Genomic DNA, 71,973 nt, shown 5'->3' with positions numbered 1-71,973 from the left:
CACTCACCATTGATAAAAGATTGTTGAATGGGTCACTGAAGTCTTTGGGTTTTTTCCATGGTCAAAAAAGCCCGCAAAGCAATTTGAAGCGTGCTGAACATACAGCAACATATTCATTTTTGAGGCATAGGCTATCCATAAATTTAGAAATAATTTTTAATTGGCCACTTCCATCTCTTTCAAAAATGTAATAAACTTTGTCCTGTGTGTATATTTAAACATATTGTGTGTGTGCTGTTAGATGCCGACACTCTTCCTGGCATCACTCGAGTTCCCCGACCATATCCAATCGCCGTCGCATTCCAATTAGGGTGCGCAGGGGCGCATTTAAGGTGATTCTGGACCTGTCCGACAAGTTGGCGACCCCCACCTCGTGCGCCGCACATCTATTGTCCCCCTGCTTGACTCTTCCCGAAAGTGCCACGGGAGCCTGGCACGGTTCCAGGTTATCTTGGTCCCGAGCAAAGCTGTTTTGCAGCTCTGAAAGGTCGTTCCAAGAACAACCCGTCTCCTCCAGCTGAGCGATTGCAGACCAGGAGGCAACGCCGGTGGCAATTCACCCGTCCGACAGTGGAGCCTTTGGAGCCACCCCATCCGCCGTTTGTGAAGGCACTTGCACGGGCGCCTACCATTGGAGGAAAAGGGCGACACCTGAGCGGGCTCGACGATTGGTCGAAAATGACGTGACCCCGAGACACCGAAGGAGTTCAAAGGGAGAGACAGGGAGCAGAGAGAGGCTTTTCCTTCATCCTTTCAATTTTTCGTTCTTCTTGCCACGGGCCGCAGCGTCCGATTTGCTGCCGGCCGTCAGTGACTGTATGACTGTTAATTACGTTATTGTTTCTGTAAATAATGTAAATAAACCTTGAGTTTTATCTCAAAATCCTCCTCAACGTCGGCCAACTCCCGCACTCAACGGCAAGATCCAATAGTGCATGCTGTTTACAGTGGAAATGTAAAACAATGTCTAAGTGAAGAAATACGGATGAGGCAGCCGCCGCTAGTGCTTCTAATGCATGGCTTACCCTATTTTCAGGATTTACAGAAATAAAGCGAAACAATAATTAAAAGCTGTGCACGTCCGCGCACACAATGATGCAGAAAACTATTAGGTCCAGCAAAATTACAAGGGAAAAGGTCGATGAAAGTCAAAAGAAACCTCAAATGATGGGAGTGACGAAGCTCTGGTAATGGCACTTTAGGTGTGTGTGTGTAGGGGGGGGGGGGGGGGGGGGGTGTAGGGAGCTTCGGCATCGCCCGGGGGGTGGGAGGAGCTCAGCCCCGTCTCCCGGAAAACTCCGGAACCCTCCCGTAGTCGGCGCCTATGTATCCGACTATAGCGACATCCTTACCTACACCCTGAAGAGCTTAGCATGAAACAAAATAAGTGGAAGTTTCATTAATCTGATTCTTTCCAGATTATTTAGCGGATTTTTTTTTTCTACATCTAACCTTAATTGAACAAAAATACTATCAGGTCTTTTACTAAATTTCCTTCAGTGAGAAGAAATTTCGGTGCCCGGAGTTACCCGAAAGGACATCGTGCGCGCCGTTAGCAACAGCAGAATGTAGAAACTGACTGCTGCAGGGACCGCAGGTACGCCTCAGAAAAATAATTGCCTCAAATCGCCGTACGTACAAAACTTACAAGATATCATAGGTCACTATAAACATAAAATTGCTTACCGCCAAACACTGGGAAATGAAGAAGAAATTAAGCCCTCGCATGCTACCTAAAGACATCAAGGCTTTCAGATTCGAGACCATTGCTAGGAATGAACGAAGGAAGGGAAACCAAGGGGCTTGATTTTTGTTAATCATGACGATATAAAGCCAACACACAATGAAGTCAAGGAAAACATCGGGTAAATTAAGTGTGGTTGAAATTTATATGCAGAAAGTAATAAAGATAAAGAAAACGGAAGTGTACGAAATGTTATTAGGTAGCGTACGAGTGTTTCTTTAGCGACATGCCTGCTCTCCTAAGTTCGCGTATTACGTGACGCCATCGGGTAAGAAGAAGAGGAAGAAGAAGAAGCCGAGTAGGACAGTCATGTGATCATCGGCTCCCGCTTTCTAAAATGTTTTCGGCCGTATTTTTGAGGTTTTCCTAGTAGATTTTGTTACGAACAGGCGCCTAAAGACGAGAGGACAACGCTGATACCAAGTTTTGGTCGGTGGATAGACTTTTGACCTTTTTTACCAGTGTTTTTCGCCAGAACCACGCCGCCGAGACGCCTGGCGCGGCACCCGAGCATCGTAGCCACCTACTGTTAAAATGACTGCTTTTGGCTTTTCTAACCAAACATGGAAGTTTCGGTGGATTCGAGGACTTGCCCCGGAACTATTTTTGGAAGATTTGGCCTGGCAGACGGCCGTTGCCAGGCATTCGTCGAACAGAGCGGCCAACGCCAGAGGTGTCGAATTCAAGATGGAAGGAGACGTCTGCCGCGGACGGCAGAACGGAGACAGGATTAGGAGAATGGTGATCAAGGCAGAACGCATGCCCCCGCTCTCCAAAGAAAACGCCAAAATCACAATTAGGCCGAAAGGAGGATTAGACGTGTCCAAAGCCGGAGCAACGGCCGTAGGCAGAGCGATCATGGAGGCAGCAGGAGTCGGTGAAGCCAAGGCCGGATCAGACGTCATCTGCCCGAACGCGCAGCAAAACATAATCGTGGTCAGCGCGCCAGACAGGGAGAATGCGACAATGTACACCAGAATCAAGTCGATCGTGGTGATGGGGAAGGAGCATGAGGTAAGCGCCTACGAAGCGGCGCCGCACTGTACTAACAAGGGAGTGATTGGAGGCATCACCCTGAACGACGGCCAAGACGAACTGGAGAGGAACATTGTCAACACAAGAAATCCACTGGCTCTGGCGGCCGAAAGGTTCAAGAACACGGGCACGGTTATCGTGGCATTCGACGGCTTGAAAGTTCCGAACTTTGTGCGCTACGGACCACTGTTGGTGAGATGCTTTTTGTACCGCAAGCAATTGGACAACAGCAACGCGTGTAGCAAATTGGGCCATCGAGCCGACGTGTGCCCGACCCCGGGCGAAGCCATCTGCAGGGGCTGTAACGCACCGAACGCGGACGAGCAACACCAATGTACTCCTAAATGCAAGCTGTGCGAAGGTGCGCACATGACAGCCGACAGGGGTACCAGATCCCACACGTGGTGAGGAGAAGACGATGGGAAAACGCGGCAGAAGCTTCCATAAACCGAGCCTCGACCCCCCCCCCCCCTACCCACATGGCAACGGCAACAGCCGTGCAACCCTGCAACAGCCGCAGCCGCTGTCGCCGCAGGAGCGCAGAGGGCACCCCCAGTCCAGAGGGGCTTTAAGAGGGCGCTCCCGTTCCAGAGCTTGGGCCAGGCAGCAGCCGTCGCCGCAGGAGCGCAGAGGGCACCCTCAGTCCAGAGGTGCTTTAAGAGGGCGTTCCCGTCCAGAGCTGGAGCTAGGCAGCAGCAGCTGTCGCCGCAGGAGCGCAGAGGGCACCCTCAGTACAAACGGGCCTTAAGAGGGCGCTCCGGTTCCAGAGCTGGGGCCAGGCAGCAGCCGCAGCAGCTGTCGCCGCAGGAGCGCTCAGGGCACCCCCAGTCCAGAGGGGCTTTAAGAGGGCGCTCGCGTTCCAGAGCTGGAGCCAAGCAGCAGGCGCAGGAGCGTAGAGGGCACCCCCGGTCCAGAGGGGCTTTAGGAGGGCGCTCCCATTCCAGAGCTGGGGCCAGGCAGCAGCTGTCCCCGTAGGAGCGCAGAGGGCATCAACAGTCCAGAGGGTCTTTAAGAGGGCGCTCCCGTTCCACAGCTGGGGCCAGGTAGCAGCCGCAGCAGCTGTCGCCGCAGGAGCGCAGAGGGCAACCCCAGTCCAGAGGGTCTTTAAGAGGGCGCTCCCGTTCCAGAGCTGGGGCCAGGCAGCAGCCACAGGAGCGCAGAGGGTACCCTCTGTCCAGAGGGGCTTTAAGAGGGCGCTCCCATTCCAGAGCTGGGGCCAGGCAGCAGTTGCAGCAGCTGTCGCCGCAGAAGCGCAGAGGGCATCCCCCAGTCCAGAGGGGCTTTAACAGAGCGCTCCCGTTCCACAGCTGGGGCCAGGCAGCAGCCGCAGGAGCGCAGATGGCACCCCCAGTTCACAGGGGCTTTAAGAGGGCGCTCCCATTCCAGAGCTGGGGCCAGGCAGCAGTTGCAGCAGCTGTCGCCGCAGGAGCGCAGAGGGCATCCCCCAGTCCAGAGGGGCTTTAACAGAGCGCTCCCGTTCCACAGCTGGGGCCAGGCAGCAGCCGCAGCAGCTGTCGCCGCAGGAGCGCAGAGGTCGCCCCCAGTCCAGCGGGGCTTTAAGAGGGCGCGCCCGTTCCAGAGCTGGGGCCAGGCAGCAGCCGCAGGAGCGCAGATGGCACCCCCAGTCCACAGGGGCTTTAAGAGGGCGCTCCCATTCCAGAGCTGGGGCCAGGCAGCAGTTGCAGCAGCTGTCGCCGCAGGAGCGCAGAGGGCACCCCCAGTCCAGAGGATCTTTAAGAGGGCGTTCCCGTTCCAGAGCTAGGGCCAGGCAGCAGCCACAGGAGCCCAGAGGGTACCCTCTGTCCTAAGGGGCTTTAAGAGGGCGCTCCCATTCCAGAGCTGGGCCCAGGCAGCAGTTGCAGCAGCTGTCGCCGTAGGAGCGCAGATGGCACCAACAGTCGAGAGGGTCTTTAAGAGGGCGCTCCCGTTCCACAGCTGGGGCCAGGTAGCAGCCGCAGCAGCTGTCGCCGCAGGAGCGCAGAGGTCACCCCCAGTCCAGCGGGGCTTTAAGAGAGCGCGCCCGTTCCAGAGCTGGGGCCAGGCAGCAGCCGCAGGAGCGGAGAGAGCACCCCCTGTCCAGAGGGGCTTTAAGAGGGCGCTCCCGTTACAGAGCTGGGGCCAGGCAGCAGCCGCAGCAGCTGTCGCCGCAGGAGCGCAGAGGGCACCCCCAGTCCAGAGCCGCTTTAAGAGGGCGCTCCCGTTCCAGAGCTGGGGCCAGGCAGCAGCCGCAGCAGCTGTCGCCGCAGGAGCGCAGACGTCACCCCTAGTCCAGAAGGGCTTTAAGAGGGCGTGCCCGTTCCAGAGCTGGGGCCAGGCAGCAGCCGCAGGAGGGCAGAGGGCACCCCCAGTCCAGAGGGGCTTTAAGAGGGCGCTCCCGTTCCAGAGCTGGGGCCAGGCAGCAGCCGCAGCAGCTGTCGCTGCAGGAGCGTTCAGTGCACCCCCAGTCCAGAGGGGCTTTAAGAGAGTGCTCCCATTCCAGAGCTGGGGCCAGGCAGCAGCCGCAGCAGCTGTCTCCGCAGGAGCGCTGAGGGCACCCCCAGTCAAGAGGGGCTTTAAGAGGGCTTTCTGTTCCGGAGCTGGGGCCAGGCAGCAGCCGCAGGAGCGCAGAGGGCATCCTCGGTCCAGAGTGGCTTTAAGAGTGCGTTCCCGTTCCAGAGCTGGGGCCAGGACACGAGTCGGTTATTTGAGAGATCGCCCGACGTTTGTACGCAGGCGCGCGTACGAGCGGATGCGAGAGAGAAAATCTGGGTGCTTTTGCTCCCTGAATATCTGTCTTTGTCTTGGCGCTACGTTACACAGCTTCGTGAAAGCGTCTCTGCATTAAATCTTTCTATGAAGAAATGAAAAAGACACATGAACTTGCAGCAGCTGAAAACAAGTCCCTGCAGAAATCTAATGATCAGTTAACTGCTAGGTTAGCTGACAAGGAACAGTTTTCACGAATTAACAATATCGAGATAAAGGGTGTGCCATGTACGAAAGGCGAAGACTGCAAAGCCATTCTTCAGAAAATAGGCGAGGCTTTCAGCTGTCCCGTAAATGAGGGTGACGTTGACGCAGTGCACCGAGTACCTGCAAAGAAGGACACGAACATAATCGCTAGATTTTGTTCCCGGAACAAAAAGGACGAATTTTTGCGTAAGGCCCGCAAAGCCTGTCTAACAACCCGGACACTTTACTTTCCTCAGTTCCAAGAGGCTAATCTATACGTGAATGACCATTTGACGCCTGACAACAAGCGATTGTTTGCCCAAGCGCTAGCCCCGAAGAGGGCAAAAGAAAGGGAAATTTCTCTGGATTGACAATGGACGCATTAAAGCGATAAAAACTGAGGGCAGCCGGGTCCACGTCATTGCTAACATGCAGTACCTGTCAGTGATTATGGAATAGTAACTGACACTCAACTGAACGACGCTTATTGAAAAGAAAATGGCAAACGACACTTATGTGATACTTTATAAATTAGGCACACTGTTTTCTACATGTAAGCCTAGAATGTCTTTCATTCATTTTAATGCTCAATCCGCACGTAATAAAGATGACCAAATAACTGCGCTATTTACAACTCTTGGTTCTGAACCGCATGTTCTTAAATGGTTACTGAAACTTGGTATCGGAATGAGACTGATGTTCTAAAGTCTCCTGACTATGTAACCTATTTTTTTAATCGTCCAAGAAGAATGGGAGGTGGAGTGATGTTGATGGCTAAGAACTCGATAAAATGTTGTTTAGTTCAGCCATTTTCCGGCATCACTAATGATTGTGAAGTTCTGACTGTACAAAGTGACCGTTCTGTTTTTGGTGTTTTATACCACCCTCCTAGCGGTAACAGGTTGACGTTTATAGTACCCCTAGATACATATTTAAGTTGGGTAAATGCCAATGGTTATAAGCTAGTCCTTGCCGGTGATTTGAATATGGATCTTGCTAAATCGTCGCCTCAGCGATTTGAATTTATGTTATCAACCTCCCTATCCGCATTGAGAAAGACGTCGCGACATTAATTGATGTGTTCATTACTAACATAGAAGCTACGAAATTTTGTCTGGCGTGCTCAGCGCACCCATTAGTGACCATCTTCCCATATTACGTTCATCAACGAAACGGTGTCTCGTGCACAATCCCAACTAAAGGATCCAGTGGTTATTCAAGATATAAATTAACACACATTGGCTGCATTTCGCAATGAGATATTGTTAATCGATTGGTCAGACGTATTTCTCCAGTAGAAATCAGAGGTCGCGTATGATTGTTTCCATGATAAATTCAAAACGGCTTACAAGCAGTGCTTTCCGTACAAACAACTCAAGCATGCGCGCAGAGCCAAGAAACCTTGGTTGACTAAGACTTGCCTCCAGGAAATAAAACGTAAAAATAAATTATTTGACATTTCCTAAAAGATAAAAGCGAGGACATGGTAAAACGTTTTAATGCCCATAAGAATAAAGTTAAGTCACTTACGTTATGAAAAGAGGAAGTACCTAAACAACCTGTTCAAAACTGACGTAATTAATCAATCAGAATTAGCTTGGAGTAGACAAAATAAGTTCCTTGGTCGTAGCGGCGATAAATTCAGGCCTACTGAGCTTGTGTTAGAACGGTGACGCTATCTGCAAGGCATATTTTGCAAATGTGTTTAACGACTATTTAGTATCTTTAGCAAAGAAAGCGCACAATCCGGCATGTGCTACATACTTAACTGATAGGACCTCTGAAAGCGCGTTTTTGGTGCTCACAACGGCCAGTGAAGTTATTAATGCTTTCTCGTCTGTAAAAAACAGCGCCTGCTGTAATGCAGATGAGTTACAGATTAGACCCATTAAACATGTGTTAAATATTATTGTTGATGTACTGGAATATATCTTTAACCTTATTTTTTCTGCTAGAATCTTCCCACAGAAACTGCAAGTTGCGATAAAGATAAAGATAAAGATACGCTTAACAATTACAGGCCTGTATCTATATTACCCGTAACATCAAAAGGTTTAGAAAAACTGGTTCATAAACGCATGGCTTCTTTCCTTGATAAGCACCATACCATTACTTCATCGCAATTCTGGTTCATGAAAGGTCGCTCAACTGAGCATGCTCTCTTAGAGCAGAATGAATTTATACTGGATGCTTTTGAACAGGAACTACATACGGTAGGCATCTTCGCAGATTACTCGAAGGCTTCTGACACCATAAATCATGTGACATTGTTACAGAAATGCTATCATTACGGGTTTCGATGTGTTTTTCCACAAATGATTGAATCTTACTTAATGTATCGTCAGCAGATGGTTGTCATCAGTAATCACACCTCCAATTTACAAGCACCTTCAGCGGGAGTGCATCAGGGTAGCATTCTGGGACCTCTGTTATTTTGTATATACATCAATGACATTGTAAGTATTTACACTTCCGTAAAGTATATAATGTATTCTGACGATAAAACGATACTTCTGACTGCACGAGATCGTAAAAGCCTCATGAGCGACGCCAATCAGGTGCTGTTGAAGTTGTCGTCCTAAACACATGTAAACTGGTTAAAAATGAACACTTCCAAAATGAAAGCTGTTTTTTTAGGGCTAGAAATCGAAAAATCGTCCCCTACGTACCGTTAAAGCTTAAGAATTCATAAATACAGATGGTACCACATTTCAAATGTCTAGGTGTAACTTTCAAACGACACATGTCATGGACTGAGCATGTTGAAACACTGCCTTCCCCTACATCCAGGATTTCGGGCATTCTGTACAGGGTGCGTTTTTCATTGCCAAAAGCAGTCAAATTTCTCATCTATAAATCTTTGTTTTTATCTCATATAAGCTACTGTTATCTTGTTTGGGGCACGACGACTCCGACAAATATCCGTAACTTACAGATAATAAAAAAAAGGCTATTTGTGCTATTGCAAATGTTCCTTATGGCAGTCGCACTGCTCCGCTTTTCAATGAAATGAATCTAATTACTCTACGAGACTATTATCGCACAATTCTTATGAAGCGGTACCACATAGGCCTTAGAAATTATACATTTATAAGCACCATTTCAAAACTAAAGCACAGGACACTTACTTATAATACTCGTCTCGTTCAAACGTGGGAGATTCCGCGCACGCGCACTAATTATGGGAAAGAAATGCTGATTTCTTTTGCCGTTGTACTTGAATCAACTAACGACCTGAAAATATCGATTACGGCCCTTCATCCATGATAGAGTGTATAAGCGCGACTGAACGAGGGCGTAGAAACAGATACACAGAGACAGCGCTTCACTCTCAACTGTAGATTTTATTTTCGCACGCATCGATAAATATATACCGTACGAGCGGAAACAAACGTGACAGCAAAAAAAAAAAAAAAAACATACAGGGGTGCATGTCGATGAACCGTACACGTGTGCAAGGCATGGTGAAAACATATATTGCAATGGTTACATATATAAACCGAGGAATCGTATCTCCTTTTCAGATAGCGACAATGATGGCTTGCTCACGTACGTTTCCTCTAATTTAGCAAGTTCGTAGGCTTCCTCCACAATCTCCCTTGTCATCCTGCTATGAGCCCTATAGAGAATGTAAATACGAAGGCCCTTCATCGTTTTTTTTTAACGTTGTTGAACTCACACTTGATGCACTACTTTGTTCATGCCACTTTACCGCTTTTCTTATGCTATTATTGAACTAATGCTTGTTGTACCTTTTTGTTTCTTTGATACCGGGTGATTCTGTCCATCTCATTTGTATTTTTTTATGCTCTACTCTTACTGCTGATGTTGCATTCATTGGAATATAGTGTATTCATCGACTGCCTTTAACATCAACACCATGCATTGTAATTAGGCTTCTTTTGCATCTGTACTCACAATATGTCTGAAATAATTGTTTGGTTTAATATGCGCAATTTCATAATTAATTTTTTTGCCTTAATATCATCCTTACGTTACTGTATTTGCCTGTCCCTGCCTTTGTACTGGGTCGTGGTCCGAGTGAAGCTCGTGTAGTGCTTTTTGACCACGGCCCTCATCATCCTGGATGTTGTAATAAAGTTTGATTTGATTTCATTTGATTTGATTTGATTTGACTAGGAGAAGTTTCTGTGATCGTGTTGTATGCGTTTGTCCCCTTGGCATGCCGGCATTGCGGAGTGGGGTCGAGTTTGCTTACGCTCCGACGCTGGCTGCGTGCGCGGTGAGGCAGTGGGCACGGACGCCCCATTTGGTGATCGCTGTGTCTGAAGGTACGTCGGACAGACTTTCTCGCGCCTGCGGCGCTGGTGCTGAGCCAGTCATGCGGGATTAAACATTTCTTGCCCCTTACGGCGCTCTACCTTCAAAAAACGTCGCTGATTTTTCCGGGGGAGCAGTAGGAGCCGTAGTAAAGGCCCGGCCTGCTCTCTTGGTGTAGTATCTTCGCTATTGGCAGGCTTTTCGTATGCTGCTGTGCGCGACTTTTCAGGAGCCTTTTTAAGTGGTCCCCTTTGAGTGAAATAAAGGCACAGCGCCTTAGCAAATGGCCACGTTAGGCTATGTTATGTTAGCGTAAAAGGTGTTAGGGTGGCGCGGCGTATTCTCACAGCGGTTACGCCGTGAGGATTATTGTCTTTTCGTGTGGGCCACGTTTGGTTAGGTTAACGTTAGGTTAGGTTAGCGTAAGAGGCGTTAGGGTAGCGCGACGTATTCTCATAGCGGTTGCAGGGGCGTCGAGCGTCACCGGCGGCCTTTTAGCCACTTGCCTTCAACCGCGGTTGCTAAGGCACTCTGACTTATAGATTTTCAATATATGCGGCCCGGCCTCTACTACGGTCCCTAATGCACCGACGGCAACATCTGTGATGTTACTTCCAAGGTGCGTCGCTGTAAGGTGTGAGAAAGCTATGACACACACGATTGACTTAGCACGAGCGCCGCGGGTGCGTCTGTCCGACACAGCGGTCGCCAAATGGGGCGTCAGCGCCAGCTGCTTCACTTATTTCACCCCGCCGGCAGCCAGCGTCCGAGTGTTAACAAGCTCGACCCCACTCCGCAATGCCAGCATGCCTAGGGACAAACGCATACAACTAATACAACACGCGTTAAAAAACCTCCTCCCTAGTGCTTAGGCAGAGTCATATATTCGAGTAGCAAAAGCGCCCAGATTTTCTCTCTCGCGCCCGCTCTTACTCGCGCCCGCGCAAAAACGTCGGGCGATCCCTCAAATAACCGTCTCGTATTATTTTTGGAAGAACCCTTCCGAAAATTGGCTTGAACTTGACTTGTCTGGTATTCTTTTTTTTTATTCGGTGCTACCCAAGTGGGTATAACCACTTTGGGTGGCAATAAATCGCCATCCCCCTTCGACTGATACTCAAGAAAGTTTCTGGAACTCTTGGCAACCAGCATTTTTTGTGTGTTTTCATGAGGCTTTTGCACGTGCTTGTGAAGCTCTTTGGGAGTTGATATATGTGCGAGTGGTTTGCGAAAATAAGCTGTTGCTGGTAGTTAGCGCCATGTGTGTGTATCTACGTTTTCTCGTGTCTCGCGCTATTGAAATGGGTTCCGATGTCACGAACAAGCCCACCATTGACACACTGGTAAGCTCGAGCAATCATGTACGCCACCTGCGCACATTTTAATACTATGCAACGCGTATCTTACCAACGATTCGTCTGAAAGACGTGTAATTTGGCTTGCGGATGTGCAGCTGCGTGTTTTGCCACCACCTGTACTATAGTTCTAGTCCTAGCGGGTGGTGATATTGATGTGAAGAGTTATCGTAAAAAATATTTGGCTTGCATCGCAGCTGAACGTAATGGTCAGATGTTGCGCTCAAGCGCTGTTTCTTCGCCCTGAAAAACTTTGCCTCCATCCTTCTCATTGTCTGAGAATTCAGTCCAGAAGCCCCTGCTCGATGTTCCGGTTGGGCCTGAGAACCGGCAAGTGGACAAGTGTCAGCGTCACTCCGACTGCGATGCCCGCTATGTGGCCCAGGAGCCATGCGCGCGCCGTGTACATGTAGAGGTGGGCCACCTCGGTCACCAGGCCGAACCAGTGCGGCACGGCCATCTGGAATGAGGCGAAGTCGTAGTCGGCTTCGGGCCGCTCTTTGTAGAGCAACATCTTCAGCGTGAGTAGGGAGCCCGTGAAGCCGCTGAAGCAGGTGTCGCGCAGAGAAGGCGGAAGGAGCGGCCTGAGCAGCTCAACTGGGTGCCGCGACAGGATCCACGCGAGCAGACAGTGGGTCGCGTTTACGCACACCACCACGAACAGCACGAGCAGGAGGAAATTGTAGTGGCCATAACGGAGCTCCATCTGACGACCGAGGCTGAGAAGCGAGAGCACCACGTAGACAAGATGGTACGAGCTGAAGGTGTAGAGTGAAGGCAACAAGAGCTGCTTCCAACGCCGTTGCTCGAAGACCGCCCGGAAGCTGACGCAAGGGTCCAGGTCCGGCCAGAAGAAATGCGTGGTGAGAAGCAGGCCCGTGATTACGTACGTGGTCGGCAGGAGCGGCGCCTTGAAAAACAACGCTGCCTCATCGCCTTGTTTAAGGCTGCGTGATACCAAGAAAGTAACCCGAGGAAAACTTAAATTAGGGTAAAATATCTTTCTTTCTTTTTTTGCCAGTCGTTATTCCCAGTGTGCTAAAGCGTTTGATAAAGATGACAATTCTGCTCTATTAGCTAAATTATACGTGCTAAACATGATCTTGCCATAATTGACTGAATCCAGGCTTTTCTTATTTTACGTGTTCAAGTTGTCGTTGCTAAGGATGCCACACATCCAAGGCATCCAACGGTTTTGGCGTACCGCAGGGATTTTGGCATACCGCAGGTCAGGCCGATAACTTGGAATCTGTTACAATAAAGTTTACTTGCTGGGATAAATCATTCTTGCTATTTGCAGTTTATCGATCACCTGACTCGCCCCCAGAATTCTTTCGTGATCTTTTTGAACACATGGTTTCATTCACAAGCGATAAAACACTACTTATAGGCGACTTTAACCTACCAGATATTGATTGGGAGAACGGGTTTCTCTGCACCGGGTTTAATTCACACCTAAGTTACTTGCATGACAGCATTCTGTCTCACAATCTACAAGAGGTTGAGAGACAGCCAACGCGCACCTATGGTACGTCAGCAACCATACTTGACCTCGTTTTTGTAAGTCGTTCATTAGAAAACTATTTTGTTTCGGTTGAGCCTGGAATTGCTGATCATAGTCTGGTATATTTTTCCTGTTCTTTGGAAGTGCTTAACACTAAAAAATGTAAAACAACCACTGTTAAAGACTTTTCTCGTGCCAGAGACGAAAGCGTCTTGGATTATCTTGAACAATGCCTTGATAACTTTCACAGTAACAATGCTACTGTGCTTTGGGATAAATTTAAAGAAAATATCACTCACTGCCTTAGCAACATTATTCCTAATAAAACTAAAAAAATCTTCCAGGACTACTCCCTGGATAACGAGAAAGATCTTGCACCTTAAAAGAAAAGTTAAGCGCTTAAGACGACGATTCACGAAATCCAAAATAAACTCAACCAAGAAGTACGGCAAGCTAAGCGCTGGTATTTTCACCATACATTGCCAAATTTTATTCAAACAGCACCCCAAAAATTTTGGGGTTTTCTAAGCACAAAAACCAAGTCAATTGACCAAATTGTTCACGAGGGCCATGTAGCTGTCGAAAAAAAAACGTATCGCGGAGCACTTCAATAATTATTTTCAGAGTGTTTTTTTTTCAAATTTCGATGGTGTTATAAACCTTAACCGCATGACATGTAACTCGACCTCTGATCTTGTTTCGCAACCGGGTGTAGTGTCGATGCTGCTGAACCTGAAAGCTAAATCATCTCCAGGACCAGACAACATACCGAACGCTTTTCTGCGCAGATATGCTGAAGCGTTAGCCCCTTTTCTTGTTGTTATCTTCCGTTCCTCGTTATCTTCGGCTAATCTTCCTACAGACTGGCTAACTGCACGTGTCGTTCCCATACTGAAAAAAGGGTGACAAAACCTCAGTAACTAGTTATCGTCAGATATCATTAACTTCATCATGTTGCAAGTTAATGGAACATATTATAGCTAATGAAATAACCAAATTCCTAAGTGACAACAACGTACTGTCCCCTCATCAGCATGGTTTCCGGAAGGGTTTCTCTACAGTGACACAATTAACCACAATTATTCACAACTTTGCAAGTGCTCTCGACAAGTCAAGCCAAATTGACGTAATATTTTTAGACTTTAAGACTTTAGACTTTAAACTTATAGAAAAACTACAGTCGATAGACCTTCCAGCCTATATTATTAACTGGGTGGCGGCTTATCTGTCTAATGGCAAGCAGTTTGTTTCAATTGATAATTACTCTTCTAACGAACTTTTAGTAACCTCTGGAGTACCTCAAGGTAGCGTGCTAGGACCTTTACTATTTCTAATATACATAAACGACATCACTAAGGAAATTTCTCATCCTGTTCAAGTTAGAGTATTTGCTGACAATTGTGTGTTGTTTAACGAGGTTACTTGCCACGAAGATCAATTAATGCTTAACTCTGACTTTCAAAACATTCTTTCCTGGTGCAGTGAGTGGGGCATGGAATTGAACAGAGAAAATACTGTTTACATGTCCATAACAAAAAAAAAAATGTCGTTTGTCTATAACCTCTACTCTGAACCGCCGACCAAAGTCAGCCAGTATAAATATCTTGGAATCACAATAACCAGTCACCTCAGCTGGAATAGCCACATTTTTAACGTATGTAACTCGTCTGTCAGGAAGCTTTGTCTCCTCAGGCACAAACTAAAGCACGCTCCCTCTGGTACTTAGATTACTGGCTTACACTTCACTCATCCGACCGAAACTAGAATTTGCATGCATTGTGCGGGATCCCTATAAAAAAAATTAACATTATCGCTTTAGAGATGGTCCAACGTAAAGCTGCCAGGTTTATTTTTTCTAAATATAGACTGAGTGGCTCTCCTACTAGCCTAATGAATCAATATAATATTCAAACGCTACAACTACGCAAAAAAATACAACGACTGAAGTTTCTTTTCTTGCTTAAAAACAACTGTTTGTCCCTCGACCCACAGGCTTATGTTAAACCACTTACAGCGCGCCGAACACGGCATCGTCACGCTGATTCTTTAACACCTTATAACACCCGAACTAACCTCTTTAAGTTTTCCTTCTTCCCGCGCACTGTAACAGATTGGAACAGCCTGCCATTATCACCAGTGGCGTAGCCAGAAATTTCATTCGAGGGGAGCTTACGTTGCAGCTAGGCATCCTCCTTAAGAGGAAGCTTTAGCTCGGGTGCTCCTATCTAAATACATGTAGAAGGGGAATTCGTTTTTCTCGGCAACCACTGCACCAAATTTGACGAAGTTTGTTGCATGTAAAAGAAAAACTTGTGGAGGGGGGAATTCTTGTGACTGCTGGTTTCGAATTTTTCATTTAGGTCGTCAATTTTTTATTAAAAATTGGCCAAAAGCACAAATTTTCAGAAAACGAAACTATGAAGTTTAAATCTCTGTGCCTCAACAATGAAAAATGATATCGCAATTCTGTGAATTTCATCTAATAGCACATCTACAGCGGACAAAATTGATATGTTACACATAATCTAAAAAATTTACTATTATGGAAACACGGCTTTTGCAGAACCTTTGTACACAACGTAACCAATCCACGGAAGATACAAATTGACATACCAAATTTGTCCGCTTTGACTGTTATAATAGATGCCGTTGACATAACCGCGATAGCTGTTCTTGATGCAGAGGTGTTAGTTTGTAAACGTCGTGCTCCTATTTCTTTCGAACTTTCAAATTGTTCGAAATATTTTAAACAAAATTCAGGCCCTAAATCGAAATTTCGCTTCCAACAGACACTACAATTTAACTTTCTCTCTCAAATGCAACAAGTTTCATTAAAAGCAATCCAGAGGTTATCTCAGAAAAGCGTTTCTGCGTTTTACATGTATTTGAATAGGCCGCGTCGGAGTGGGGCCCGAGCTAAAGATTCCTCTTAAACAATTTGTCGAGGGATCAAATACAAGAATAATATAATTGCATTGCCATTGCCAAAGATGCTTGCTGGGGAAACACTTACGTAACCCATTTAAACTCATTGCAAATTCTACAGAATCAGGCTATTAGGATAATTACATTTAGCCCATATAACAACAACGCCTCATATCTTTTACGAACTAATCACATTCTTACAGTCACACAACTCGTTAAATATAATCTAGGTACCTTTTTGTTCCGTCGAATCAATTACACACGATGCGATAGCTTGTTACCACAACCTTCTCTATTAAATACTAATATTACCAGGTTTGCAATAAATAGGAACTTCATTCTACCTAAAATACATACTAATTATGGCAAACAGAGCGTCCATTTTTCATCTATCGCATTCTGGAACACACTACCATTACACATAAAAACACTTGAAAATCACGAATTCAAGAAACAACTAAAGGATTACCTTCTGTCGAATACTGATGCCTAGTCCATGCTCACAACCATTCTTTCAGGGTGCCTTCATTTCATTTTCATTGCCATACCGTTAGGTTTCTGTTTCTGCCTCACATATACATTCGAGTTAACAAATTCTACTGTGTTCGTCACGTCATCTACGCAGTTACTTTATCAGTTGTCAACGAGATTGTGTTACAGCGCTTTTTTTTCATGACATTTATGCATATGTAATTCTTCAATCATGGTATTCATACTAAAACCTGTAATTTTTCTATGTTAACAATTTGTTGAAAACTGCTGTACTTTTGTTTTATTACGTTTACTTTGTAAATGAGGTCCCATTGCAGTCTTTGACTCCGGCACCTCCTCCTGAATATTAACAACTTGTAATCATTCTAATGGTCTCAATAAAAACCGATTCTGGTTCTGATTCTGAAACGAATTCTTGAACGCTACGCACCGTAAAAACAAGTAAAATATATCATTCATCTTAAAAGGATATACTCGTATGTGCCAAAAATTGTCTCCAAAATAACTGATATCAATGCTTCCATGTTTTTGTATATTTAATAAGTAAAGAAAATATCATACAAACTTTAGAACTATATCAGTTGGAAAGTAGCAAAGCAGTGCATGCCGCTGATGTTAAAAATGTAAAGGCCATGAAATGAACAAGTTGAGGACAAATATGTTAATGAAACTTTGTCATTCAAGAACCGTGTTTACATTCATGTACGTATGCAACGACCAATGGAAAATATCAATGATGCTGGCATTTGTTGCAATGTATTACGCAAGAGCAGCTGTCACCGGTGGTGTATCGTGAGTAATTGCACCGAAATTATGGTCGCAACAGAGAGCAGGTAAAAAAGCAGGAGTTCTGCAGAATATACGAGGGCGAGTCAAATGAAAGTGAGTCAATGCGAATATGTGACAAACGGGGTACTCTATTTAAAAGTAGTCTCCATGAGCATTTAGACATTTGTCCCATTGACTAAGGAGTTGCGTGATTCCGGTCTCATAAAATTCCTTGGGTTGCTGCTTCAAACTGTCTGCAATTGACTCTTTCACGTCATCGTCCGACACGAATGTGGTTCCCTTGAGCTGCTTTTTTTTTCGGTTGCCCCAAAATGTGGATGTCGCAAGGCGACAGGTCTGGGCTGTGTGGCGGATTTTGCAGCGTTTCCCACTTGAACGTTGCCAGTTTTGTATTATATACATCAGCGATGTGGGGACGTTACATTGTCGTGGAACAAGATGACCCCATTTGTCAATTTTCCACATCGTTTCTTCTTGATTGCAACACGCAGCCGTTCTGGCGTTTCACAGTATCGGAAACAATTGATAGTCTCTCAAGACTTAGAAAATTCTATCCGTAATGGTCTCTGACGATCGAAAAAAAAAAGTCAGCAACACCTTTCCGGCAGAAATGATGGCCTTTGCTTTCTTTGGGCGTGGTGAATTCGAATGTTTCCACTGTAAGCCTTGCCGTCGTGTTTCAGGCTCGTAGTAGTGGCACCATGGTTCGTCCCCGATCACAACTGCAGACAAGAAGTCGTCACCCTCATTGTGGTACCGGATCAGATCAGTCAAGGCAGCGCCGAACTTCTCCGTCTTCTGGCGGTGGTTCAAAATCTTGGGCAGCCATTGCGCACACAAAAGCCGATGACAGAGACCTTCATGAATTATGGCGTGAATCGAATCCTGACTGATGTTCAGACGCTCTGCCAGTTCATCGATGCTTATCCTCCGTTCTTGTCTCATCACCTCATCAACTCTTGCAATTTTGCTAAGAGTGATTTCACGATGGCTTTAGTGCCGTCTTGGATCGTCTTTGCAACGTTCACGTCCTCCTTTGAACCGTTTGCTCCAACGCTTCAGAGTGGGCAATGAAATGCGATGTTCAACGTACATGGCAGCCATACGGCGACTAATTTCTTTTTACGAAATACCTTCAGTAGCCAAAAACTTCACGGCACCACGCTGTTCAACTTTTGGAGCTTCCAATATGTCACGCAACCATGCTCAACCGAATGTATGAGAGCATTACAGAACCTTCGTCCTCACACCTGCATGTCACTTTTGTAAATGAGACATACCTCTCTTCTACGCATATGCCTCGCAGATATGAACCGAACTATTATTGCCCGGGGGGGGGGGGGGGGGGGTAGGCTCACTTTCATTTGACTCGCCCTCGTACATTAGAAATGCGAAGATACAATGGGATATACAAATACGAAGATCACCACAACAAAGGTCACTGCACGTATACACAAAATCTCCCATCAAGATATTTAAATATACGTATAAGTCTCCAATAAATGTACGTATCTAAGAAAAAGTCACGGAGTATAATGCGTCAAACGAAGCAAATAAACATGTTGCGCAATCACAGATTCACAGAATCCTAGATACCGGCCCCATTCCATCCACTCCCCCCGATGCATCGCGCGCGACGGAAGATGACTAGCTTGCTCTCCGCTTTTCTCCTTTGCGCACACAAGACTGAGTCACCATCGTCGGCTCACCCATTCCAGCCCCCCCCCCCCCCCTTCCCGTACGGTTTCAATCGCACATACAGCATGCGGTGCACGGTAACGATGTTATCGCCCTTCGACTTTATACGAAACATGAGGGCGACAGTGACGGCAGGAATGTGCTTGGAGTGTCCATATAATTGCTATCGCAATAATATAGTAAGTGTATCCGGCAACTGAAGCGTCCCGTGGCCCATTACTTTCCGCAAAGGAAGAAGTAACAAAATCAAACTTTCATCACGCAACAATTCGCTGCACCACAACAATGTATTTTTTTCCTTTTGTGGGGCGGGGGCCACCGAAATTTAAAAAAACCCAAGGAAGATATGTTGGCCACAATTTAATACCTACTTTGCGCACCTAATGTGGCTACCGAAGGAATATCGAAAAAAACGTAAGACGCTTGGTCCACAGAGAATCATACGCATACTGCTCGGTATCCTACACCGGCGAGCCAAGACTTTCCGGAGAGGTTGCCCTCAAGCGAACGCTGTGCAATCCGCTGAGTCCCCACAGTGATGGTGGCGAGCGACCATTGTTTCTTTTTCTCGTATGCTAGCCAGAAAACGTCTAAAACTCTGCCAGGCGAAAATCCACTCGGCCAGAGCAAACCGAACACGCACCGAAGTGCGCCGTGTGGTGGTCAGGGCAACACGAGAAAAACGTATGCGCTCTGGCTGGCTCTGCCAGCCCGCGTATTTAGAATTGCTCGTAGGTACAACGGGGCGTGCCACTTTTGACGGAGCTCGACGTTTCTGCGCAGGCGCGAGTAAGAGCGGGCGCGAGAGAGAAAATCTGGGGGCTTTTGCTCCTTGAATATATGACTCAGCCTAGGCACTACGGAGGAGGTTTCTTAGATTGCGTTGTATTCGTTTGTCCCCTGACATGCCGGCATTGCGGAGTTCGGTCGAGTTGGTTTATACGCTCCGCCGCTGGCTGCCCGCGCGGTGAGGCAGTGGGCGCGGACGCCGCTTGGTGATCGCTGTGTCTGAAGGGACAATGTTCTGACTGGTGTTTTATAAGTCGCGGGTCGAATTTTTCGTCGCGACGATAGATCGGATTTTTTACAAGCACTGCTCCAGGAGGGCACATGTAACCGGCAAACGGAGGCCTCAGGAGAGCACCTGAGGTTATATTAAAGCAGGCGGCGCAGGATCTCCGGGGCACCCAAGCGGTAGCGGGGGGATCAAAGCTGGAAGCCGGGCGGCCCGTGGGTTGGGGCCGCAGAGGCCGAAGCGTGCCTGGGGGTGTTCGCATAAAACATTGGCTGTCCGCGATAGCGGACAGCCGATCTTATACTCCCCTGGCACGCGCAGGCCTCTGCGAGCCCCAACCCACGGACCAGTCCGGCTTCTAGCTTTGATATCCCCGTTGCCGCTTTGGTGTCCTGGAGGCGCCGCCAATAATGCGAAATAATGACACGTTGTTTTCATTAGTAAAAACATGATCGATTAAATATGATTGCGTCGAGCCGCCAACTTGCGATGCTAAGTTCAGCACAACCGCGCCCCGCGACTTCTGCCGGCACGGCGCGCCTAGGGACAAGCGCATACCCCGCGCCCCAAGGGACTCCTCCGTAGTACCTAGGCAGAGTCGTATTTTCAAGAATCAAAACTCCCCACATTTCCTCTCTCGCACCCGCTCTCACTCGCGCATGCGCGCAAACGTCCGTCGTCTCCGCAAGTTCCACGCCCCGTTGTACCTACGAGCAGTTGGAAATACGCTGCCAGCCCGCGGGTAGGGTAGCAAGACCAAAAAAATTGAAGACGCTCAATGTGTCCTCGCGAATAAAAGTCAAAGTAGGAAAAATAAATAAGAACGTAGTTACCTTGGCTGGCTTTAGTGTCTTAACATGGATGCTTTGGCGTAGGTGAAAAAAACTTTTGATATCTTTTTATGTGACATGAGGGCACAAATGAACCACCACATCGCTTCGTCTCATCGGACCTCGCTGCGTGCTTTGTCAACTTGTCTGATAGTGTGTTGATTTGGCTTGTCCCGTTGTTTGTTTCAATGCAAGACTTTAGAATAATCAATGCACCTTTGGCGTCAAATGTTTGTAACAGCATTAGACCCACAAAGTTCCGCAATTGAAAATCTAAAGCACTACTTTGGAGATGTCAATGCACCTTTCACATCAAAAGTTTATGAGATTTATGCCCATAAAGTTTCGGAATTGATATCCATGCGCTCCGTAGATTCCTGGGACTCCGCGAGATGCCGCAGTGAGCCCGTTTGTCATTAAAACGCCATTGAAACTTTCTGCTCGGATGGGGCTGCTTGCGTTATGTGACTCCCGGTGCATGGGCGTTGCCACGAAATCCAGCCCCAGTTTACAATTTTCGCGGTGAAATGTCTTTTCGAGCATGAAAAAGACATTCTAGACAAAATCCAGAATGATTTCTGGCGCCGGGGGTTGCTTTGGTCGGCGGTGCATTGACAGCACGAAAAAATTTGGGGGGGGGGGGCGGATGAAGCCCCATAATCCTCCCCCCACCCTGGCTACGCCCCTGATTATCACAATTGAAAACACCGATTCTATTGAACGCATGTCTTTAATACTAAGGGTATTGCCATGTCGGCAAGCCTTGTTACTGTTTTCTTTTTATTTTTATTTTACACGTGAATTTTGTTTGATACTTTCCACATCTTCCTTATTCTATTATACTCAGTATGTTGCAATGGTCGCTCTTTCGACTTACGGTATTTATTTATTTTTCCTCTCTCGATAGTGGTTGCAAGTGCGTGTGATACTGCGTGTGATACTGTTCTAATGTTTTTCGGGTTGTCTTCCTTCAGTGTATCTTCTCGTAATCTTATTAGTCGTCGTTTTCATTTTTTGTTTTCTTCTGATATTTACATATGTTGCATTGCTTTTGTATTTCCTTTTCATGTGTGTGTGTGTGTGTGTGTGTGTATGTATATATATACGTACATAGGTAAATATTTATGTATTCTGCCCCTCCTGCTTGGGCCCCCATTTGGGCCTGGAGTATTGTATAAATAAATAAATAAATAAATAAATAAATAAATAAATAAATAAATAAATAAATAAATAAACAAATAAATAAATAAATAAATAAATAAATAGGTTCTTTGATCATTATTATTTCGAACCTACTACATAATTCACTTACCTGTTAACATCTCTCAGATACGTCTATTTGTTGACGACTACTTGATTTACCGTAAAATACCTAATGCTTCTGAGACATTTTCTTTCACACTGACTTGAATACAGTTCATGAGTGGTGTAGTACTTGGCGTATGAAACTAACCTGGAGAATATACAAAGCGTAAGCCTCACAAAATAGGGCGAAATCAATTTAATCCACATGTCCCAGTTCACACAAAGCGCGCCAGAACAGGAACCAGAACTGCGGCTTTATTCGAGACTTGATTTGTGGCGTTCTGCTAAACCTAAATCAACGATAAAGGCCACTGGCCCACTGGATACCTAGAATGTCTGCAAAGCGGCTTTAAATGTGTGGCTGGAACACGTCTTCGTATCGTAAACGCGTAAAAAGCTCAAAATTTTAGACAGCAATCTGTCCAGGATTGGCCCATATTTTTCGTAGAGCCACACTTCCGGTTCCGGTTTTAGGCGCACGGTGTGTGAACGAGCACATGTGGATTTATTTCGCCATTACACGTTGTAACTTCTCCGTATATAGTTGTAGGCAAACTTTGAGCGTCTTTTTCGTTCCAAGCTTAACTTCAGACGCCTTCTGTCTTGTCCTACGTGCACTAGGAGGCCTGAAATAATCTAATTTTACAAGATGACAATGGCCAGAAACTCAATTCCCACGAACCCCAAATCAACCTGAAGTCGCTAGAGAAGACCTTCTCTTAAAAAAGAAAAAGAAGAAACACGTAAGATGAGCCAGGATGAAACGCCGACCGACGTGCTGTGGAGTGAAGGCGAAACAAACAGACGCTCCGCGCAACCTTGTGATTGTTTAGTTGAACATATTTTTTCTCGCCTAAAACAAAATTTAATCCGTTAAATCTTTCCACATAGATAGGCAGCAAAACATACTGTACAATGCTGACTAAGCAATTTTTTTACTTGGAACGCTGCATTGTCAAAATGAAGCCACAAATTGAGTCAGAACACAATTTTTTCATTTTTGCCATGACATTAAACGAAAGTTTAGGTTTTATTTCTTATCAGATTATTTTTATCATCAAGGATACACAGATACCAGGCCCATATTGTGAATATATTGCACATGGAAATGTTAGCTTTTTTTAATAAAAAATATCAAACAAGGGGCGATTGTCGGCTTTTCCTTACGGCTAAAGATTATGCAAATTAAAACAAAAAGTAATAAACGACAATAGTTATGAAAGAGCCCCGTCTGGCCACTATATAAAAAATATTCGCAGTAACAGCTCAAAGCAATAACTTTGTAGAAATTTTTCTGCCTGGCATAGTTTCACTTGTGTGCGCAACATTCGAAGCGTCCTCACGGCATTAGAAAAATTTTTAAGAAATCGCTTAAATAATGACTTCCCACATTGAGGTAAAACAGTATGATTTTTTTTCAGCAGAATCGGAGATGGTAGAAAAGACACCGAGTACACTTGAGATCGAATGACCCATATATATATATATATATATATATATATATATATATATATATATATATATATATATATATATATATATGGGGTTCGGAAAGCTGGTCGGGGCCCAGCGTCTCCCCCCCTCCCCCGGGAAAATGAAAACTCTCCGCCTATGGCTCGTTCCAAACTAGAATGTGCCTCTGTTGTGACATCCATTCATTCAAAGTCTCGCTAGTCACAGTGAAGGTGTACAGAATCGTAGCACACGTTTCATCTCCTTAAACTACTCCCGTCTTTCCAAGGTTTCATCAATGAAAACAGCGTTACGCCTCCCACCGCTTTCTTCACGTAAAAGAATATCACGTCTCGCCTTATTTTATAGCGTTTATTATCACAAGCCTCATCTTAAGAAAGAGTTACTTTCCCATCCTTCATTCATATGATTTCGTATCGACCATTTCATTTCATTTATTTCCTTCAAAGCGTACATACACAGTGCGCAGAAAAATGTTGGGTCAATAGGCGAAGCTAGTTTCCGTCATCATAAAGTGTCTGTTTCTCGTCGTCGTACAAACAACACTTCCATTCTTTTATTCCTGAAACATGCAATGGCTGGAACCAGTTGCCCATCTCCATTGTTTCTATTACAGATCCGAGGGACCTTAAGATACGCTCGAAGGGCATGTATGCTGTCTTTAGCTATGTTCGGCCGGGTATGTCCGCCGACCACTATTAATTTTGATGAAAAAAGCTCTATCTTGCTGCGTGAGTGCCAAGGACAACGAAATCAATCTTTGTTTTTCGAGAAAAAATTATCTTCCTGAAACAGAAAACACACACGCACGGTTTCGCTGCACCCTTCTCCTCCTTTTTTTCTCCTCGCCCTCTCTTTCATGCCCCGCTGCGCTCCGCGTATCTCTTTCATCCTTTGCTGTTGTGCTCGTTCGCTAGGTTACGCCGACGCTCGCAGCAGGAACGGGAGCCGTGCTCTAAAAAAATGGCGAAAACGGAACGTTGCACAATATCGGCCAAAGACGAGATTTTTTTCTCCGCGTCTTTACAAAGATCACGGTTTTCAAGTTTCGTGATCTTTTTGCCATGCAAGTCGCTGAAATTTGAGGCATATAGCTTTGCCTTCATTGGCACTAAATGATCGCGAAAGGCGCTCAAGTTCGGGTATGTTAATAAATTAAAGATATACGTTTAAAATGCTTTTCAAAAAAGGCCGCCTTCAATTTCCTTTAAAAATTTCTAGAGCCGCAGCCACAACTGTTTTTCAGTGGGATCTAACCGAAATGCCGATTTAGCAAAATACGGAAAAAGTGCTTCTGGATCACTGGGAGCTTCTACATTTTGTTTATGAAGGCAAATGTTGTTTTCTTTCGCAAAATTATGATTGATTTAGTTGTCCTTGGCATTTAGGCAGAAAAATAGAATTTTTTTCACCTGGATTAAAAATGTTCACCAGACACGCCCGCCCGACCTTAATTATTTCAACACAAGTTATAGCTGTCCTGACCTCCTGTTCTTGTTCGTAGAATTATATGTCCCCGCACCCTTCTGTAACGCCCTGCGGGCTGTAAGCACCTAAATAAATAACTAAATAAAAGTGCATCTTCCATACGTAGCAAAGTAAAAGACCCGCAATCGCAAAACCTTCTTTTTTTTTTTTCGTGAGAGTGTTGCCGCTGAAGAAACCCTCTTACAGAAGAGGATGCGGGCACAGACTCATTTCCACGCCCTGCATGTGGCACGATGATGGCGTACTTGAAAGACCATCTATATACATTGACTCGGGTACCTGATTATGCTTTCCGTAAAGAGGAGTCCGACGATGAGGCCGCTCAATAGCGTTACCAGGCTCCGCGAAGCGGTCAAGTGGAGCACGATCAGCTCGAGCCAGGTGACGCGAGGGGGCGGTATCTCCAGCTCGAAGATGCACCAGCGGAACGCGTTGAAGGTGGGCCGCTTTTCGTTGATGACCTTGAGCGCCACCAGCAAGCCCGCGAAGGTGCACATGCAGGTGTCGTCGTACGTGGCCGTGCTGTTGAGTAGCAGGTCGAGCGCGAGGTTGAGCAGCGTGTTGGCCACACCCACCATCAGTACCAGCTTGGCCATGGCCACGATGAATAGCGGCGTGCCGATGGTGGACTCGAGCAGCACACCTTTCCAGAAGAACGAGACCACGTTGACGCCCAGCTGCCAGCGGTTATCGTGGTGGAAAGCGGCCGACACGACTCGGCTCCAGTGGCCGTCCTCCAAGATCGTAGCCAGGCTAGCGCAACGGCTGTGGTCGCGCCGGTAATTCGCTTGCCAGTGCAGGAAAACCTGCAGCGCGGCCAGCACGATCGTCGCCAATGGCCAGTGGTGGCCTAAGCGCGGGCGCCCTTCCGCGGCCGCCACGAGTGCGACTGCGTCGCCGCCGATTTTCGCCTCGCTGGGCCGGAACGCGGTGGTGCAGGCGCCGCTGTCATCAGCGGACGTGCGCAGCAGCAACGGCGGCAGCGGCGACAACGGCGGCGACGATGGAGGCGACGGCGGGGACGACGACATGGCTGGTGCAGCCTTGCTGCTGCTGCAGATGACGATGAGCTGTATATATGGCTAGTACCCACAAAGGGGGATGGCTAAGAATCGGGCGGTTTTAGGAAGCGCACAATAAAATAATACTAATATAACGACGGGAATGAAACGAAGAGGTGGCAAAAGGTTAAACAGGGAACACAAGTAAAGAAAAACCAAAGTGAGTACAAGAATAGTACGTGATAGATTAGAAATTAATGGAAAATTACACTTAAAAGAGACAGAGAGAGAGAAGATTCGATGAGTCATTCAGACTAAATATAATTAGGTATAAACAAGCAAGAATAAAGAAATTAACATGATATATTAACTTTATAACTTTGTATACTGAAGAAAAGCGCATGCACCGTCAAACACATTCCTGTGGTTAAATCTTATTGATGCCGTGGCCCGAAGTTAAAGTAAGAAAATTGAAAATTAAATTATGGGGTTTTGCGAGCCAAAAGCGCAATCTGATTACGAGGCACACCGTAGGGGAGGACTGTAGATTAATTCTCACGACCTGAAGTTCCTCAACGTGCACCTAACTCTAAGTACACAAGCGCTTTTGCATTTCGCCTACATCGAAATGCGGTCGCCACGGCTGGGATCAAACCCCATAGACCTCAACAGCGTGTTGCGAGCTTTTTAGCGGAGACACGTTTTGACAGGTTGAGAGCGGAGAGTAGACTGGCTTATTCCAGAGTGAAACCAGGTTTGCCGAGTGGCATTGGTGGTGCCCTTGTCGGACAGCCGCTTCGGTTCGAGCAGGGGGCAATGACCCCCACGGCGGGGACAACGAAGTGACGTACGATCGCTACAAGGCCTCCCCCCCCCCCCCTTGGAATGAAGAAGGCTTAGGTGGGAATGGCGAAAAGAATGAAGAGTTAATATTAGAGTGTACGCTCTAGTTAATATTCAAGATAGGATGATTTCATGCGGCCGCACGACCCTGTCTCTTCTTTGTCGCGAACGTCAATCTTCACAGTTTTCTCTGAATGCGAAACAACACGAAAGGGGCCTTCATAGGAAGGAGTCACTAGTGGCTTTATAGAGACGCGTCGCAGAAAGACGTGTGTGGTTGCGTCCATCGTAGGGAAACTAAACACAGGCTGCCCGCGGGCGACACATGGGGGTGTAGGTCGAAGTTGGTCGAGCCAGAAATGTAGCCGAAAGACTGGCCTGGAACGCGTATTGATGACCCATAAAGCATCTCCACTGTGCTGACTCCGAGGCCATACTTGATTGTTGTTCGCAGCCGCAGTAGTACCAGAGGTAGCCTTTCCATCCAGTGCTGTCTGTCGAGCATGGCGGTCAATGATGCCTTCAGTTGTCGGGGGAGACGCTCGACCATGCCGTTTCCCTGTTGGTGCTAAGCCGTGGTGTTATGAAAGCACGTGCTGAGCAGTCTCGCCAGGGCAGAAAAAAAGAAAGCTTTGAAATTGCCAGCCTCGGCCAGCAGTTATACGCGAAGGACAACCATACCGCGACACCAACGTAGCAACAAATGTTGTCTTGATGTCTAGCCGTGATGTCTTGGAGAGGGGTCGCCTTAGGTACAGTGTACTAGATAGATACTAGCCCCTATTCTAGTACACTGTACCTTAGGCCACCTAGAGTACCGGTCGACGCACGTGAGGAGGTACTTGAAACCTTGGCAGGGCAGAAGAGGCCCCACCAAGTCTAAATGCACGTAATCGAAGGGGCTCTCTGGTGGTCGAAATGGCTGCACCGCTGAACGTGTGTGCCGGTTCGCTTTCACGGCTTGACAGGCTTGGCAGCTTCTTGCCTAGCTTCGAACATATTTGTTGATCCTTGGCCAGATGAAGGGGTCTGCGATAAGCCTCTGTGCAGCTTTGTTACCGGTATGGCTTAGCCCGTGCAGTGCTTCGAACGGGCGAGGAGCTGCCTGCGATGTGTCACACGTGACCAATGTTGTTGTGTATGGAAGCAGTATGCTGGGCGGCAGCTAGAGCTTGGAAATCCAAAGGGCCAGCAGGCACAGCGCTGATCTGTGACAGTGTGTCAGATGCCTGGTTTTCGGTACCAGAGATGTGGTGGTTGTCCGCAGAAAATTCAGAAATAAAGTAAAGTTGCCGAAGCTCACATTCTGACTATGAGGAACTATTGTTCTTGAAAACGAAGGCTAACGGCTTGTGGTCAGGCAGAATATAAAAGCTACAGCCTTCAAGGAGAAAACGGAAATGCTTGACAGCGCAATAGATGGCCAACATCTCCCTCCCAAAGGTGCTGTAGTGAGCTTCTGTAGGTTTCAGGCGCTTTGAAAAGCTCAGTGGCCTCCAGTCTGTGCCATCGTGCTGCTGCAGTACTGCACCCACTGCAGTGGTTGATGCGTCTATTGTAAGGCAAGTTGGCGAGTCGGGCAACGGCCAACACTGCAGTCGCCAACCTCGTTTTGGCTTCCGGAAGGAGTTTCATGCTCCGATGACCGGTTCAAGGCAGACGTTTTTCTGGAGTCGCGATGCAGATGGCTGGTAACACGGAGGAAGGAAACTCAGGAGAGGCGCTGACGTCACTCTTTGTGAAGCTAAAGTGAAGCCGGAAGTGGGGGTTGCTCATGGCATTGCTCCGCCTCTGGGGCCAGCTCTCCTCTCTGGTTTACCTTTCCCGCGAAACCACTCGGCGCTGCGCGCAACCGGGCTGCTCGGACGCGCGCGCTCCGCAGCAATACTAAACAAAATCATGTAATCGCGATGTCTCAATGCATTACCGTTGCCGAAGTCATGTTGAAAGAAGTTCATCATGAACTTCGTAAATTGGGCCGTGAGGTCGAATCGGCTGCTTTTACCGGCTTTTATGAAAATAAACATGCTTTATCAGGCCACTCAAATGAGCTATTCTCATCAACCGCGGGTACCGGCCGCTGCCCAGTTCTAGCGCGATTTTAAAAAGGTCACCTTTATCGCTGACTTCTGCTTGCTTTCCTCTGCTTGGACTTCCTGGGGCGCTCCGACGATCTTGCGAGCTAGACGTCTGGCGATACGAAAAAATTGCACGCATTCTCACTGCACTGCAAGAACGCACTAGAGACACGTCCGTACGACACACCGACCCATTTGCGATCCATTTGGAGTTCATGAGCACAAACACATTCTCGCTTGAGGAATCGTCGTGCTTTATTGAACAAAGTTCGGGTGGCCGCGCATCACTACGACAGCGCGCCGGCGAGGAGGCAAAATGTCATTTCTGACTTCGTGTTTAAATTTATTGACTGTGGCCTGAGGTGCGTTCTTACCACGGTAAGTGAAGCATCACGGAACCAAAGTTTTGCGATAGCCTGCGTAAGGTGCAGAACAGTACGCGCGTAAAACCGGCCGACGTGCGACCATGGAACAGCCTTTGATGTGTTCGCAGGCGTACATTCTGTGGAGCCTTGCCCACCCTGCAGCGCATCCGCTAACCTTCACTTCCCTGTGCTTCTCGCGCGCACAGATAAGATACGCCTGCCGTAGGGAGGATTCGTTCCTTAAGTCAAAGCAGCCGCTTCTTTCCCATCTTCCACGATGAAGCGTCGGCTGGCAGGCGCACGGTGCCGAGGGCAGCAAAATGCACATATTCGGCGTAACGCTCTATCAGCACGCATATAGAGGTACACCTGTGCATGAACCTCGAACGCACTCTGCTTAAAAGACTTCGTGCTGTCGCGAGCACTTCGAGGAACAAGCAACAGTTAAGCAACATGTGTTTTTATATGCACAAAAGCAAGTTGCTACTGAACACGAACTATGTATTCATAACGTACGTCGACGTGCCGCAAATGCACCATATGCGCTGTCAAAAGCAGGAATCACTGACCTGAAAGGCGTTCATTGTACAGATTCTGAAACGCATCGGTTTCGGCCTGCGATGGCACGTTAGCATGATTCCGCCAAAAGAGCAATATTTACCGCGGATATTCCTTCGTCCGTTGCCATTGCCGTGGCACGGTACATTGCGTACAGCGTTGCATGCGCGTTCATTTCACGAACTTTAGTTCCTCCTGTCCCACCTGGCCACTGCAACATCCGGGAGAGCACGGTCCAGATAATGCAGTGCAACAAAACACGGAGACCAACGCAAACCTGCCTGCACAGCGCCTTTGCCACGGTACGAAACCTACGGAGCAACACGTGTGAGCGCACAGAACCAAAACAAAGCCGCCATTGTGGCCCGAAAGGCGTGGCCGCTACGGCAAAGAAATAAAAAATGAGCAAAAAATAGGAGAACCTGCTACGTCATTTCCTCCACACTTTTCTCCTAGCGCGCGGAGGGGGTAGGGCCTCTCCTCAGTTTCCTTCCTCCATGATACACCATAAGCGGTTGAATAACTTGCGCGCGGGATGGTATGAAGCGCCTGTGAAAATTTATGAGCCCCAGAAACTCGCGCAAATTTCGGAAGGAGGTTGGAGAGAGGAAGTCCTCGATTGACCGCACCCGTGATTCGAGTGGCTTGATGTGAAATGCGATGTCCGATAAAATCTAGGGCCTCAACTCCGAAAATGCATTTCTGCAGGGGCCTTATGACCAGGCAGTGTTCATCCAGTCGCTCAAATAGAAGTTGAAGGTGCTCTTTGTGCTCTTCGTATTTGTGACTTGCAATGACAGTATCGTCAAGGTAGACGAAAATGAACGGGAGTCCACGCGTAACCTCGTCCATGAACCTTTGAAAAGCTTGAGCCGCATTCTTCAAACCGTAAAGCATACGGACAAACTAGAATAGGCCGAATACAGTAGTGACTACTGTCTTCGGAATGTCGCTGGCTTCGATAGTAATTTGGTGGTACGCGCTCATCAAATCGATCTTGCTCTATATTTTGTTTCCTGCGAGACGAGCGCCGAAGTCACGTATGTGGGGAAGGGGAGGTTGATCCGGAATAGTGACGGCATTGAAAGCTCGGTAATCACCACAAGGCCGCCAGTCGCCACTGTTCTACTTTGGAACTAGATTGAGAGGCGAAGACCAATTGCTGGAGGAAGGACGAATCACGCCGAGCTGAAGTATGTGTTCAAAATCACGGCGGATGAATTCCAACCTCCGTCCAGCGAGCCTCCGTGGCCGAGCGGCGACAGGTGGGCCGGTGGCCACGGAGGCTCACCGTGAAAACAAGGCGTCACCTTGTTTTTCACGGCAGTTCATCGTTTTGGGGCTTCGTGAGTTGCGGGTACTCAGCAAGTATCTTGTCGTACGTTAAGACCGGCCAAAACGTACAGATGCCAGATGAAGTGAAGTTGGGCTGCAGGCCAAGTACATCGAGGGATGTGACTTTATCCTTTAGGCACCGATCGCGAATACTCACATCTAAGTTGAAATGGCTGAGGAAGTCCGCTCCCAGTGTGGCAAAGCTGATGTCGACGATCACAAACACCCGTCTGTACAAGCGCTGGAACCCAATGTCTAGCGTTATTGATAGGAGCACTTCGTGGAGCGTGGTTGTGAACTTGCTGCGTTGGCGATCTGCGGCCGTGGCGGGAACGATAGACAGCTCGATCGGCTCCGGTGTCGACGAGGAGGCGGATGCCGGTGATGCGGTCGACTACGAAGAATAGGCGGCTTGCGCGGAGCCGATGTCGCATGTCGCCGTTAGCGACTGGCCGGTGCGTTTCCCGTGCACGAACAGGGCTGGGTGCAGCGACTTGCTTGTTCGCGAAAGCGACGGTGGTACCAGCACAACTGCCGCGGCGAGTCTTAGGTGCGCTGTGAGACTGTGAAGGCGAATGGCCGAAGTTGGTCGCCAATGTTGCCACACGTCGTCAGCTTCTCCAGCGCACTGGTAAGGCGGTGGACTGTTTCCTCCAGGCGCGATAGTCGGTCTCCTGGCTCTGAGACTCTCGCAGCAGCGATAGGTGTCCGCGCCGCCGACGAGCAGTCGCATATGCAGCCAGCACGTGCAGCTAGCCGATCGAGACTAGTCTCGACGGTACCCGCCAGCGCCATGCGCGCGGACTGTGGGAGGCACCGCAACAACAACTCGCGCAAAATTGGAAGCTGGCTCTCGTTTGCGCAGTGGTCACCCAGCAACTGACGCAACCGGTGCAGGAGTTGTGACGGTGGTTGGTCGCCGAGTTCCTCGGAGAGGAGCTGTTGGAGCCTACTCTGTTGCGATGGCTCGAGGCGCTGCAGGACCGTGCGTTTAAGGTCGTCGTATGATGTGGCCGAAAGCGTACCCGCTGTTGGATATGGACCCTTTTTCTGGCATCACTCAAGTTCCCCGACCACATCCAATCGCCGTCGCATTCCAATTATGGTGCGCAGGGGCGCGTCCACCACGTTCCCGGACCTGTCAGACAAGTTGGCGACCCCCACCTCATGCGCAGCACGTCGAACTGTTGTCTCCACCCCTGCTTGACTCTTCCCGAAAGTGAAACGGGAGGCTGACACGGTTCCAGGTAGTTGATCTTGGTCCAGAGCAAAGCTGTTTTGCAGCTCTGAAAGGTGGTTCGAAAACGACCAGTCTCCTCCAGCTGAGCGCTTTCAAGCAGGGAGGCAACACCAAGGCAATGCCGGTAGTAAGTCACCCGTCGGACAGTAGAGCCCTTGGAGCGACCCCATGAGCCGAATGTGACGACACTTGCATGGGCGCCTACCATTGGAGGAAAATTACGACAACTGAGCGGGCTCAACGATTAGCCGAAAATGACTGGACCCCGAGAGACCGAAGGGGTTAAAAGCGAGAGAACAGGAGAAGAGACATTCATTCCTTCATTCATTCATTTTTTCGTTCTTCTTGCCACGGGCCGCAGCGTCCGATTTGCTACCGGCCGTCGATGACTTGATGACTGTTCATTACTTCATGTTATTACTGTAAATAATGTAACTAAACGATCAGTTTCATCTCGAAATACTCCTCAACGTCGGCCAACTCCCGCACTTAACGGCAAGATCATATACAGTAAACTCTCAGTTGTACGAACGTCGGTTTATCGAATATTTCAGAATAACGAACTTTTTAAAAATCCCCGGCAGTTTTCTTATAGATTCTATGCAAAATTGTTTCACTTGAACGAATTTCGGAAGTCAATATTTCAGTTTAACGAACTCGTTCAGAGAACCAAGGCTTATTTTTACGATCAGTTACTTACTCAGTTATCTGATCGTAACTTATCAGTTACGATCAGATACTTCGTTTGAAGACTATGCGCAGTGTGACAGTGCAGTGATTACCTGTGCTGGACAGACGGATCTAGAGATATTTTCCAGTGTTCGTCCTGAAGAAGAAGAAGAGTGCGACGAAGAAGAGGCAACTGCCGAGCCAGTTTCAAGCCCTATAACTCTAGCTGTGGTTGTAGGGTACATTGGAAAGTTGAAATACTTTGTGTCTCAACAGCAAGCTGTGCCAGAAGTATACAAGAACATTGACTCTTTGGACAGTTTGTTACTTCCTGTGCTTTAAATGTACAAGTGCAGAAGAAGATTACAGATTTTTTTTCTGAGTGAGAAAGGCAGCATTATAACTGTTATGAACCTTGTAATTGTTGATATGTACAAATTCCATTTCACACATTTATAACACTATGGATGCCATTTCTTTTGCTCCATGAATTTCACTTCAAACTTTTGACTCTGTATGCCATGTCTTAGGTTGGTCTAGTGAATATTCAGTTTAGTGAACTTTCAGTTAAGTGAACTATTTCCTTCGGTCCCTTGAAGTTCACTCAAGTGAGAGTTCACTGTAACTGGTGGAAGCGATAAGGATGAACCTTCGTCCAAAGAATTCCTGAGGAACTGGGAACAGCGAAGGAGAATGAGCCTTCGACCCAGGGAGTCCTGAGGAACTGGGAACAGCGGACCGATGAACCAGACGGCGTGGTGCTGCATTCGTGAGTGAGCGCTTGGTTTTCTTCCTTTTGATTCGTCAGACTTGCGTGTTTATTTTGAGGGTTCTAGGAATCGGGAATTTGTTGCATATTTTGTGTTTGCACAAATTTTTAAAGGAAAACAGTTCTAACCACCAGTCGGGGCAGCTGCCATGGATCTTAGAAGGTTGACGAAATCAGACATGTTGTTATTGTGCGATGAGTTGGGAGTTGAGGCGGACGAAACGATAAACAAGCCAGCTATCCAAAAGGCAATTCAAGATAGTGGCAATGATGATGAAAGCATTAAGATTGCTTGGGAGGTGATACAAGAAACACGGGAGCGTGAGCGTGAACCTCGAGAACGTGAGGGTGAGCGTGAGCGAGAACGGTAAAAGCACGAGAAAGAAATGGCAGCATTGAAAAAACAGATACAAGATCTGCGGCAGTTAAACGCACAAAGACAATGGCTGCCTGAAAATTCTGTAGGTAGTACAGAGCAAAAAAATGAGGAAGTATCTAGGCGATTTTCGCCAAAAGCCGACGAGAGGAGTAGTACCTGTGAGATTAGCAGCACATTCATAGGTGAACGGAAACGGCTAGCTGCTAAAGATGCCTTAATGGCAGCAGAGGCCGTTAAAGGCCGTAGTGAAAGGTACGAGTTGATTTGCCAACAGAGCACTGTAGAGACAGCTAGGCCAGCTGGGAATGAATTGGCACAGTCACCGCGCGTGTGCGTCGCATGTAATGTTAATGAGGTCGTTAACGAAGTACAGAGTACTGCTGACCCGACAGACACGGGCACCTATGTCGAGTCAGATCTGCGTGCCGAAGTGCAGTGCCAGCTGGACGATGCAGTTGAGGGCAGTTCGCAGGATTGCGAGCTGCGTAGCTCAAGGGAAGAAAACTGAATTGTTCAGGGATCGGTGCAGCTGTCCGCCAGTCTAGGTAGCCAAGAGAGGAATGATTTAGTTGTGAATCATTCGGACCGTGCGGGGGAGACAGCGATCGAGACTGACGAGCTGTGTGCCGATGCACAGCAGGAGCTGGGCAATGCAGTAGAGGGCAGTTCGCAGGAGTGCGGGTTGCATAGCTCGAGTAAAGACTGCTGCATTGTTCCAGAGTCTGTTGAGCTGTCCGCCAGTCGAGGCAAAGAGAGAGCAGATTTAAATGAAAATGACTCAGACTGCACGGGTAGGAGAGCGATCCGGGCGGACGAGATGTGCACCGGCCAGCTTGAGGCGCAAGAAGGCGGCAGGAAAGGGAGTTCGAGGAAAAAACGCCGTAGAAAGAAGCGCGGTAAAGATCGGAATGCGGGGACTAATGTAGCGCAGCCAAAGACGACGACAGACGCAAGAAGGCAGGGCGCGAAGAAACGAAAGGTGCGGTCGTCGTTGACGACGTGTGCATATCAAGCACGTTCGAGCCGCCGGTTAAAAAGGAATACAGGAATCATTTACCACTGCAATTTCATGAAACCTCAATTACTGTGGAAGGGAAGAGGTGGTAAACATGATGGTAAACGCGCCTGAAGAAATAGCGGTCGAACTTCCAGTTTTAGCGACAGTGACAGATGCGGAACGCTCCATAGAGAACAACCTGAATCTGTCTATAAACCGACTGGCTCTCGAAGCCGATCAAGTGCGCGACCTCCGGAAACTCTTTGAGGAATTTCACCAATGCTTCAGTAGCCGGCCGGGGAGAACGACGCTCATTACTCATGAGATTGAGTTGACATCAGACGAGCCCGTCCAATCCAAACCGTACCGGGTCTCACCTCGTCAGCGAGAAATAACGGAAGTAGAGATCAAACGAATGCTTGAGTTGGGAATAATTGAGTCAGCAGACAGTGATTACACTTCCCCGATGATCCTCGTAGAGGCGAGCGGGAAAGAGCCGCGTCCATGTGTGAACTATAGGAAATTGAATGTGATTACAAGGGACCAACTTTACCCTATACCTAACATAGAAGAACGAGTTGAACGGGTGGGTGGAGCCCAGTACATTTCAACAATCGACTTAGTTAGGGGGTACTGGCAGGTGCCCATGTCAGAAAGCTAAAGTCACTACGCAGCATTCACTTCCCCGCTTGGCACATTTCGACCACTAATGTTAAGTTTCGGGCTTAAGAACGCACCGTTTAGCTTTTCCAAGCTGATAGATATTGTTTTGAAAGACCTACAAGATTACGCGATCTCCTACTTAGATGATGTGGCCATCTTTTCTAACAGGTGGAACGATCACATGGAACACTTAAGGAAGGTGCTGGCACATCTACGAGACGCGGGTCTCACGGTAAAAGCTGAAAAGTGCAACTTCGGGTGTTCGCAAGTTACCTACCTAGGGCATGTCGTAGAACAAGGAACGCGGCGGCCCTCCGAACTAAAGATATGGCCTATCAATAACTTTCCTGAGCCGCGAACTAAGACGGATGTCAGAGCCTTTCTGGGGTTCGTGGGATATTACCAGCGGTACATTCCAAATTTCTCACAGGTAGCAACCCCCTGACAGACACCCTCCGAAAGGGAGAGCCCGAAAAACTTCGCTGGAATGAGGCCAAAGAAAGCGCATTTCAGCACCTGAAAAAGGTTCTGAGCTCAGCACAAGTGCTTCGGACCCCCGATTATTCTAAGGAATTTATCGTGCAGTGCGACGCTAGGGTTGGGAGTCGTCCTCAGCCAGGTGGGCAAAGACGCGGAGGAGCATCCGGTACTGTATGCTAGCCGAAAATTAACGGGAAGAGAGGCGTACAGCGCTTCCAAAAAAGAATGCGCCTGCTTAGTTTGGGTGGTCCAGAAATTATTTTTCGAAATTCACTTTTGAGACCGACCATTGTCCTCTGACCTGGCTCAGGCACATGTCCCCTAAGAACGGACGCTTGCTCAGATGGAGTCTAATTCTTCAGAAATATAACTTCACCGTCCGTTACAAAAGGGGCAAGTTAAATGGGAACGCGGATGGTTTGAGCCGGTTGTTTTGGTAAACCGACTTATTACCTTCCCTCCTTTGACAAACGAGGTAGGAAGTGTTATTATCGGCTGAAAGTCATACTTGTAGTTTCAAAACTTTGCCTGTGTATAGTTATAAAAGTTGTTTTCATTAATTGTTCAACTTTCTCCCGTTTCTTTTGCAACGACAATATCACTCTGGCCTTGTCGGCATACGAGGAGATATGGAAAGCTGTATAGAAATGTGGTTGGAACTGCTTTATCAAAATTGGGGGGAAAAACCAGGGTTGATTTTGACGTAGTAATAGCATTTTGACATAGTAATCGTAATAGGGGTGAAGAGCCTGCGCTTGCACGTGGTGCAGCGCTATGTTGTTTCGTTTGTTTTACGTACGTTCTCCAGGGCCCGGGACCACGAAATTCGTCACACGAGGCTCGTCACCAGTACACTACATGTTCCATCAGCGTTCCTCATGGCCAGCGAATTGGTGCGGAGCTTGGTGCGAGCCAGCAACCAAGGTCCTACTATTATACTGCCTAATGTCCTACCTATAGACTAAAAAGAAAAAAAGAAAAATAACACTATGAACTTCAATAAACAATTTTTCTGGCCCCCTATTGCGAACTTTGCTTTTGTAAGTCTCCGTTTTTTTGTCGTTTTCCTACTTTTCTTCCAATCGCCTTTTACTAGTCCCTATTGCGGACATGTTTACTTTCCACTGCTCTCACTGAACCCAAGGGCTTCAAGGAGGCCAGTGGTGCCTAAATCGACCGCTGGGCAGACGTCTTCACATGCTAATAATACATGCTCCATCGTTTCTCTAGATTTACTGCAGCAAGCACATGCCTCTTCTTCCTTCTTACACCTCGCTTTATAGATGCGTGTTCTAAGGCATCCCGATCTCGCTTCGAAAAGTAATGAGCTTCCCTTTGAGTTGCCATAAATAGTTTCTTTCCCGATTTCGTTTTCTCCTTTTAAGTAGTTACTCATGGCAGGTTTCTTTTTCATTGCCGCCACCCACGAGCCCCCTAGTCGCGCGCGCCTCCAAGCGGCGGCCTAACATTACTGAGACGCGCCGCGCGCTTCCCTCGGAGCAGCTGTTCTTCTTACACCGTGAGCCCTACTTTTTTCTCGTGAGATAGTGGTTATGGCTTCTTGGGGACGACAGTTGTGTTTCGCAGCTTGAACGAAAATTTCGGGAAAGACGTTGCAGGAGGGTCGGCTCCAACACAGATGAGGCCAGGATACAGTGTTAGTATCTCTTCTGCGTTTTTCACCATCCTGTCGACGGCGCTAAAATGTAAAGAACTCAACGGAGACAGATAAAGCCGTTCCTCCATTTTATTGAAGTTCTTCGTACTTCTCTTCTTCCCCTCCGGCACCTGCACCACTTCGTTCTGGTCTTGGCAACGTTCCACGTGTTTAATTTTTGTTTGTTTGTGTGATAAGCAGTGTCACACACCATCTCGTGGTCTGTTTCTTTTTTTTTTTAATATTCGAGTTGGTGTGTTCATAATAGCGTAAATGACAATAATTGCGTTCGAATACCACATCTTGCTCTGTTATCGCTCAAGTGAACTACGTCTCTAAATTAGGTAATTCAGCGCCGCCATGCGGCGAACCACAATTTCTGTCCTAACAAGATCACTGCAGCACCTGTGACGTTTCGCAAGGTGAACTCAAGCAGCGCTAGGCGCTTGCATTGCGTAAGTCAACGCATAAACATTTACTTAGAAATTAATGCAAGTTGCCACTCAATTTTGTGAGTATAGTGTAGAAAAACTGTGAAATATTTCTTGCGTTCTCCGAAAGTTGCCAGGTCTGTGCATTGCACATTTATCTGTGGTTCATCTTAACTCGCTTTTGAACACCCACTTTCATGAGGCCACTGAGTAGCGTTCAGCACCTTCAGGAGCATCTCCTTCATTTTCACTACACCACTAATATATGATTGCTGGAATAGCGCACAATTGTTTGTGCACGATATAGTGTCTTATTGTACATCACACAATACCTGTGCATGCTGTCATTATCAAAGCTCTTACTATCGATAAGCAGGTAACTGGCAAGATAAACTTATATATTTTATACAGGACGAAAAGTATACGTTAAACTAAAGCTTGAAAGGAAATTGCAGACTTCTCGTTTAGAGGTAGGTGGTGAGCGTTTATTCAAGAAAGGCCAAGACACAGCTTTACGACTACGATAAAAAAAGAGAAAAAAAGTGGTGTCTGGTTGTTTCAACGTATTCGCTCGTAGGTTTGGTTGTACCATCGTATTGTTTATAGGATGTTTAACTTTGTATTTTATACGATCACACACGCCGGTGGATTAGAGCCTATGGTGTCGCGCTGTAAGCACGAGGTCGCCGGATCAAATCCCGGTCGCGGCGGCCGGATTTAGATGGGGGCGATATGCAAAAGCGCCCGTGTCCCGTACATTGGGGGCACGCTAAAGATCCCCTGAGGGTCAAAATTAATCCGGAGTCCCCCACTACGACATGCCTCATAACCAAATCGGGGTTCTGGCAGGTAAAACTCTAGAATTTAAATTTTTTACATGATTGTTTAACTTTCATTTTCCGATTCCAGTCCTCATGAACACCGCCGCACATGTGAGACAGCTTGTGGTAGTCAGTTCAAAGGCGACATGCGTCTAAGGAGCTAATTACCATAGGAACTTCGTAATTTTTTCGTTTTCTTTTTTTTTTGCTGTTGTAAATAGTTGATATGGTAACTTAAAACACTCATGAAAACAACAAGTGCTGAACGACAGTGAAAAAGGATAGACTTCCTTTATTGACTAAGAAGGGTCGCTATTGAATGCGATCACGAAAGATGTGACTTCACAGTCAATGACGCACAGAAAAATGCTTACACGAAGTGGCACAAACTTCACATGACAAAACGAGGGTTAGGAGTGTTTGTAACAAACCGTTCTTTTATCTATGCATGGAAACGCAGGGCGTTTGTAAACTGTAAGACCTTATTGCAGCAGAATTATTGCAAAAATAAAGAAGAAAAGCTGAAACAACACAAGGATTAAATAAAGCTTCTATTTTGTATAGAATGCCAGCCACTCATATCATGATTACGCAAAAAACTGCCAGTGACAATGTGAACTGTTTAGACACTTCTTGACAAAAACGCTTATATATTCAGAAGAAAAAGAAAACAAATCCTATAAGTGGTAAGGGTACACACTCACTCCGCGGGAACATTGTTGTAAGACACTAAAGAACGACACGAAATACACGAAAATAATGACAAAAAACATGCCCAACGGTACACAAATGATGTGAGAGAGTAACAACCTCATCTATTATTATTTGGTTAAGACGAAAAAAAAAAAAGATGTGTAAAGGCTGCGAAGATACGTATATGAGCTGTATTTATACTGAAACCAACGAGATGTGTTATGTACAAGTATTTACAGCCTAGTTGCTGGCGAATATATTTACCTGAGTGGCAGTGTGACAATGACACACGCATGTTACGGAGGGGTCACACGATACAAACGACCACAGACACATTCAGCACGTTGCCACAAAACCACACTGATTCTTCATTACCAAACGGCACCGACACGCCGCCAAGCTCCCTCCCTTCGTGGATAATAAAAAGTGCCAACACAAAATCTCTCCCCTCCAGTCTTACCTGCCTCTCCATCCCGCCCACGCGCGTCCGCTCCCAGGGCGGAGCAGCCTAGAGCCGCTGCGAAATTGCTTGCAGAAAGTCGCAGCTGACATGCTGGGACCATCCATGGCGTCTAGTCTCGCGCCAATGTCTTCTTGCAGCCGAGCGGTGTTCGACCTCAGTTTACCACCGCCGGCACATAAACCATCAAAACGTGAGCGCACCCGAGCTATTCTTGAAAGGCTGGATCAAGCTCTCAAGGATTTTGGCTCAAGGGTGAATCTCCGTAATTTTTTTGCCCATCTTCTAGCTCTATATTAACCAATCATTCTGCCTTTTCTAGAATAACTTAAGGTTGTGGCGACATACGCGAACTGGAGAGCACCACGTCTTATCCACGCCCGATGATTGTTCAGCAGCGTTTTTGTGCAATTTTTAGCGGTGCCCCCCGGGGCACTTTTCCCAGCGACTCTATGGTGTGGCGCCGAGGCGGGACGCCGGCCGTGTGTCGAGGCCCTTAGTTGTGTCCGGGAGGTCACCACCAACCGTCGTAGTCTCCGTGTCCGCCATAGCCAAATCCGCCCACGAGGCCACCGCCGAAACCATGGCCGTAGTCAGCGAAGAAGCCGTGGCCGTGACCGTGGCCGTGGCCGTGACCATGACCGAATCCGTGATCAGCATAGCCGAAGTCAACCAGGCCGTGATGGTGGTGGTGATCGCTGTGTGAGTGCACGTGGAACCTGCGGGCCGCATGTACGCTTAGTATAGGGATCTTTTGGAAAGGGGCACGTCAGGTACGATCGACGGGCTTCACTAACAGTGTTACCTAGAGGAATTCAAATGAGTAACACGTATTCCAGACCCATCCCCGACTAACTAGCTGGTGGTATAGTAATCATTCTATATCTGCCGTGGAAACTCTGAAGCCAGTGCGTTCACGGTCAAAGTAGACATGAAGCTCTGTGGCAGCGCTGCTGTCGCCCGCGCTGGCTTTACACGCATTCTATACAGAGACCTCTGGACCTTCAAGAGACCTCAAGACGCACAAATCCGACAAAGGCTGCCAAGCTAAGTGTTTGAGTAAGCGAGGAGAAGGGGGGGGGGGGGGGGGGGACTACAGTCTGCCACGTACAACGTAACCGTCTCGCTCAAGGCGGGCAGTTTAACTGTATTCCTTGGCAGACGAGTTTATGTTTGCTCTAGTTTTAAGCAAGCTTGTCTGGGAAATTTTCCTACAGATAGTACGATGCTACCTTATGTATTTCATATGTTTAGTGTGTTTATAAGCCACATCGACAAAGAATAGCGTCACAATGGCTCCGATGATGTCAACAGAAAGCATGTACTTACGGAGGTGTTGATTGCGTCCACCAATCCTTTCAAAAAGCGAGTTCTTATCCGACCGCCTTTTGGGTTAAACTAAATTAGAAAACACTCATGAGGGTCAATGAACGAAATGGTATGAGGCTGTAATTAATTGAAGAACAAGTGCATGTCAGGTGGTAGTTACTTCGAACCGAAAGTTCGCTGTATACCTCAAGAGTATGAAAAAAGAACTAAAGAGAATCCCTTCAAGTACTACGCAATTAAACTCACATGCAAAAGAAATAGCCGCCAAGCAATTTCCCCCGTTTAATATCAACACAAATAAAAATATAATTCCAGCAAGTTCTGTGAGGATGCCATGAACTCAATGCACGTGAGACTGCTCTCACAGCATACAGAAAGTATGGAAGCTTGTTTGCTATTTCCTGTTCCATTTTAGGTGAATAGTGTCGTGTGTCTTCCGCACCACAACAAAATAATTGCACACCACAGCAGGCAGTGCCAGCGATTCCAATAAAGGAGGCTGACCAGCCACGGATGTCGTATGTCAGGTAAGTAGTCCCGGCTCTTTTGTTACGCGTGACTCGTGTAACTTATGTTGAAATATTTTGAGGTCAGCACGTATAAATCCTCGTAGGGTCCTCATAGCCTGTAGCACAGAAACTCAGGCTAGTAATTTTGTTCATTGACCGCTATATTCTCTTGTTGGATTGCGCTTTCTCTTTTCTTTTCTTTCTTTTATTTTTCTTGTTCTTCAAATTATCCAACCAAAACAACATTCCCCAACACGAAGATATCATTTCGACATATAATTGTTCCAACTTAAGTTTCCCACGTCCCGCTGTTGGCATACGCCTTGTTCTTACTGTTTGAGAAAAACAGTTTCAAGTGTCAAATCACATGATATGAAAACTTCGCGAAGCTTGCACCGTTAGTCAAAAGAAGCCTAATTATGCCTAACTGCAATCGTTTCGCACGTAGATGTCCCAGCCATTTCAAATCTGATGCTCTGAAAACATCATAGTTGCTGATTCCAAATATTTTGAATCGCACAGCTTGTGCTTCTACAAAGGGCCATTTTCACATTACCTGGTAGCTAACTAAAAGCAAGTGCTTTAAAGTGGATGAAACATACAATATCTAGTTTTCTCGAAAAATACAAATAAACAGGTGGTTTAAGAGGGGCGCCCTATAAAGGCGGCCGTTGCGCTGTGTTGGATTGCATAGGATGCCTTGACACGTAGTGTGATCAAACCACATATCCACTTTTTGTTTAACAAGAATGCTCAGCTATCAACGTGCCCGTGGTCCTGAATGTGTGTCACTGCCATAAGAGCTCTGGTGACCTACTGCGTAGACCTGTAGTTGTCACGGAATAAGCGAAAATGCCACACAGCAATTATGGAATAACGGGGAAATTTCCGAACCGGAGTTAGCACGAGTGATAATAGGGCGATGAAAGCTGTTTGCGGAAGCCAGCCTATGTGGCTGATATAATGGAGGAAAAGGAAGTAGGTGAATGAATATATAGAGCAGGAAAAGCGCCTGTATATAACATTCCGCTAATCGTTATGCCGCCGTTTATGAATAGCCGCACCCGGCCAGAAGCGGTGGGATATATTTAGATCGCGAACTGTTTCCTGCGTTTGGTGAGGTACCTTTTGTAGGAGGAGTGGGGGAATAGCGAGCACTGTGCAAATATGAATGTTCCTCGCACGCGTCATTCGAATGGTTAGCGTAAAGAGATGGAAAGGACAGTCCAAATAGAGAGAGAGAAAGAGAGGAATATTTATTATAAGGAAAAAAGCTGAGGGCTCAGCCTTCTTTTTTTAACTACTCAGTGTTGGAGAAAGGTGAGAGGGGAACAAAAAGAAAGGGACAAAATTGCGATGGTGATGACGATGATGATGGCTTTGATGATTAGAAAAAAAATTGAAGTTGACTGGAAGCATTTAGCAGCCTTACTTTCTCATCCGCCGAGCTCACCTGCCTCAACGCATGCGCGGAAGAAGCGGCAACCTTGAGAGCTTGGTGATAACATTGTAAGTACAAGATTCGCTTCATTTCGACAGCGATTTCTTTCTCTGTAACCAAAATCAGCTACTGTTGTGAAGCCAAGGGCCGTATCTTGTAGAAATTCATTTATTTTTCCTTCTTTGCGCTTTAGGTCATTACATCGAATAACATTGCGCAGCCGTTATCGTCGGAATCGGCCACTGGGCGAGAGGAAGGATAAAAAAAGAAGGGAAAATTAAATAGATCGTTGCGAAACATGGACGCTAGCAGGCCTTAAAGCACGCTGACGTGCGTCTTGACATCACTTGCACAGTTTGGACAACTTTCCGGTTCCATCGGTGCTAAAAGAACCAGGGCCCATATTTACAAAAAAAAAAGCTCTTACGCTATAATTGTTCGTATGAGAAAATTTCAGCCAATCCTGATGCTGGACACAATATAGCGAAAGCGGCCAGCCATTGGCAAATATCCTATACGAACAAAACGCTTTGTGAATCTGGCCCCATGTTTCTGCAGCAGCCCTGCGCAAGACAACTTTTAAATGCGATACCCTACCCCCCTTTCGTACTTCTATGAGTACGAAATACGATGTACGTCATACGAAATACGAAATACGTCAATGCGATGACCGCGGAAATAGAATAAAGAAAATATAGCACCCTGCAAGGAACCGAACGCGGGCATGCCAGCGTGGTAAGCGAATACCCATCTACGGCGCCACGTCAAGAGTCGATTAGGGCACGAAATACGCGCGACAAAAGAGCGAAAGAATACCGCCACCGTCGTGCTGTCACGATATTGACGCGCATGCGCGTCAATATCAGAGTGAGGTCTCCAGAGACGCGCAGAGCACACTCCGCTCAATCGGCTGTAAGGGAAACTGCATGAAGTATGTGTGTTGTGCGAATGCTCTCGCATAATTCAGAAAATCATTCTAAATTGGTTCTACCGTGATTTTTTTTTTCGAACGAACATGTCCATGTAATTCATTCGTCATATACCTCTGTCATTCACCAACAGCTAAGAGTACGCGCACTGTAGCATCTGTGGCACCCTACTTCTGAATAAAGTTGGTTACACAGCGTTGTTCCCCAATCGCCGACGCATAGTTCGTCTATACATTCTTTTTTAACGGCACGAAAACAGACACTACATGGAGAACACGACACACACATGCACCATGTTGTATGTTTTTGCGCCGATAAAAAGGATGTATAGTAAACCGCACCAACTTGCACAGCAACAAGTCCTTTTGAACATGGTTCGTTGTCAAAATGTCTGCAACTGTGGCGCATACATACAGTGTTCTGTGCGGTGAATGGTGAATGGAATGCCGAAGAAAGATGGCGTTATATTGTCAGAAAATTCTATCATTAATTTCCCGCTGTTGTTTCACCTGTAAACGAAAATGCCGCTAAGCTTTTAACGAACTCTGTTTAATGCACAACCACGAAGTGCTTGGCGAATGAATGATGAGTTAAAGAGAGGAGTGGGCAAATGTTGCTCGCGCGAGGCTGAACCGACAGCATTGATTTTGCGTATGACCAATCATTTCGAACGTGCACCTTTATTGCTTCCCACTAATATGTCCTGCACATCGAGCTACCTCTAATCTCCTCCCCATTTAAACATAATGACACCCATTTAAACATAATGACGGCAAACTAAGTGATTCCAAGCCTTTCAAGAAACCAGGGGCTTTGTTTGTAAGAATTATTTTTCTCCGAGTCTCTTTATTTCTTAGCATCCGTCCTGCTGAGTGGCCGATCATGGCGATAGCGGGGACTCGGCTTCGTGCGATAATATGACGAACTATTAAACAAATATATCAGCATAATTTGTACAATATGTGACCCCACAACATCCATATTCACTTTTTATGATCATTTGCCGCTTAGCTTTTATAAATTCTTAATCATGAATACTTGCCCGGAATAATTACTGTACCTTGGAATATTTGTATCAATCTCGGTGGTCTCATGTTACAAGTTTCAGTTTCAGAGGTAACTGCAGGGTCATGACACTCTAGCTGGCCACTCTTGCTTTCTCGCTAAAGAACGTCATTACTCAAGGAACGCAGAAAGAAAGAGTAAGGAGAATCGTGCTCAGATCACGCATAGTGGGCATAAAGAGTACGAGCCCGTTCGTCGTAAGCACGAGAAGCTGGCTTTTCCACTTGCCCTTTATACCGACGGCAGAGAGCAGCTTACAGGAGCACCAGAGCGGTCTGACCGCAGTCTTCTCCCACTTTCCCGTCCTTCTCCTGATAGTTTTAATTTCATTTAAACGGCGGCATTGATATATGCGTAGCGGTGAAACCTTAAGATGCGTGACAGACTCTTAAAAGATTACAGTCCCTCTTTTGAGACTTGTCGACATACCACAATACATCATCGTTTAACCTTTCTTTTCAAATCAGTATCATTTAAATTTATCTTTTTCGGACAACTGGCTATGTTATTTGTTCTGAAGTCGCATCCTTCCTGTAATGTACCCGCGATTCGTATTCTGCAAATAGCTACAATGTTACCTCGTTGCTTGCGAATAGCGTGCATATTTGTTGAAGATATCTTAGGGTTGCACGTGCTAGTCTTGCTATCCCAATGTCATTTTTCACTCGCGTACGCGGAATAGTAGCAAACGAAATTAAAACAATAAAGCAGCGACCATGGTAGAAACTCCGTCGGGTGTATTTTTTTATTCGAGTCCGTGTGTCAATGCGTGGGGCACACAATTACCAGATTGAAAGACACGCTTAAGCTGGCAATGCTGTGAAAAAATGGTGCATTGTAATCAATGTATTCAGAGATTGGATAATAAATTATTCAGGGAAAAATAACTGTTACACTTCAAGTAAATGCATATTCTGGTGCTTAATTCCGACGCCTCTACAAAGAAAAAGAAAAGACCTGTATAACGAAGGATTGATTATATCCCGGCCAAATTCCTATGCTTCGTATGTATTGTGAGCCTGGAATTTAGATGTCCTGAATGGGCTGATTCGTTGCTTTACAACGAATGCCACTTGACGGTGCCGTCACTGCCCTCCGCAGGCGTCACTGAGCTGCGCTAGGGCTAATGGCATCGCTAGCGACGCAAGCGACGAGTGTGACGATGTGAACGAGAGTTACAGCCCTGCTGCACGCTCCGGGAATCGCTCAATTCGTACGCTGCTTGTAACACAGCTGCGGGTGCGACGGTTGACGAGTACGCCGCAGTCGATGATGAAGTAATGATGTAATCATAATTGGTGACCGACGACGTCTTCTAAGCTGCCTGTAGCGCAACGGTTGCGAATGTCAACGAAAACAACAGTGATGAAAAGCCTGTAAATGAACCAACAACTTTAGCGGAAAAGAGACGGCAACGGGATTTGGCCATGTGCGGCGTTATCTTGCGGCACTCCTGCGTTTCGCCGCGAAGCATGTGCCGTGAAACTCGGTGCAATAAGGTTGGCTGCAGTCGCACATTCCGTCAGACGAAGTGTTCACAAAAAAAAATTTCGACTTATATTACTAAGTCTGTTGAGTTCATGCCAAATAAAGGTTTTATCTTGCTGTACGTGCTTAGCCTGCTTTATTGTGGGCAATACGGCGGGCTGTCTTTAGAACAAAGTGACCTGTATAACGAAGGATTGTGGAGGTCCCAAGAACTTCGTTATAAAGTCGTTTTAATGCATTTATATCATGCAGCAAATTTCTATCTAGCTCATTTTACCTCCAACTTTAGTTCCTGCGCTTTAGTAGGATGCCCGTGAAAGCGCAAGAGAGCATTCACTGCTTAACTATTGCAACTAATTCCAATTTACACCTTTTGAGCGAAGCGAAATGAAAGGCGCGCCTTAACTTTTAACTCGGACACTAGAAAACTCACAAGGGAAGTCAATGATACGTTTTGGGGTTTTACGTTCCAAAGCCACGATATGATTATGAGGCGCGCCGTAGTGGGGGACCCCGGATTAACTTTCACCACCTGGGGTTATTCAACGTGCACCAAATGCACGGCACACGGGCGTTTTTGCATTTCGCGCCCGTAGGAATACGGCCACCGTGGCCAGGATTTGATCCCGCGACCTCGGGTTTAGTAGCGCAACGCCAAAGCTAATACGCCCCCACGGCGTGTCTGAAAAAGAACGTTCTAAAATAGTTTAGTAACATCTGCCGTCGGGCTAGATGTACCTGGCTCTTAAAGATGGTTTTAGGCGCCAAAGTAAGACACGGACAACCGAATAAAAGTCACGGACAGGCCGGGTCTTTTATTCTGTTGTCCGTCTTATTCTTGCGCCTAAAACAATTTTTAAAAAAACATTCTAAAAGCCTGCCCTTAAAGCTTATTTTAAAAACTTCTAAAACATGGCGTGAAGAATAATTCTAGGGGTTTTATTGATGCAAGCAGCGCGAGAAGACGGAGCACGAGGTAAGAAAGGGAACAGACGAGCGCAGACGGACTGCCGCTCGTCTGTTCCTTTTCTTACCTGGTGCCCCGTCTTCTCGCGCAGTTTGCATCATTGCAACCGCACAAACTCGCCCAGCTATCGACATTAGCGGTTTCATCTTGTTTCTAATAGCCCTGTACAGAACGGTAGATATAGAAAAAATTGCCGCTATTGAAGGGGTCTGCACCAAAGCCCACTTGTCCTATGTTCTAGTTTTTTTTTTAATGTCAGGACCTGCGAGTGTTTACTCTGTTCTTGCAGTTTCGTACTCGAGCTTTGGCAACTCCAGCGTCAAAGAACACGCGGATTCTCATTGAAAGTGTGCGATCCCAAACGTCCACGGCTTCATTTCGTCGCATGTGACCTGCTGGACAAAATGATCTGGTGTATCTTTTGGGTGTGTTCATATTCGTTCCAGGATGCAACACTGTCTCATTTAGCACCTGTAGTAAGAAAGCTATTTTTTGAGCATTGGTACACGAACATGTTTTGGATTGTTCCCCTCCTGGTACCCAAATCTTGTTTTCTTCACAAATGCGTAGAAATTAAGTGACTTCTTTCTCAGATGATATTTTAGATGTACTCCTCGATATGTGTCATAATAGGCGATTGTTCGCAGGCTTCTGCAGATTGACGGCTGGCGCACATCGCTTTCTGAAATGTGCGTGCGTTTTGCCAGGGCTGGTGTTTCTCGCCTAAAGAGTACCCACGCCAAATTATTATGAGCGGCGCAAGACGAAGAAGCCACAAACACAAACTAAGAGGACGTACGTCATGCAGGTTATAGCTCTCCGCAATATCGCTCGTCTGTGTAGTCATCTGAATAGACAGCAAAGTACTTGGCATCGTTTCCAACATTGATACGTTCAAGACGGCAAAGTAGCTATCGACTCCTGAGATCTGGAACACATCCCATGTCGAAAGCAGTATTACTAGTACAACTACATTACTCTCTGCTAATATTGCAAAGTTACTCTTTATGAACGCCTGCGTCAACCATAAAACTAGAGTGCACCAAACGCACACTTTCATCGAGCGTTGAAGCAAGCCGCAATGTGTGCCCTCGGGACAAGCAGTTCATGGTCGAGTGACGCTCTTGACACAATAACTCATCAAGCGACATATATGAATGGCCAAGTGATGAAACGTGCCGTGCACAACGCAGGCGCGTGGCACGGTCGCACTCACGGACGCACTCACGGAATGGGTATGTGGACAGGGTGCGAGTGGTGGACGGGCAAGAAGTGGTGATGATGGTGGTGGCCGCCGTGATGGTGGTGGTGAGAGTGGAGGAGGTGCGAGACGGCTGCGCTGCCGACGAGCGAGGCACCCGCGACTCCGGCTGCCGCGGCCAGCGGAGTGATCTTGCCCACAACTGCGGCGGCCGCCGCAGCGCCCAGCTTGAGCTTCTTGATCTTATGGCTCTGCTCCGTGGGTGGCACGAGGCAGGCCATCAGGAGCACAGTCAGGGCCACAGCCCCCAGCCGTAACTGCGAAGACATGCTGCGCAGAAGGATGCACAATTATCAGAGCAAGCGACCACCACCGCTACTGCTGGCGCCACTGCGTAAGACGCCTGCACAAGAAACAAGTACCGTGCATGATGCTTGCAGAAATGCATGCGATAATGGAAGTGATGCGTTAGCTTGGACGTGAACACCACTCTTGTCTAGTGTGTTCGCTTCAGTGATGGGTAGCAAAAAGAGATCGGAAGCCCTCTACTGATGACCGCGTCCACTCATAACAATTTTAAAGCTATTAGTAACATTCTTTGCCACGCGCAACTGCATCTGTGTTGTCGCATCGGCTATTTGCGGTCCCAAGTCCAAAGATAACTTAACGGCTGCCGCATTTATGCTGCAGAATTACAGGCTCCGCTAAAGGAGGGGTAAAGAGAGAGAAAAAGGCGACCCAACGAATACTTCATAAATATTACGGAAGGCCTGTACAAGCTAACGAGTGAGATAATAAGAATTCTAGTAAAGTGCGGATCTTGTCATACCTCTCCTTAGTACCCGTTTTGTTACAGCCGTGAAGCTGAGTGCTCTTAATCGTACGCTCCATTATGTGCGGCAATTTTCTCAGAATCATTTCGCCTCTTGATTACAATGATACACCAAGATGCCTATTCCATGAACTACATGAATATAATTCTGGCAAAGATACGGTTGAATGTTAAAAACATCTGAAACAACCAATAAACATTTTTCACAGTATTCGTTTCGAGAAAAGGCTAAATGCAACACATTGTAATAAATCAGCTGTCAGATTCCGGGAGAGATAAGAAAGCGCGGTATCAAAAAGGATCAGCGCATCAATGTAGCACCTGTATGAGAGCTAGCGTTTAGCGACTTCCGCCCTATAACCCTTCCTTTGTATGCTAGCCGACACGATTTCGAGGCGTGACAGCGCCTTGTAGGCAGAAGATTGTAATCACACTTCCTGTATATGAACGGGAAGCGCTCGCCAAATCGTCGCATCCCGGTCAGTTGAGATATCGACGCTTCAGCTGAGCGCTCTCTCGTATCGCATCGGTTCTGTCAAGCGCTTCACCCTTTCGCCAAGCGGTTGGCCTCGTAACATCGCGTGCTTGACACATATATTCGCGCGCCTGATCCGACCGTGATAAAGAGCGAGAACGAAAGCTTTTCGGCGTACGTTGTTGTCCTGTTACGTTCTCGAATGGGCGTCACTTGAAACAACACTGCATATCGACCGCGTGTCGTGCGCAAACGCTGTTCACTTCTGTTTGCTGATATTACCCTACGAGATAGACAACGCATAGGCACGTTAGTTTGGTTCTTCACGATGCGGGGCCTTCTCCGATGATTTCCTGTTTAGCACAGCGGTTTCGGACGCTTCCTGGGGCTGCATAGTCCTCCGTTTGGTAATCGCAGGCGTAGCGCACTCGCGGCGTTCACACGTTGCGCGTCCCGAGTTGTGAGCTCGCGCATCCCGTTGCAGCGGCGACGGCGGCGGCGGCGGCATTGGGGGGCGTGCCCACAGCACCGGGCCTGACGGGCGCGAGCCCCAGGGGAGAGCCCGTCAGTCGCGGTGCAGCCGGCGTCCGCGACTCACCCGGCGTCTACTTTTGGTCAGGGAGGTATATCCACTGGGAGAAGTGAAGCTGTGTCTGTGTCCGGTGATGCGGCCGGATGTGGCCTTTTATACGCTCTGCCCGGGTCCACATGCTCGGTGCTGCGGGGAAAGGATGGGGAGGGGGGGACTGCCAGAGAGTCCAGGCTTCTGGGTCACCACGCCGGGCCTGTCCTCGAGGCTGCCGGTGGCCAGCAGCACGGAGAGGAGAAAGTGAGCAGCGGAGAGAGCCGCGCGCCGCTCTCGCCTAATAGGCCGACGGAAATCGAACAAGAGCACGCCGCCGCTGCCGCGCCGCAGCAGCAGCAACAGTACGCTAAAATAAACGGGTGGAGCGGTGTTCGCGCCGGCTGCTGCCACCGCTCGCGCGCGCGCACCTAAGTTTAGCATCGGGGCTACGCGCTCGGCATCGCGTCTTCCGGATAACGCTGCCGCTGGGACATGCTAGAGCGCTCTGGCCAGCTGACTTTCCGGTTTTCGGGAGCCCGACGTAATCGCTTTCGACTACTCTTTGTTCACCTTCCCCGCCACTACGCAGCCGTTCGTTTGCCTCGTTCTTTTCTCTCTCGACGTGTGCGGAGGAGGTGACGTCTAACCGGCAAACACAGGAGGATTATATGCGACAAACACGTAACACCATTGCACGCACAACGCCGGACAGGACCGCGCGTGTGAGCCCTTCAGAAGGGACTCGCTACCCGTTCGTGAGCGAGCGTAAGCGCGCTCAGAGACAATGCGGTTTTGTTTTCCCTGTTTGCTTTCCCACGTTCGATAATTATCTTGCAGGCGGGAAAGCTCTCGCGTGATGCCTCGCTTCGCTGTCTCCGATGCTTTTCACTGGTTATTTTTCGCCTACTAGCATTTTGGCTTTCGGTAATAATATATTTACCCGTGACGACAGGCTGATGTCTGTGCTATAGCGAACTTAATCGCACTGTTCTGCAGGTTTATGGAGTCCCAAAACAGAAATGATGAAAGACGTAGCGTCGCCGTCAATTAAATTACTGAATGATTCTCTATGCTTATAGTATATCTGACCATACCCGTTATGTTGGCTAACCTCAGTGAAATTTCAGGTCAGGGCTGTCGCTGTTTTGCTTATTGCACGCAGATTAGAACAGAACGAGGATGTGTGGTCACACACGACTGGCGCGGCCAATCTTTAGGCGCAGTCGGTTCAGTATGCAACCTTGGCACCTTTCAAGCAGTCAAGGGGCCATTCATGTCGCTCTGAATGGACAGCCACGGGGGTTTTAGTTGAATATATTTAACACCTGTTTGGAACACCGAAAGCGAAGTGCCTGGCCCATATCCCCTCGCAAAGTAAGCAAGGAAAGTGTGTGGCCTATATATGACAACGGCTCCAGCTTTGCACGTTACCTAAAATTTCGCATCACCTGTCATTTCGCCTGCGGGCCACTCTGAGGTGTAGTAACTGCTCATTAAATGGGGGAAAGGGGGGGGGGCGATTACCTTTAAAGCGAATAGCTTCTTTTGGCTATTTCGCCCGTTTTGCAAGTAGGCGCCTCGGCATTTCTCCGCCGGTACAAAGGCGGCGAGACACCGGCACGTGCTCTCACCCAACAGGATTGAGGGGCGGGTTCGTCACTCAACGCCAACTAGCTCTTTGAGAAGCACGTGCTGTCGCGCACGAGCTTTGTGGCGTCTTTAGGTTTAGATGCGGTGGTCGGTGGTGGCGCTGTGTCGCCGAAGTTAATATCAAAGATCGGTATGCTGGTTGGCGTTGGGGTCCCATGGTAAAACCCCAAATGAGGCAGTGCAGTGGGACATGAGTTGGGCTTTTTTGAAGTCGGAGAAGGGCAGATCAAAATTAGTTTGGAAGAAAGTCTGAGCAACGCAGATGAAAATACATTTTCGTTTGTATACAGTTTCGTTTTCTACTAGCTGCCTGGTTAGCCCAGATGGTAGAGCCGCTGCCCCGGAAAGGCGGTGGTCCCGGGTGCGAGCCCCGGATCAGGATGAATATTTCTTCAACTGCGAGGCCTTTCTTTCGGTGAACCCGTATGGGTTTCCATTGAAGCAATTGCTACGATTGGGTGGATGTCTCATTTTCCCTTTATTAATTGGCGGCTAAGGTGTACAGATATATGTACCTGAAAGCGCGGACACAGTATAAAGGAAGAGGTCAAGAAAGTTGGCAACTAAGTACAGGGTATTTGAAAGTGTAAGTAAGCAACCAGGAGTAATCAAAAAGAAAGAAAAACATAAAATTGGTTGCAAAGGATGGAAACAAGAAAGGGCCATGGAGATTTACAAGAGCAGCAAGAAAGATGATAGAGGGAAAGGCCTGTACGAAAGCACAGAGGGAAGTGCCTTGCTATATTGCGTCTCGAGCTGGTTGCCTGATGATACCAGAGTAAATATTTTTAACATGATGAGGTATGTGCAGCAAACATCCGGAGACAACTCCGTACATCCTAATGGAATGCAAAGGTATTCACCCAGCAATAAACGTAGGTAACGTACACCTTACAGAAGAGCTGGAACTTAAAGTGGATGGAAGTATTCACTGGTCCGCAGTTTATATAAGCAAGATGCATTTAGAGTATTGGTGGAATAGAGTAAGGAAAATATCTATAGAACCGGATTCATTACACCCATAGGTAACGGTACAAGGTATATATAAATGTGTTAAGGAAGTGAGTGAAAACTTTATTGTAAATGTCCGGCGATTTGGGCGGGGTGGGGCCATACGCACCCCAGCCTAGGTGACGGCCTCGAGTCCTTGGACTCGGGCGGCTTCCTCGACGTGCCGGACGTCCCACAGTTGATCAGCGAGGTCGTGGCTGAGCAGGGCCGCCTCCCAACGCGCCCCTCGGTTCGAGACTCCCATGTCTACCCCGTTCATCGGGGACTCCTGCTGCTCGCTATCGGTGCATGCCCACAGCATGTGCTGCAGCGTCGCTCTGACTCCGCACGCTTTACAATCGTCGGACGAATAAATGTCGGGGTAGCAGAGGTGAAGGATCGCCGGGTTCGGATATGTGTGTGTCTGCAATTGCCACCAGGCAACCGACTGTTTCTTGTTGAGGAAGAGAGAAAAAAAATTAAGATGCACGCAAACGGCTAGGCTGAAAAGCATCTATAACATGCCTGATTACCTCAAGCACGCTAGGTGCATATTTGTCACCGCCCCGTTTCAAAGGGGATACCAATAAATCATCATCATCATCATCATCATCATCATCATCATCATCATCATCGTCACCACCGCCACTACCACCGCCACCAACATCGCGCGTCTCTTGTCGAAATACACCGGTTCGTTTTGCCGGCTCATCACAGCTTCGTTTAGACATACTCCCATAGTGCGCAGAATCTGCATGATTTTCAAGCGAATGGTTGGAGGGGTGTCTGCCCTCCATTGAATAAACGGCGGAGAAGAAAGCGCAGATGGGCGCAGCCATTGTCGTGTCATCGTCGTCATGCTGTTGTCATTTCATTGTCGTCATTTCGGTGTCATTGTGCCGTCTTGTTCGCGCTGCCGTCGTCGTCGCGCCGTCACATCTTCATTGTCACCATTCCATCGTCTTCACACTGTCATTGTCGTCGCGCCCCCGCCGTCGTTGTCAGGCTCTCATGCCATCTACTAAATCATGTCGACGATGCTATCATTAGACACCTTTATCGACGTCAGTAGTATACTTCGGAAGTATTGCTGGTCTGTCCATTTGATTTCTGCGGTCCGTATAAGCTGGTCGCTTACTTTGACAATCATCGATGGCCTCTGCAACAACTTTTTTTTCGCCGTTGGAATATACGACCTAACGTCTCCTATGGTAGTCGCACAAAATATATAGAAGGATGAGTGATGGAAGGAAGGGGAGGGGGGGGACGTTGGTTTGCTCCGCACACACCTCTATGTTCTGTTTGATTAGCGGGGGTTAAGGTTGTAGCATTACGACTGAATTGAGGGATATGTAGCGTTACGTGATTAACAGTGGTTGCTTGTCGCAACGTGCGTGCTATAGTGACACAAGAGAGAGAGAGATAAGTCATAAGGGAAACGCAGGGAGGTTAACCAGGCTGAGCTCGGTTAACACAAATAATTAATTGATGCTGGCACAGACTATGATTAGAAGATTACGCTCGGTCATGCCATATAAATAGGCCAGACGGAAGCCTAGTGGGTTTTGTTTAATTCCTCAGCTAATTAGCTTTGTGATGCATTCTATAAGCTCGCCACACTGTCTATAAAGCAACCCAATGAAATAGATCACATGTATCACGAAGAAAGGCGTCAGTCAGGGAGATACGATCTCTCCAATGCTATTCACAGCATATTTACAGGAGGTATTCAGAGACCTGGATTGGGAAGAATTGGGAATAAGAGTTAATGGAGAATACCTTAGTAACTTGCGATTCACTGATGATATTGCCTTGCTTAGTAACTCAGGGGACCAATTGCAATGCATGCTCACTGACCTGGAGAGGCAAAACAGAAGGGTGAGTCTAAAAATTTATCTGCAGGAAACTAAAGTAATGTTTAACAGTCTCGGAAGAGAACAGCAGTTTACGATAGGTAGCGAGGCACTCGAAGTGGTAAGGGAATGCATCTACTTAGGGCAGGTAGCGACCGCGGATCCGGATCATGAGACTGAAATAATCAGAAGAATAAGAATGGGCTGGGGTGCGTTTGGCAGGCAGTCTCTGATCATGAACAGCAGGTTGTCATTATCCCTCAAGAGAAAAGTGTGTAACAGATGTGTCTTACCAGTACTCACGTACGGGGCAGAAACCTGGAGGCTTACGAAAAGGGTTCTTCTTAAATTGAGGACGACTCAACGAGCTATGGAAAGAAAAATGATGGGTGTAACGTTAAGGTATAAGAAAAGAGCAGATTGGGTGAGTGAACAAACGCGAGTTAATGACATCTTAGTTGAAATCAAGAAAAAGAAATGGGCATGGGCAGGACATGTAATGAGGAGGGAAGATAAACGATGGTCATTAAGGGTAACGGACTGGATTCTAAGGGAAGGGAAGCGTAGCAGGGGACGGTAGAAAGTTAGGTGGGCAGATGAGATTAAGAAGTTTGCAGGGGCAACATGGCCACAATTAGTACATGACCAAGGTAGTTGGAGAAGTATGGGAGAGGCCTTTGCCCTGCAGTGGGCGTAACCAGGATGATGATGATGATATCACGAAGGAAGCCATCCGCAGCCCTTTGCCCCCAGACCCCTATTTTGTCCAGCGTGAATTTGGACGTTACACCTATCATTGTTCTTTCCATAGCTCTTTGCGTCACCCTTAATTTAAAAGGGTTCTACTTAAATTGAAGACGATGCAACGAGCTATGGAAAGAATAATGATAGGTGTAACGTTAAGGGATAAGAAAAGAGCAGATTGGGTAAGGGAACAAACGCGAGTGAATGACATCTTAGTTGAAATCAAGAAAAAGAAATAGGCATGGGCAGGACATGTAATCAGGAGGGAATATAATCGATGGTCATTAAAGGTTACGGACTGGATTCCAAGGGAAGGGAAGCGTAGCAGGGGGCGGCAGAAAGTTAGGTGGGCGGATGAGATTAAGAAGTTTGCAGGGACAACATGGCCACAATTAGTACATGACCGGGGTAGTCGGAGAAGTATGGGAGAGGCCTTTTCCCTGCAGTGGGCGTAACCAGGCTGCTGCTGCTGCTGCTGCTGCTGCTGCGGATGATGATGATGATGATGAATTTGGACGACACACGACGTCGAATACTTCGCGTATGCGAACTGACACGGCGTTCACCCCGGCCATGTCAGACAGGATCCGAGGATCTATGTGCGACCTGCAACATCCTCAAAGACGAGGTTTTCAGTGTTCGCGATACCATAATGACGCACCAGTGGCTGAAGAGTACTCGTTATGTAGAATGTGAAAATCACAAGCCGGCCAGACAACACGTTTTGGCGATCCTGCCACCACCGCTACGCCCGGAAATCCATGTAAAATGGATCCATCCCACAAAATTGCCCGACGGTTACAAGGTAATCACTTGAACAGTCGTCGACTTTCGCATTCAGCGAAGGGTTGGAGGAGTACCTCTAAAACACCAGTCTGCCATTCATACCCCATTTCCTTATCTCATCCCTTCTGCGTCCAGATGCTAGCCAAAGGACGACGATGTATTCCATCCCAAGATCTTCAATAAAGACGTGTTTTGTCTCTCTCGACGGGCTCTATTTGCAGACATTCGCGGAAGCCTCTGCTGAAACAGTTTTCATATACTATAACTAAACAACAGAGAGAAAGAAAGGAAAGATGAATGGCAGGGAAGTCAACGAAAACAGAAGATGTGTTTTGCTACCCTATACTGGCAAACGGTGGAGTGGGGTGGTAGAAAGATAAGAAGGAACGAAGCAATGGTTGTGTTGTAGGGTCAGGGTATTTGTGACTGGGGTACAGGATAAATGTTAGGTGAAGAAAGCTCTACTGGCGGGGCGACGTAAGGCCCGCCGTTTTGGAGTCAACTGAGAGAGAGAGAGAGAGAAGAGGGAAGGCAGGGAGGTTAACCAGACGGACATACAGCTTGCTACCCTGCAATGGGGCAAGGGTTATAGAGCCGAAGAGAGAGAGAGAGAGCACAGTTTCGCGCACATTTGAAGGCTCGCACCGAGTCTACACATGGTTGCCAAGACCTGTCGACTTGAGATATTTCAACAGCGCTTTCGGGGCTTTCTGTGGCATCGACACGTACAACCATGGTCCAAGGACTTTCATTTCCGAAAATGGTCTAGAGTCCAGCTGTTTCAATGCTGTCTGGAGAGCTTCACGCTCGACGTCGCACTGAGGACGGAAACATAGGATGTGTTCAACCGTTTCTATGGTTCAACAGGAGTCGCACATGGGCGTTTCCTCCACTCCAATGAGTTCCGAGTAATGACACCTGCTTGCGCGCGCGCTGCCCTCACGGTTGCCCGCACACACACACAAAGTGGGGGCGCGCCCGGGGCGAACTTCGCTGCAGTCCTCCATCCTTATTTTGGAAAGTCAAGCCAGTCAGGTGGTCGTGTTTGTCTCTCTGAGAATCATCTGGCCGCTTGCTACACGCTCACACAAGACTTTCCGGAACTTCAAGCTATTCTGTAGGCAAGTCTTCCAGTTCAAGCGCATCCGTAGATCCGGCTGATTTCAGAGAAAGTGCAGTTAGCTGCATGAGGTGGTCAACGTCTACCAAAATGTTTCTTTCACCTTGTAGGACGTGGTACGTGCGAATTCCGTGCCTGTTATGGAGCCTCGCTGGCAACCAAGGCTCAGCGTTGTTTCGAAAGGTTCGCACAAGGATTGTGCCGTCTGGATGAAACAGTCGGAGTATGCGACCGCTTGGATTGCGCGCCTTTATCTGCTTACCTTAGGGATTGATAATTGTGGACTTCACTTGTCTGCGTTCCGAGACTGAGGAGCCCAGAATCGAGACATATGTAACTAGTGCTAAAAAGGCTTCAGACGAGAACGAGAAGCACAATGGGCACGGCGCTGGTGAGTGAGAGTGCGGAGTCCTCTCCTGAAGAAAAGTTGCGCCGATGTCCTTTCCGTTAACGTGTGTTGCATCGTTTTATAGCTTAAAAGAAGACATGTGGGGTTTTGTACTCGTGAGGCGCTGTTTTTCTCCCTCTTGTTCGTCATCTTTTAGAATGTCTTAAACGTTTGATGCTGGGTGGTATGGGGCTGCTGATATGCGTATGCTCGAATCGATTGCAACTTAAGTGATTTCTAAATTCGTGTGCTCCGATTTGTAACACGTTAGCTGAGGCTAGTTCTCTTGGTACTCCGTACTATACGAATATTATGCGTAGCAGGGCGAATACCTCTCTGCATTTGATCTATTCGAAGACAGCCCTTCCAGGCAATTTAAATTACTGTCGGTGACAATGAGGAAACTTACGCCGTCGATTTCTACGTAGTCAACGTGCATCCGTTTAAGCAGTGATGGCGCCCATGTCCATGGGTTCAGGGGTGCTGTCGGATGTGTTTTTCTGAGATACACAGGCGAAAAATTTGTTTGTATCATTTCTAGAATTCCTCATACATTTCCGGCCATCACAAGTAGCTTCGTACTTTATACATAATTCAGCTAGCAATGGGATGCACTTCGTGCAGTTTTAACAAACGCACGTGCAGTGCTGTGGGAACCATCACTCGTGATCTTCATGGGAAAATGCCTTGTCCTCTGACAGCTCATTATTTATTTATTTATTTATTTATTTATTTATTTATTTATTTATTTATTTATTTATTTGTATGGTTACAGCTTCTTCTTTCTTCTCGTCGGTTGATTTGGCCATCCGGAAAGAGCGAATTCCAGAACTTGGAATATTACAGGGTCATTTGCAGTCGTCTCGGCTAAATCACTGCTACTTATTGGCGGTTCACCCAGGAACACCTTCCCCTTCTTTCTCTGGAACGTTAATCGGTTGCCTGGACAATGCGTCCGCGTTCGCATACTTAATAGGTTACCGATCCATATAATCAGGCGCCACTAAAGTCGTGGTCCACCTCTGCATTGCTGCTAGAGCTGGATCACCATTCTTGGGCCCGAAGATGGCTGCCGGGAGTTTGTGATCCATGAGCAAGGTGAAGTTTTTGCCATATAAATGCTTGTGAAATTTCTTGACTCCAAATACCGTGCTTAGAGTTTCGAGTTCTATCTAGGTCTACTTCTCCTCACTTGCAGTCAGTGTTCTCAAAGAAAAGATTGGCTGTTCTTTTTCATCCAGGAAGGTATGTGACAAGACGGCTCCGATGCCGTAAAGAGAGGCGTCACAGGTTCCCACGCCACAGAAGAGGCTCCATCTGATCGTAATGCTTAAGCCAAGTAAGCTTTATTAAATGTTATGTCGAATTCCAAAATGCGTGTGCGTATTCGTCTGCCGAAGCCCATCTGACGTCTTTCAGTGAAGTGCATACTGTCTCTCACCATTTTGGACTTCTCCAGGAAGTGTACGTATTACTTTAGTAGCCCGAGGTAAGCTGTTAGCTCAGCCATATTCTTCGGCTCAGGCGCCCCTGAAACTTGCCGCTAGCTTCTCTACGGCATTTACGCCGTTTCTATCGATGCAGTAACCAAGTTACTCCACTTTCTTTACCAGAGAGCCGCAGAATGTTGCGGAAAGCTTTGTTGTCCAGACCATGCCGCATTTACTCCATCACTCATTGGAAAGGAACTGATGTCCTTTACCTGTCGTACAGCATTTTGTTAAAGTTGAACAATTCCTTACGAGTTTCGATGGCCAACTATTTCTTGCTTCACGCGTCCCCAAAGCAACCTTTGTGGCTGAGAGCAAAGACGTCTTGAATATTGGTTACATATGGCTCCATTGCCGTCTGCACGCGAGTAGATAGTTTATTGGCAGCGAGCTGTCGACCCAAGGGGTTCCCCAATAATTCGCGAATCTTCTGCTTGAAGCTGTCCCAGCTTGTGAGCTCGTGTTAATGGGTTTGAAACCATACTGAAGGCGTTCCGACGAGGTAAAAGACAACGTTCGCGAGCGTGATAGTAGGGTCCCACCTGTTATTAGTGCTGATGCGTTCGTAAGGTTCAACCAGTCTTTGACGTCGGTACCGTCCAGGACTGTGAAGGCACCATGATCTTTGGGGGCGGAAAGCGTGATGAAAGTCGTTGTGGTAGGCAGAGCGGCCGGTGGGGTCGAAGTTGATTGACTGGAGGCCATGGTGAAAACCTCGAGTGAGCGTCTGCTGCGGAGCTCCGTAACGAGGACAGGGACCGCAAACCTCCACCAAATGTTACGTATAAAGATGCACGGGAATAACTATATATGGGTATAATTGCAAGCGCATATGAATGTAGCCCTGCCGAGAACGAACAGCCCGTGATTATGATTATGATGATGATAATGATCCTATATTATGGCTCATAACAGCCTGTGCCAGGTTATAACGTTGTTCTCATCGTCTCTTCAATCATGATAGGCCTGCTCGTGGTCAATTAAATAACTGTTGCGTGGCAATATTAAGCGGTAAATTAATACAGGAGGACGTCCCAGGGTTCAAGATTGTCTAGGGGAATTTCCTAAGTAACATAATACAGCGAAGAGTAAGACTTTATATATCTAAGTAAATGACAACGTAATGCTAGTGAAAATATGTAAGATATATAGATATGTAACCTATAATGTTGTAATATAATTAAAATGTTGGGAGAAAAGGGGCATTGTGCATGTATCTTAAATGCATGCAATACAAGCATATACAAAAAATTGCCTGCATACTTAAAAATGCAGGAATTACGGGCAGTGTGAAACGGTAAACATTGTAAGCTATAAAGATATCGGAAATAATAAAGAGCAACAGTCGTGGGCGAGTAATTACGCATTTTGTAAGCAATAAACGTGAACTCTGGCCAATAGAAAGAAATAATAGGAATAGTAATTAATGGTATGGACAAAAACGATATTCGCATGAAATTATTATATAAATTATTTAAAGAAAGTGAGAACCATAGGGAGCCTGTGGCGACCAATCGATGAATAAGATGACATATTTAAAGCACGCTTAAATATAGGCGACGCAATAGAGTTCCTTTAAGTCATATGCAAGCCGGTTCCAAAACATGATCGAGGCCCATATAAATTTAAAGTAAATTTTCTACCGTAACAGCAAATTATTGTTCTGCGAAAATCTTGTATGATTAGGGTTAGTAAGTCAACAGTGTGGTCAATATGGTGCTCCATTATGTAGAATTGTATAAATAATTAAACTAAGCTTCTTTTTCAGAATATAGCATATGGGTCAGATATTTAAGGATTCAAAAAGCGGAATTGCATGTGTTCTGGATGAATTAAATGTGACAAGTCGAAGGGTTTGGTGCTGCAAGTGTTGAAGATGTTGTACATGCGAATGGTAGGTGCTTCCCAGGGATGGAAACGCAGTATTGGAGATAAGTGTGAATGATGAAGGCATGGTATAGCGACATGGAGGTTGCACTGGGGATAGTATACCGCCATGGTATACCGCCATATATATATATATATATATATATATATATATATATATATATATATATATATATATATATATATATATATATATATATAGAGAGAGAGAGAGAGAGAGAGAGAGAGAGAGAGAGAGAGAGGGGGGACTGAGCGACAGATAACACTGCGGGTTACCATTGCCTTAAAAGAAAGGCTGAACAGGCGGCAGTGATCACATATTGTTATAATTAACCGATCGGATTCTCAATCAACACCGCTAACCATAGGGAAATGGTAAATTATCATACTTAATCAGGACCCCCCCCCCCCCTGCTTTAGATTAAAGTTAATGAAGAAGCAGCTTTGGGTTGTGGTTATTTGTCGCGCCGTGTATGATGGGTGCCGCTCCACTTACCACCGTGCCTTACCTGTACGCGGGAGCCGAGCAGCAGTTCGAGCGCCACTTCCTCAAGGAACAGTTCGCAACCCCGTGCAGCTTCTGTGCCCCGAGGCGCAGCATCCCAACGACTGCGTCTCAAGACGCTAGCTATCACAAGGGAACAAGTCGAGAGCGCTCCCGTTACCACCGGGGTTAAACTACACTATCTTCACAATTGGCCCATGAAAACGGTTAGACCGACAAGAAATCGCGGTTATGGTTCAAAGAAAACTAAATGCCTTAAAAATAGCAACGCTGCCTTTCTGTTTCCAAAGATGGTAAGACGGCCCCAATGAAGCCGGTATGATGCAAGCGGCGCTGGCTAAAACTTGTTTTAGCAGGAACTGCGTATAGACAGCCTCCTCCGCTATCCAGGCTTGGGAGCATTCATACGCACGCCGAGAGCCTGTTGCTTGAGCGTATGTACGTGTGTGAAAGGCATCTAATGCAGGCGTGCGAGGGGCGTCTGACGCGTCATCCGCCACAGTGCATTGCGGCGAGGCACGAAATAGAATCCTCGCTGCCCAAGAAGGGAATAGGTAATAAAAAAAAGATTATTACACACGTGGCCGCTGTGCAAAAAGGAAACATGGCGTCAGCTGTTGTTTTGTTGGATTTTCCAGTGTGCATCCGACGGTGCTCTCGCTTTCAAAAGAGAGGAGGCAAATGGCATACCCCCCAACACACACACACACACACACACACACACACACACACACACACACACACACACACACACACACACACACACACACACACACACACACACACACACACACACACACGCACACGCACGCACGCACACACGCGCACACGCACGCACAGACACACACACACACACGCACGCACACACGCGCACACGCACACGCACACACGCGCACACGCACACACGCGCACACGCACACACACACACACACACACACACACACACACACACACACACACACACACACACACACACACACACACACACACACACACACACACACGCACACGCACACGCACACACGCACGCACGCACACGCACACACACGCGCACTTTTGAAAGGGGGTGAATACGCATATGGGGGAACCGAGGAAGAAGAAGCGGCAGACATACGACGACGTGACAAAAATGATTCCCCCATGGCAGAAACAATGTCGTGCGCTTACCAAACAGGTAAGCGCACTATTCTCCTATACTGGTTCAATAGCAGCTCTCATGAGTGAGTTACACAGAAACCTACGTTGTCGTATCGCATTTCTATCAACGATGAATCTGCGTCCTATGCGTTAAGACGCATCGCTTCTTGGCCATCATAGAGCACAACCTCTCATGGGGCCAACACTGAGTCTGTCTCAATCACAAGCTATCCGCCATTGATCATGTGCACAAATCCCTGTGTGGGAAAACCTGCGGTACTTTAAGCAGGGGCATTTCGTACTATAGGCGAAACAGGCGGTCGCATATAGGCGGCACCTCGGGAAGGATGCAGCACCCGTCGACCCTCACCGCTCTTCATCAGCACGTTTCACGAGCTAAAAAGGTAGATAGATGTGGCGAGGCCCTTTGAAACAGACGGGCTTCGTAAGCCATGCCCTGACTGAAAGTCGGAAAGGAAAAAGAAGGAACAAAGTAGAAATTGTACCAGAATAGATGGCAGAGTCTCTGTGAAAAGAGCATATAAGAGAGTTTTAAACTACGGGACGCAAGCGGCTTGAGTACGCAAGCTGCTTGCGTCCCCTAACCTAAAACTCTCCATTGACTGTGGTCGGGATGGTCCACCACTCTTGAGACGACGTTTGGTCACCGTCACTATACTGAGCATCCCACCGTCGAAGTGGGCACGTCGTCGAACAGACTAGAACCCAACACTTGAGAAAGCACTGTGCCCTCTGTGCGTCCTTTAAGTTACTGTATATATACAGAGAAAACAGGGGGATGGCGGGAGATGGAAATTCAAGACGATGAGCAAAACGAGAACAAGGTGAAAGCAGGAGCCAACGTTTCGACAAGTGGACTCGTCTTCTTAAAGGCAACACATCAAGTACAGGCTCAGGAACTCTTTTAAATCGACACAACCAACAACACCAGTAAAGCCTGCGCCCCAGTTAGCTTCGACACAGATACACACGCCTGAAATCTTCAACATCAGCTCGCATGCGTGTTTCGCCAAAGCTAGAACCCAAGAAGAATCTACACAGACGGTGGACGCGTAACCAACACCACCTGGACAACACTCGCCCATACGGAAGCCCACAACCACCCGCGAAGCCTTCACGCAAACAGCTACATACACTAATAAGCAGACAGATACACAGACAGACATCGGTGCAGGCCTCGACTAGACAATAAAGTGTGTCTATACTGGAACTTTAAGCGCTCTCTGTGACGTGCGCTCACTGCGAGGCGCGCGATGAGACAGCGACGCATGCGCAGCCAGGATATGTGAACATCGCGCATCACGCCACCCTTGCTCATATCGCGGGAAGCTCGATGTGAGCGGGGAACTCCCTTCGCTCAGTGGTCGCGTGACCCATTCTCTCGCTCAGGGCAGGGAAACAAGCCGGGAACCACCGATCTGACCGTTCCAGTCTGGAACGTCAGCTGAATCTACATTTTATTTCGTCTATTACCAAAGGCTGATGTTGAGGTAGTTGGTTACAAATGACATGGGCATTGTGCGCTACGCTAAACAGAGAACACCGCGTAACAAGAAACAGAACAGACACTGTACAGTGTGCCTCACCATGTCTTTCGTGTTTCTTGTTCATCCTATAGCGCACGATGCTACCATTCATACCTTGTTCTTTGTACATGTATTAGGTGTAGTGTCTTTCATAAACGCTGTTGTTGCTGCTTGTATTTTGTGACGGTGACTTCAAGAGTGTTTGTACTTATTGTAAACAGAGTTAAAATTCGTCTCGATGCGGTTCACGTAGTTACCATATACGGGGTGATAATGTTTGTTTTCCAAAATTCTTAAAAATCGCCTGTTGCAGATAACGTATAATTCTGCTCCTTGAGGTGGATTATTCAGAGAGGTAGAGTTTACTTACAAGAGAAATCGAAATACATATTCAACCTAGCAAAAATAAATCCCCAATTAACTTAAATAATTACTTTACGGCCCAAATTGCAATTTACGAATTGTAGCCGGTGAATTTGTGTACTGTGCATTGGGTGCGCGTTAAAGAACCCCAGGTGATCAAAATTAACCCAAGCTTAACTATGTCAGCGATTATCATCATTATTAAGCAGGTCATCAATCGTAATCCACACTGAAAAAAAAAAAGAGAGAATTATAGCTGATTTCGGTATAGCTCTACCATTATAGCTACCGCCAGATCACCTGCCAGTCTTAGACCACAGCCAGACGCAGGGTTTCTCACATAAGCTATAGCACGCGCGAAGGCTCGCAGGTGGTCGGTATTGCTGTGATCAATGTGCCTTATGCCGCCGAACAAAGAAAAAGAAAGAAAGGAAGGAAAAAAAAACATCTTCTATCCGTCTATTTCACCATATCTGTTTCTGTAACGCTGGCTATCTTTTTTTTTTTTTTTTTTTTTTTTTTTTTGCGGAGCACGAACGTTTAACGCCAGCTGACCCGTTGTTACAGGCAACCGCGTTCCGTACAAAACGACAATTCGTGCCGCAAGGTTGCGCGGCAGGCGCAGACACGAGCTCTAATGGAGGAGAGTTCTCGTGCGCCATTCCCATTCTGCGAGCGATCAGCTTTTCCAAACGCGCAGCCGGGGGTCCGGCATCCAAGTTGAGTCGCAGTCTTTAGAATCGAGCTTCATTGTCGCGGCAGTCGGCAAAGAGCGCCCCCGCGCCGGCACCAGCGGGTCGCGCGAGCACGGCACGTGTGATTCTCCGAGCGTGACACGTATACTACGTGCCGACCGCGCAGCGGACCAAGGCGCGGGGCTCAATCCTCAGAAATTCGCGCCGTTAGTTGCTATTTTCCACTCGCGACTGGAGTACAGACGCAGAAAATCGCTTCCTTTCCTCCCTTCGTGAGCGGAGTTTGGAGGGGGTAGCAGCTCTTTCGAAGACGGCGAGGGCTTATTCCACAGAGGCACGCAAAGGCGAGCTCAAATACTGCACTGTGTTTCCTTTCTTTACTGATTCTTTTTTCTTTCTTTCTTCTTTAGCCTAAGCGGGTGCCTTTTCGGCGCTGCATGAGAAATGAGGGCTGCACATTCTAATTTCTGACACTGGAGCATTCGGTGCATGCACTGGCGCTCACTTTCTCCGTCCTCTCTCGAGGCTTTCTAATGATCTCCGCGGGGTCTCGCGGTGTGCGCAAGCGGGTTAAACGAGGGCATCCACTGTCGTTACGAGACAAAACTTGGACACGCTGCACTTGCTGCCTTCTTATTTTCATTTGTTACCTGCCGCGGAATTCCCCAAAGCTTAGTGGGACAACCTGCGCGTATTTCAGCACTCGTCTCACATTCCAGAACGCAGGGACGGTTATGCAGCTAGCTTTTGCAGCCGCGCAGAATTTCACCAGAATTGCGGGCAGTAATCTGCACCAGCTGGTTTTCGTGATGTTGAAGGTATCGTAGCCAAATATAACTTCTACGATGTGGTGACATTCAAAACTCCGTGTCCTAAAGGCAGGACATATTTTCGCAGAAATAATAGATGAACAAAAGTATGCTGCTTCTCTGGCTTTCTTTTTTTTTCTGACGTTGGAGTACGAAAACATGTACCTTTTACACCTCCTCAAAAGAATAAATTTCCGCTCGGTCTTTTTCGTTTGTTTCCTTGTTTTTTCCTGTGGTCTCAACAGCTTGCATGTTGTTTAGTACAAATGCGCACTCAGTTACAGGCGTGAAGCGTATTCGAAATGCAACACTTGTTTCCCTTGCGGACGATTACAGTGATTCGCGATTGACGTGTTAACGGATACGTTGGATATCTGAATAATCTGTCTCAATTACTGCCTTCTTTCTATTCTTGCGCCACAACGTGGCCTAATCACTCTCTGCTAGGCAAGAAGAAAACGCAAAGCGTGCGCCGTAATAGCGCGCTCGGCGGTTCCGCGAGATACGATCGGCCTACGCAAGCAAGCGCTGTACGTGCCGCAGAAGTCCGCCTCTGGGAGCGCTTTCTTTAAAGATCAGCCGATTGCGATCTTACCCGGCCAGATTGCGTGGCAACACTCACGTGTTCTCACAATGCTAATATGGTTGACCGAGAAGGCAGCCGACAGTAATTTGCCTCAAGGTGGCGGAAAGGATTATCGCTGATTGGTATTCTTTATTATTAATTTATGGCCCTAGATATACGCGCCCTTTAATAACAAAATGTGGTCTTTTTCTCCCTGACACACAACCTTGAAATAACTAGAACTCCTGGACGATACTGGTGGTATACGTTCGCCGATAAAATAATTCGATTAATGTTTCTTTTCCGCATTTTTTTCCCATTTAGTGAGAATTTCTTTATTGAGCCTTGTGCCACACTGCGTGCCTATAATCGAGGCGACGGGCGCTTACCCCGCCCCCTCGTTCTTCTGAAGGGGTTGCCCTTGTACTGCGCTTCAAACATCCACTGACGACCTTCAAAGTTCCAAGAAACTGCCGAGCCTTTCCTATGGGTTGAACTGGGGAGCCCGGGGGCACAGAGCACCACGACGAATTCCCTGACAGCCTTCAAAATTGCACAGAACTGCTGACCTCTTGACGTGGAGACCAGTGGTATGCAGCTTGGACTTCTCCCACGACGAAAGAGGAAAGCGACGCGGTTGACGTCAACACCGGTCCTGCCTCGTTTCTGCCGAAGATGAGAGAGAGAAATGGTTCTTGAGGGGAAAAGGAAATGTTGACGTTATTTTCTGCAGCCCTTGCGAGGGCACGGCTGAGCGTCAACAGTGGTGGGGGGAGATAGTGGGAGCAAATGAGATAGAAGAGTAGGGGGTTAAAGAGTCGCCCATGGCAGCGGCTGAGCAGACCGGCAGGAAGGGCACAGTGGGTCCGACAGGAATGGTAATCTGGTGAAAGGTCAGGGTTCGGTGATCCAGCAGGAGCCGTATGGTTGGGGCAGGTCGAGTAGCCTAGAGTGGTTTGGATAGCCGTGAGACTGTCTTTGCAGAAAATCCTAGAGTCCCGCCGAGAGCCCCGACGAGTCGAGGTACTCGACGACACTTAGGAGGGCTGGTAGCTCGTTGCGACCAGGGAAGAGGACGTCTTCCTGCCGTGCAGAAGGAAGCCCCAGGTGTCGGAACTCCTGCAGCAGGCGGCCACGCTGTTGCAGGTAAGCAGGGCAGGCCAGCAGGAGGTGCTCCAGGATCTCGGGCTCCCCACAGGAGGCGCAGGCTGGAGAGGCGATGAGGCCGTGGCGGTGGCGGTGAGCCCCCGTCCAGCAGCAGCCAATCCTCAGTCGCAGCAGGAGGGAGGTCTCCCTACGAGCGAGGCCGCGCTGCGGAAGTGCTCGTGGTGGGCTGCCCAAGGACATCCGCTTGTCCGGATGGCAGGCCAGCAGATGACGTCGCAGCCTGTGGCCTGTGAAGTCACTGGCTGTCACTGCTAGGCTGGGCGGGACCACGCAGTGGTGGACACGCTTCGCCAGCGCATCGCTTCCTCGTTGCCCGGTATCCCTACGTGGGCTGGAAGCCAGTGCAGGGACACCGAGCAGCCCCCCTCCTGGAGCGCCATCAGCCTAGGCGAGAGCAGGGCGATCCCAAGGCTGGCCCTTTCTGGCCTCTGCAGGCTGAGAAGTGCCTCCTTGGAGTCGCAGTAGATGATTACTGGAGTCGCTGGCAGCTCCTCCGCGAGTACGTCCACAGCCAGGTGGAGGCCTGCTACCTCTGCCGCTGTTGACGTCGCATGATCGGGGAGGCGACACTGCCTGCTCTTCCGCAGGGCGGGCACCACGCAGGCCGCAGTCGATGAGCCCGTGTCCGGCATCACCGAGCCGTCAACGTAGACCTGCAGGTGTCCTCCGTGGTCCTCATGCAGGAGGGAGGTCGTCTGCTGAAGCCGTCTGCGAAGCGCACAAGTCGGGGAGCGCCGTTTGCTAATTCCGGGCAGCTCTGTGGTGATGGATATGGTGGTCTCTGGGGAGGAGGCAGCTGTGCGTTGTTCGCTGGAGGCCCCCCAATCACCTCCTCGTACAGCCCACAGAGTCTCCCCATCTGTGAATGGGGCCGCGAGCGCAGTCGGGACAGCCGGACACTGCCGTCTGGGCCATGGTGGAGGTGGTCAACATGGCGTAGCCCCTGTTGCAGGAGTAGGAATAACAGGGGCCACGCTCCAGCCTCGGCCAAGGTCGCAGCGATTTGAGAGCCGCGGGGAGCGCCCAGGCAGAGCCTAATCGGGGCCCGATGCTGCAGCTGCAGCTTCTTGAGACGGGCAGGTGGTAGTGCCACTGAGTGGGAGGGCGTACCGCAGGCATTAGGTGGCTGCTGCATCGTACAGCCGCAGAGCCCACCTAGTGGTACAGCCCTGTCCTCGGGCAAGAAGCTGGGAGAGTGCCTTGCGGACCCGGAGGACCTGGACATGCAGGGTCTTGACAGCAGGCAGCCAGGACAGCCGGTGATCAGTGCGCAGCCCCAGGTACGTCACTGCCGTGCTCCAGGGTAACTGGACGCCTTCCAAGTGCAGCCGGACAGGTGTGTGGCGGGCGGCTGCTATTGGGTGGAGCAGCATGGCCTCCGTCTTCCTTGCCGAGATGGCAAGACCAATGCTGCTCAGGTAAGCAGCGGCGGTGTCGAGGGCTCTTTGCTAGGCCGAGAGCTCGCTGCGGTGGCTCTGATGTGGACTTCGCACCCACAGGACGATGTCGTCCGCGTAGATGGAGGCATTCACGGTGTAGTGGAGGTCGATCGGCAGGGCAGCAGGCAGCCGGGCTAGGGCCGGGTTGAACAGGAAAGGGCTCACCACTGACCCTTGTGGGACGCCCGCTGCCACCAGCCGAGGGGAGCTCCTCGATAGGCCCACTCGTACCCTGAGGGTGCGTTCCTCCAGGAACGACGAGATGAACCGCCGCAGGTTCCCGTTGATGCCAAATAGGTCCAGGGCCTGCTGAACGACTGGATGGGGCAGGCCGTCGAAGGCCCCCTTGATGTCGATAATTACCAAGAGCACGGAGTCACCGCAGGCCTTGGCCTCCTCCAGCGTGGAGACCATGTCCGCGATGGACTCCGCGGTGCATCGGCGCCGCCGGCACCCCGTCTGCTCGTCGGCCAGGAAGCCATAGGCACGGGCCACCCAGTCCAGTCGGACCAGAGCAATGGCCTCCATCACCTTGCAAGCGGCGGAGGAGGAGGAGGAGACAAAGGAGAGGAAAGACAGGGAGGTTAGCCAGTGTAAGTACCGGCTGGCTACCCTGTGCTGGGGAAAGGGGTAAAGGGAATAAAAGGAGAAAGAAGAAGAGGAAAAAAAATGGAAACCGGAAAATTCACAAAGTAACGCGAAACTACGCGCTACAACATTCAAAGGCGGTCGCACAATTCGCATGTCCTTAAAAACTTCAGCAAAGCCCTTAAGGCCTTGAGTGCCGAAGCCCGTCTGGACTAATGTCCTAGAGCTTTTTCCTCTGTAAAGGGGCGATTGTCAAGTTTTTCGAGAGCGGTCACGAGCACTTTTCTTGGCACTTTGTAACGGGGACAGTCACAAAGGAGGTGTTCAATCGTCTCCTCGCAGCCGCAGGTGTCACAAGTAGGGCTGTCGGCCATTCCAATGCGGAATGAATAGGAGTTCGTGAAAGCCACGCCGAGCCACAGGCGGCACAGAAGTGTTGCTTCCGCTCGTGGCAACCCTGGTGGTAGGCGGAGTTGCAGACGTGGATCCAATCTGTGGAAACGTGCGTTCGTGAATTCACTGGTGTTCCAGAGATGCTGTGTAAGCTCGCGGCCGAGGGAGCGAAGACTTGTGGCTGCATCTGTTCTTGACAGCGGTATCGGTATAATCTGGGCACCATCATGAGCCGACCGGGCAGCGTCATCCGCACTGTCATTTCCTGAAATTCCGCAGTGATCCGGTATCCACTGGTAGATGATGTTGTGTCCCTTGTTGATTGCATGATGGTGGAGTAGTCGGATATCTGCGACTAGTTGCATATTTGGTCCATGGTTGAAAGGGGACATCAGACACTGAAGAGCTGCCTTTGAGTCACATAAGATGGACCATGAATGTGATGATTTGTGAACAATAAACTCCAGAGCAGCACGGATAGCTGCGAGTTCTGCAGCCGTCGATGATGTCATGTGAGATGTCTTGAATTTGAGGGGGACAAACTCTGCGGGAATCACCACTGCTCCAGCTGAACTATTAGAGGAGACAGAACCATCCGTGTAAACGTGGATGCGTCCTCTGTGCTTGTCATGTAGCACTGAAAGCACGGTTTGTTTGAGGGCGAAAGTTGACATCTCCGTTTTGTTTTTGATACCGGGAATAACAAGAAGAGCCTGGAGTGGATGGAGGCACCACAGTGGTTGAGATGGTCG

At 47.9% G+C, this 71,973-nt stretch overlaps 2 protein-coding genes across 2 annotated transcripts; both read right to left on the bottom strand.

Moving 5' to 3' along the window:
- Positions 1 to 11,350: 11,350 nt before the first annotated feature.
- Positions 11,351 to 25,896, bottom strand: LOC129388217 (uncharacterized). Its single transcript, XM_055078354.1, has 2 exons — positions 25,145 to 25,896; positions 11,351 to 12,293 (listed from the first exon to the last, which is right to left on the bottom strand). The coding sequence occupies exons 1-2, from the start codon at positions 25,894 to 25,896 to the stop codon at positions 11,630 to 11,632; spliced, it is 1,416 nt and encodes a 471-aa protein (XP_054934329.1). The 3' UTR covers positions 11,351 to 11,629.
- A 13,527-nt stretch (positions 25,897 to 39,423) lies between these two features.
- On the bottom strand, positions 39,424 to 51,482 carry LOC126545578 (uncharacterized). The gene is made up of 3 exons (XM_050193499.2): positions 51,139 to 51,482; positions 49,261 to 49,563; positions 39,424 to 41,023 (listed from the first exon to the last, which is right to left on the bottom strand). The coding sequence occupies exons 2-3, from the start codon at positions 49,560 to 49,562 to the stop codon at positions 40,819 to 40,821; spliced, it is 507 nt and encodes a 168-aa protein (XP_050049456.1). The 5' UTR covers position 49,563; positions 51,139 to 51,482; the 3' UTR covers positions 39,424 to 40,818.
- Positions 51,483 to 71,973: the final 20,491 nt, after the last annotated feature.

This window comes from Dermacentor andersoni, chromosome 1 (assembly GCF_023375885.2).
Source record: "Dermacentor andersoni chromosome 1, qqDerAnde1_hic_scaffold, whole genome shotgun sequence".
Classification (NCBI taxonomy): Eukaryota; Metazoa; Arthropoda; class Arachnida; order Ixodida; family Ixodidae; genus Dermacentor; species Dermacentor andersoni.
This window is presented reverse-complemented; position numbering and strand designations above follow the sequence as displayed.

What these genes read in the sequence shown, in the direction of transcription:
- LOC129388217 (XM_055078354.1), bottom strand. Translation starts at nt 25,896, where the DNA reads ATGTCGTCGTCCCCGCCGTCGCCTCCATCGTCGCCGCCGTTGTCGCCG. An exon ending in TTTACGGAAAGCATAATCAG is followed by an intron (nt 12,294 to 25,144) that starts GTACCCGAGTCA and finishes GGTATCACGCAG; the next exon opens with CCTTAAACAAGGCGATGAGG.
- LOC126545578 (XM_050193499.2), bottom strand. Translation starts at nt 49,562, where the DNA reads ATGTCTTCGCAGTTACGGCTGGGGGCTGTGGCCCTGACTGTGCTCCTG. An exon ending in CCTGTCCACATACCCATTCC is followed by an intron (nt 41,024 to 49,260) that starts GTGAGTGCGTCC and finishes TGCGGCCCGCAG; the next exon opens with GTTCCACGTGCACTCACACA.